Source organism: Pinus tabuliformis, chromosome 3_1 (assembly GCF_031772625.1).
Source record: "Pinus tabuliformis cultivar Carrire ecotype Pingquan chromosome 3_1, CPIR1, whole genome shotgun sequence".
Taxonomy (NCBI): Eukaryota; Viridiplantae; Streptophyta; class Pinopsida; order Pinales; family Pinaceae; genus Pinus; species Pinus tabuliformis.
In genome coordinates this window covers 702,123,611-702,195,699 of record NC_142301.1, presented here as the reverse complement: position 1 = coordinate 702,195,699, position 72,089 = coordinate 702,123,611, and positions in this window count along the sequence as shown.

Sequence of the window (72,089 nt, the reverse complement as noted above, 5' to 3'; positions counted from 1 at the left end):
TATCTTTTCTTCTATTTTGTGAGTTGGTTGCATAACATTTGGTATCAGAGCTTTGGATTTTAGGGTTTCACTTCTTCAAACAGGTCATCTTGGAATTTTTGTTATAACGTTTTTTCTACGAGGGTTCAAAAGTTGAAATTGCAACCACATGGAGCTGAAATATTGTTGAACTTCATGTATGAATTCCAGACCTTGTTTCGCTAAAGTTTCAGAGATATGATTCGAGGAAGTTAGGGTTTTTGCAGGCTCCAAAATTCAATCTCAAATAGGTGACCTAGGGAAAATCGTCATAACTTTCTCTCCAAGCATTAGATTTGAATTTCATAAAAATTGGCTGAAAGTGCACAGACTGTAGTTTTTGGTGTATCATTTTCAGGGTTAAAGGTCAAAAAAAGGACATGTGGAACTTTGTGCAAGTTTTCTATACTAAATAAGTCGATAATCAGGTCATCGTGGGAGATTGGACATAACCCTTTCTTGAAGAATCCAATCTCTATCTGACTTGTGGGGTTGAAAAGAATACACAGAGGGATACCACACGACAAAATTTCAGATCTTGGAGATATGAAATTACAGAGATATAATAGTTTCAATATCAAACTCCAAGAAAATAATAAAAAGGTATGTAATTTTTTTTAATTTTGCATAACGTTTGTTTGAAAAAACAGTTTGAAGTGATTCAAAGGGCATAGAGAAGCATAGATATCATTGTTTTATTCCAAAATTCCTTGAAACAAAAAAATGGACACACCTAGTAAGCAACTAGAAAGATCTTCTATGATGCATGAAGAAGAGGAAGAAATGCAACATGATATATTGAAATTACGAGACCAAGTGGAACAAATTTCACTCTCACAAAGATTAACCAAAAATGAATCGTAAGTGATGATGAATGTTAAGATGGATGGTTTAAAAGCAGAAATAGAAGGTTTGAAGGAAGTTTTGAAAAAGTTGCTACAAGAAATGCTTCCTAATGGCGACAAGGTATTACATGAAACTCATGATGAGAAAAAAAGGAATATTAACCATGTTTTTAGATACTCTAACTTTGGGTTGAAGACTTACCACATTCCAAAGATTGATATGAGGAATCTTGATGGCAAGGATCCAGTAACATGGATACTACATATGGAGCAATATTTTGATCTACATGATGTGAAACCCAAGCAAAAGGTTTGTATTTCATCTTTATATTTAGAAACCAGTCAGTTTGTATGGTATAGATGGTTTTGTTTTCATAAACCAATTGTCACTTGGTCAATTTTTATGGAGGAAATGATAGCACATTATGAAGATACAAAGAGAAACACCTCCTTTAGCGAATTGATAAATCTCAAACAAAAGGGTTCAATGGTGGAGCACATTGAAGACTTCTCAAAACTTGAATATTAGGGTAACTGATATTCCAAGGACCATAGGATTGATGTATTCATAGGGACTTTAAAGGATAACATCTAACATGAGGTTCACTTTTGGGAACCTAATTCATGGGAGAAGACATTCAAGGTGGCAAGAAAAGTTGAAAGAAAAATTATGAAAACAAGGAAGTCTAACACTCACAACTATAACGATGGAAGTGTTGATGCTACTAGCCTTCCACAACCTACAAGGTTGACACTACAAAAATTGGAGGAAAAAAGGGAAAAAGAGCTTTGTTACAGTTGCGATAGCAAATAAACTAAAGGTCATAATTGTGCTGAGAGGAAATTATTCTACATAGATTGTGAAGAAGAGGAAGAAAAGGAACAAGAAACATCAAAAGAGGAGGATATACACTAGGAACAACCCCAAAGAAAAAAGAAATGAATCTGACCATATCTTGTAATGCATTGGTAGGAATTACCACTCCTCAAACTCTTAATATAGAAGGATATATCAAGAAGAAAAAGGCAATAGGTCTGATTGATTCGGGTAGTACCCATAATTTTATTCATTGTAAAATAACTAAGGAATTGAATTGCTTCCTATATTCGGCACCAGAGTGTCAAGTGATGGCTGCAAATGGAGGAACTATAAATTGCTCTAGAAAGTGCCATAATATCAAGCTAACCATGGGGGAATATGTATTGAATAGTCCAATGCTTTCCATTCCAATTGGTGGTGTTGATGTTGTACTAGGAGTCCAATGGTTACAATCTTTGGGGATGATAAATTTTAATTTTCAAGAATTTTTCTTGAGTTTTTTTGGGAAGGAAAGGAAGATGAATTAAGGGGTATCAGAGAGAAACAAGGAAATATAATCAACTCAAATGGCATGAAAAATCTTATAAATAAATAACAACAATGCGTAATTACACAATTATGCTCACTTGAGGTTCAAACATTTAAATCATCTATTTCTCCATATCTACAAAAAGTCTTGGACAATCATTCCAAGATATTTGAGACTCCCAAAGGCCTCCCACCTATTCGTGATTAAGATCATGTTATTCATTTTTTTTCCAAGAAGTGTTCCTCCAAACATCAAACCTTACATATATCCATATGCCCAAAAGATTAAAATTGAACGTATGGTTGTAGAAATGCTAGAGGCTGGTATAATTCAACCAAGTCAAAGTTCTTTATCTGCTCAAGTAGTATTGGTGCATAAGAAGGATGGATCATGGTGTATGTGTCTAGATTATAGGGAGCTCAACAAGCTCACTATTAAAGATAAATTTCTCATCCATGTCATTGATGAATTTTTGGATGAATTACATGGAGAAATTTACTTCACCAAGTTAGATCTTCATTTAGGATATCATCAAATTAGAATGAAGACGAAAGACATTCCAAAAACAACATTTAGAACTCATGAGGGTCATTATGAATTTTTGGTCATGCCTTTTGGCTTTACTAATTCACCTTCCAGGTTTGATGAATTTCATTTTCAAACCCTTCGTTAGAAAAAAATTGTTAGTATTTTTTTATGATATACTAATCTACAACAAGTCTTGGAAGGATCATGTTCAACATGTTGACAGGGTGCTCAAACTATTGGAGGAGAAACAATTATATGCAAAAACCTCCAAATGTTACTTTGGAGTACATGAGGTGGATTATTTGGGTCATATTTTATCTCATGAGTGTGTTAAGGTAGACCCTACAAAAATTAAATCCATTAAAGAATGGACAATCCCCACAATCATAAAGCATATTCGAGGATTGCTTGGGTTGACAAGGTATTATCACAAGTTTGTTAAGAATTATGGGATAATAGCAACACCTCTAACAACATTACTAAAGAAAGATGCATTTTATTAGACTTCGGAAGCAACTAAGGCCTTTGAACATCTTAAAGAGGTAATGTTCCAAGCACTGGTCTTAGCTACGCCAGACTTCACAAAAACCTTTATTGTGGAATGTGATTCCTTAGGAAATGGAAAATTTACACTAACCTATTTATGAGTAGGAAATGTTGGCAATACTACATGCACTAAATAAATGGCGACCTTCCCTAATCGGAAGACACTCAATGTAAAAAAAATCATGATAGTCTTAAAGACTTTATGGAACAAAGACTATCTTCAGAAGAGTAGAAAAAATGGGTCACAAAGATATTGGGTTATGACTTTGAAATCATCTACAAAAAAGGGAAGAAAAATTGTGTTGCAGATGCACTCTCAAGAAAGGATGAGGATGTGGAAGCATTGCTTTGTGTCATTTATATTATCCAACCTGATTGGATAACCGAATCAAGGGATGAACAAAAGAATGATGAAGAGGTGTGGACACTCATTCAAAAGTTCCAACAATATCCCAGTACATCTGATACATTTAGCTGGAAAAATGATTCATTATGGTGCAAAGATTGCTTATATCTTTGTAATAATTCCCAACACAAGCAAAATATTCTTTTGGAATTGCACACCTCCTCTTTAGGAGGGCACTCGGGATTTTTAAAAACTTACCATAGGGTCAAAAAGGAAATTTTTTTGGATGGCCTTAAAACAGATATTCAGAAGTTTGTGGTAGAATGTTTGGTTTGCCAACAAAATAAAGTTGAGATAATTAAGATCCTAAGTTTGTTACAACATTTAGCCATTCCAAGTCAGTGTTGGGAGGATGCCTCAATGGATTTTATCACATTTTTACCCAAGTCCAATGGAAAGAGTGTCATCGTGGTGGTGGTTGATAAACTTAACAAGTATGCACACTTTTTCACATTATCTCACCCTTTTAAAGCCAGTGCAGTTGCTACTGCCTTTATGGAAACAATTCAAAAGCTACATGGAAACCCAAAGATTATTGTAAGTGATAGAGATCCCATTTTCACTGGAAATTTTTGGACGAAATTATTTTCTTGTCTTGGTACTCAATTAGCTCATAGTTCATCTTATCATCCTCAATATGATGGGAAAACTAAGATAGTGAAAAAATGTTTGGAAGGATATCTTCGTTGCTTTGTATCTGATAAACAAACAAAATGGATCAAGTGGTTACCTCTAGCTGAATGGTGGTATAACACTTCCTTCCATACTACAAAAAAAATGACCCCATTTATGGCACTTTATGGATATCATCTACCATCCATGACATCATATTTAAGAGAAAATTCTAAGGTTCAAGTAGTGGAAGATCACATCAAGCATCAACAAGTTCTCCAACTCTTAAAGGATAACCTCACTCTGGCGCAAAATTGAATGAAACAATAGGTATATCAACATCGCAGTGAAAGAAGTTTTGATGTAGGCGACTGGATATTTTTATGGCCATAACCATACAAACAAATTTCCCTCAAGCAAGCTAAGAAGGATAATAAATTATCACCCAAGTACTATGGTCCTTACAAGGTGTTGCAAAAGATTGATATTATGGCATACAAATTGGTGTTGCTTGCATCTTCCTGAGTACACCCAGTTTTCCATGTTTCATGCTTAAAGAAGGTTATCGGTGACAAGCTCCCAGTTCAAACAGTGTTTCCATAACTTGACAAAGAAGGAAAAAACATATTTGAGCCTAAACCAGTCATGGAAACAAGAACCTGACAATTACATAATCAATTAATCTCATAGTATATCATTAAGTGGAAGAACTTACCCACTGAAGATTCCACATGGGAAGATGAGAATTTTATACAGAGACATCTGGAACTACTCAAGCATTGAGGACAACACTTTTTTGAAGGAGAGGGGCATGTTATGTTCCTATAATACTAGTGTATTCCCCTTATTGTTATTGTTAGTGTAGCCCCCTATTGTTATTGTTGTGCCCATGTATCCCCCATGTTATTGTTGTGCCCTTACAGTATTATTGTTATTTAGACTCTAATTATATTGTGACCCCTTAGACTCCTATATATATATATAGACCAAGGAGGTCTTTGTTGGAAATAATACTGAGAGGGGGGGTGAATCAGTATTATCAGATCAATCAAACTTTTTCAATTTCATGCTCAGAAACATATACGCTACTTCAATTAAGTGAACCTGCGTGTACACGCTACTGTGTCTAATGAAACTCGCGTATATCCAGAGATCTTATAATTCAGTTAGCTTAATCTTCAGTAAATGCATCAGATCATTATTAAACATATTAACAGTAAACAGGTGCAGAATAACAGAACAGAACATCACACAAGAGCCACACACATGAACACCATGATATAAGGTGGAAACCCAATGTGGGTGAAAACCACCTGCTGCAATTCGTCTCTTTCTTCTTTAATAAGAAACTTCTTTTACAATGCACTGGTGCAGTCATTTACCAGCACGCAGGCTGCAACCTGCAGAGGGCTACAACCCTCATAGCTTTTGTACTAGCCGATCCATTTACTAGTACGTAGGTGCCAACCCTACAGAAGGCTACAACCTTCACTCGTTTTCCAGCTGCTCCTGGAAGGGAGCTACAACCCCCTTGGCTCTTGTACTGGCTGATATGTTTACCAGTACGTAGGTGCCGGCCTACGATCTTCCCGGGACCACGTTTCATACATTTTCATACTGGATCCATGAAACAATCACCATTGTAGAACAACCTGCATCATCAATCACTGAAACACCCAATTCTGAATCACTGTAACCCTGTCAACAACAACCAGACAACATAACAACAACCAGATCCAACTTCATCTTCAAATATCATACTTCACATTGTATACGCTACTTGGATGAACCCAAACTGCGTGTATACGCTCTTTTACCAAAGCCAACCCGCGTACAGATCTGCAAATTCTAACTTATAACTCTGCAGCTATATCAGACATCAAAACATACCCAGATCATAATAATAAACATGCGTCAGTAGATCTGATCTATCCACAGTCAAACCATATGAAGATAATCATTCCAAGCCTTGAGATCTCGTTCCATCATTCATCATCCTCCACATGAGTGAAACCTTGGTTCAGATCACCAACCCATAACCAGCACTTGGATCTCACACTTCCTCAGATCTTCATCACTCACACACTCTTGCACCTTGCTTACGTTCATTTGCCTAATGATCTTTTCCTTATATAGCCTTAGGCCCTTTACAATACCACGGTCCAAAACCATAGTAACACAATACCATCAACTTCAAAACTAGGGATCAATACGTCCGTCGAGACGCCATGGTCCAAAACCATAGGCACAACTTCCAAGGACTAACCGCCATGGACCAAAGGTACGTTTTCACATACACGCTCTTTTACTGAAGCCAACCTGCGTGTACACGCGACTTGGGCTTAATGAACCTGCGTGTATGAACTTTCTTGGCCTGCTGTACTAAGATCTGTCTTCTGATTAAGTGCCATCACCTGTACCAACCTCTGAGCAACTGTACCAACCTCTGAGTGAGTTGCCATCAAGGACAACACTTGAATCATAATGCCAACAATCTCCCCCTTTGGACTTGATGGCAACCACCACACAAAGTCACTCTCCCCCTTTGACATCAAGGGCAAAGGGCGGACCAAGATATTCTCTTCTTTGGTATACCTTCTGCTGTCCATACTCCCCCTGAGTACCTGCTGCAATCTCCAAATGTGCTCCCCCTTTGTGTATGCCAAAGTGTACCAATCTATCCATCCTGCTCTTGCTGAATTGTGTTGTTCATGCTCGCCTTGACTGTAGGTAAGATCTGCAAAAGATGTTCTTCAAGAAGAACAAAGACTTATACACCATAAAAGACCTTCCTATCACCAAAGACTCATACATACATCCATCTCTCAACTAAGTGAGGATATATAAACATTGACTCATCCACCCAACCAAGTGGGGATACATCAAAATTTTACATATGACAACCAATCGTATTGCATCAATCATCCCAGGCATAGTGGGGAAACCAAAATAGGCCGTTACATGACCTTGACACCATGAAAGAGATACCATAAAAGAGATACATGCTGAAGTTTCTGAATGGGCTCCAAGATGTATCAATCCATCCATGCTCCCCCTGAGTAGATGCAAGTTCTAAGACCAGCAATTCATTCAAGACCATGACTATCATTCATCATATATGATCTGTACCATCAGCCTGCAATGCCATTCCTTTAATCAAACAACAAGATGTAGCTTCATAGACTTTATCAACAACTTCTAACCATAATGCCAACAATGCATTATTTGAAGTATATGCTCCCCCTGAGCCTGTGCCATCTGTAGTTAGATCTGATCATGCATACATCAGTAATAAGCATCAAGATCTCATCATCAAGTTAGGATTAAACACTTCTAGCATCTTACAAGTATCAAAACATTTCCAAACATCCTCAGCAGACTGTAACTGTTAACCAATAGAGCATATACTGGACTGGATCATATCAGACCCCTTTTCTGAGTTTGTCCCCACTGCTTTTTCACAAACTGACATATACGCGACTTTTCAGTGTGAAACTCGCGTATATACGCGGCTTTACTTCATGAAACTTGCGTATGATAATTAGAACACTGAAGTTTTACATCTTCAGCTCCCCTTGAGTCTGTTATGTCTGTGCTGTGCTGAGTACCCTGTGCTGTGCCACATCTTTCTGGCTGAACTTCCTTCTTCTTCCATATCTTCAAGCATGTTGATGATTTCTTCTTATCATGAGCTTTGTTCCTGCAATCTCTTGCTTTATGTCCAAACTTGTTACATGCATAGCATCTTACATGTTTCATATTCTTCTTATAGCAATCAGCAGCTTTGTGGCCAAATATATTGCAAGAAAAGCAATATCCATTAAAGTACCTTGAATGTGATGATCTTTCTGCATGATGGTCTTGAAACCTTCTTCTTCTACATATGGCTGCAACATGTCCAAGATTATGACATACATAACATTCAACATTATTCATGGGAGGAGTAAAAGATTTTCTTTGAGGAGTCTCTTTCCTTGATTGTTGATGAGGTTGACCTTTCATCTCCTTGTAGAGCCTTTCAGATTTTGCATTAGAGATTCTTGTCTTACTTTGTGAAACAGATTCACCTTCAATAGACTCATGAAAACCAAGACCAGTTTTGATAGCAGGGGACCTTTGACTACTAAGAATATCATCCAAGATCTTAGTACTATCTTGAAATCGTAATAGTTTATCCTTTTCTTCTAATTTACTTTTCAAGATATTTACCTCAACTTGATGTTGTTCTTCTTTGTCTAGACATTGCTTCTTCAAGGTCTCTTCAGCTTTCCTTCCTTCATCCAACTGATGCCTTAGTTTGAGGATCTCGTTTTCTTGCTCTTTATTCAGTGCTAGCAGCATTTGTCGAGTTCTGGAGGCACATTCCAACAGATCTTCTAATTTGATGATTTCTTCTTTGAGGGCATTCTCCTTTTTGCTAGGTAGATCTTGCTGATCTATGGTTTGATCTGATACTTCATTTGTTTGTCCATCTTCATTCTGAGGTGATTCAGGATCTGAATTCTTACTTCCACTCAACGGCAGGTTGTCATTGTTCCTTTGAGCTGTCTTCTTCTTCTGACGTGCTTTCTTCCCCATTGTTCTACGAATCTCCTTCAAGCGATCAAGCTTCTCTGAAGGACCTGCTCTGATACCAATTGTTGGAAATAATACTGAGAGGGGGGGTGAATCAGTATTATCAGATCAATCAAACTTTTTCAATTTCATGCTCAGAAACATATACGCTACTTCAATTAAGTGAACCTGCGTGTACACGCTACTGTGTCTAATGAAACTCGCGTATATCCAGAGATCTTATAATTCAGTTAGCTTAATCTTCAGTAAATGCATCAGATCATTATTAAGCATATTAACAGTAAACAGGTGCAGAATAACAGAACAGAACATCACACAAGAGCCACACACATGAACACCATGATATAAGGTGGAAACCCAATGTGGGTGAAAACCACCTGCTGCAATTCGTCTCTTTCTTCTTTAATAAGAAACTTCTTTTACAATGCACTGGTGCAGTCATTTACCAGCACGCAGGCTGCAACCTGCAGAGGGCTACAACCCTCATAGCTTTTGTACTAGCCGATCCATTTACTAGTACGTAGGTGCCAACCCTACAGAAGGCTACAACCTTCACTCGTTTTCCAGCTGCTCCTGGAAGGGAGCTACAACCCCCTTGGCTCTTGTACTGGCTGATATGTTTACCAGTACGTAGGTGCCAGCCTACGATCTTCTCGGGACCACGTTTCATACATTTTCATACTGGATCCATGAAACAATCACCATTGTAGAACAACCTGCATCATCAATCACTGAAACACCCAATTCTGAATCACTGTAACCCTGTCAACAACAACCAGACAACATAACAACAACCAGATCCAACTTCATCTTCAAATATCATACTTCACATTGTATACGCTACTTGGATGAACCCAAACTGCGTGTATACGCTCTTTTACCAAAGCCAACCCGCGTACAGATCTGCAAATTCTAACTTATAACTCTGCAGCTATATCAGACATCAAAACATACCCAGATCATAATAATAAACATGCGTCAGTAGATCTGATCTATCCACAGTCAAACCATATGAAGATAATCATTCCAAGCCTTGAGATCTCGTTCCATCATTCAACATCCTCCACATGAGTGAAACCTTGGTTCAAATCACCAACCCATAACCAGCACTTGGATCTCACACTTCCTCAGATCTTCATCACTCACACACTCTTGCACCTTGCTTACGTTCATTTGCCTAATGATCTTTTCCTTATATAGCCTTAGGCCCTTTACAATACCACGGTCCAAAACCATAGTAACACAATACCATCAACTTCAAAACTAGGGATCAATACGTCCGTCGAGACGCCATGGTCCAAAACCATAGGCACAACTTCCAAGGACTAACCGCCATGGACCAAAGGTACGTTTTCACATACACGCTCTTTTACTGAAGCCAACCTGCGTGTACACGCGACTTGGGCTTAATGAACCTGCGTGTATGAACTTTCTTGGCCTGATGTACTAAGATCTGTCTTCTGATTAAGTGCCATCACCTGTACCAACCTCTGAGCAACTGTACCAACCTCTGAGTGAGTTGCCATCAAGGACAACACTTGAATCATAATGCCAACAGTCTTATCATTTGTATTATCCAAGAATTGTTCATTTATGTATTGTAAAGGAGGTTTCCCCCTCGAAGAGGCTAATTTTTAAGTCATTGATCTATATTTTGTTCTATTTTGTGAGTTGGTTGCATAACAATTAGCCATTTTATACCCTCATTGTCTGAAGAAGCATAGTCGTAAAGAATGTCCGATGGATATAGTCAAGATATGTGTTATTTGTACCAAATATCACTCAATCAATTGTTCTCCTTCGATTCCTGGATTGAAAGTTGTATTCAAGGAAGTTGAGGAAGAAATAGAGTCGACGTATTTCGTGGCACAATGACGACAACGAAGAGATCACCCATCATGAATGATGCAGGACCCTCTATCCTTTTTTATGGAAAATTTGCTCAATGACAGTTTCCTAGATTAAATTGGCAGGGTCAGCAACATTCTAATACTTCCTAGCAACCTCTGCCATACACTTCATCGCCCTGGAAAAACCTGTCACTTCTTGGTCCTTCTTGGCCAAATCAATAGTATCCCACATCCTCATGGCAGAATTTACCAAATAATTCATACCCTCTGCAAAGGTAAAATCAACCTACCTAGGGACCAATGTGGTCCCATAATTGGTAGTGCCCCACTAGACTGATCAATCAATTGATGGGAATGTTTCCTCGGTCACACAACCAACCACAATTACAACCTCCACTTCAACTATCCCGAAATGCTCCACCTCCACTACATCCTCAGCTACCTACATAGCCAAATCCGAACCTGAATAACAGGCCTGTGCAATTTTTAGATATTTAGGAAACTTTGTATAATTGTCCTCCCTCTTTGGAATGTAATGAATTACATCTAAGATCTGGGAGGACTATCTTTCCGAAATATCACCCAAATAAACAAGAGCAACCAAAAAACAAAAATCCTGCTAAGGAGCAGCCTTTGACAAAACATTCTCCTCCTACCATAATTATCACTAAAACAGAATCGTCCAATAAACTGATTAAACAACATGAATCTATTAAGATTATGGACATTTCTCCCTTGTTCCCTGAAAGATTAGCCATAGTGAAATCACCTATATATCTTGATTTTGATCTCATAGGGGAACTACAAAATTTATGTATCAAAATCCCTCTCCTACAAGCTATCAAAGAAATACCTACCTATGCCAAAACCATTAAAGAGTTGTGTGTTAATAAGGCTAGAAGGAAACCAAGAAAAATTCCTACGGCCCATGTTCTTGGGAAACTCTCTGATCTTATCCTAGGAAAACATATACCTATCAAATATGACGATCTTGGAAACCTTGTAGTCACTGTGCATATTCAGGGGCATAATTTCCCAAACACCTTAGTGGACTTAGGAGTTGTTATAAATATTATAACACTCAAAACTTGTGGCCTCCTTGGAATAACTAGATTTAAATTGACTCCAACCATGCTGGAACTAGCCGACAAATTCGTAGTGAAACCAGAAGGAACCTTAGATGATATCATTATTTCTGTAGACTCCTCGGAATACCTAGTGGATTTTCTAGTCCTCAATCCTAAAAATAATTTGGAGGGACACCCTCTGATATTAGGAAGACCATGGCTTGCCACTGCAAACACATACATTGGGTGTTGAATCGGAAGTATGACAGTTGTCAAAGGACCTACTATGAGGAATCTCATTCTATACCCACCCGCTTGACCCAGCATGTCGACTAACAATTCTAAATGATTCCCTCCTGAATATTAGAAAGGAAATTTACGTTCTCCCCTCACTATCGATAGAGTTCTTCTCTTTAAAAGACGTATTGAGGATGACATAATTAATGGATTTATTAACCAGCCATCCACCATAGGAAACTCAACATGTCAGATGCTAAAATTTGTGCTTGATAATGAAGCCCAAGGAGATTCGCTGGAAGATTTGAGTAGTGAACATATACCTACGATTGCATTTCACAATAGCAACCCTATTGAAATCAAACCTGGAAAGACCTTGAATATTAATGTCAGTCTTGATGACCTTCAGTGTGAAAAGATGATCCAAGTTCTTCATAAATATAAAGAAGCCTTTGCTTGGGAATACTCTGATATGAAGGGCATTGATCCACAGTTGTGCACACATCATATCTATATTGAGAAATATGTCTGAGCCATTCACCAACCTTAAATAAGATTAAATCCACACCTTAGGGACATAGTGAAACAAGATCTTCAAAAACTTCTTGATGTTAATTTTATATACCCTATTTCTAACAGTCAATGGGTTTCACCATTGGTGGTAATCCCTAAAAAGAATGGCAAATGGAGAATTTGCGTAGATTATATAGAACTAAATAAATCCACGCAAAAGGATCATTTTCTCGTTCCCTTTGTAGATCAATTCCTTGACACTCTTGCCAGAAAGAAATATTTTTCTTTCCTGGATGGAATTAGTGGGTATAATCAAATCCAGATTGCCCATAAAGACCAAGATAAAACTACGTTCACATGTTTATGGGTAACATTTGAATATAGAGTCTTACCATTTGGGCTGTGAAATGTACTAGCCATTTTTCAAAGGGAAATTTTGAGCATTTTTTCTGATTTAATTAATGAAGGGCTTGATCTATATATGGATGACTTCACCCCTTATGGTAATGATTTTTACCAAGATTTACATAATCTCTAAAAGGTTCTTTCACGATGTATAGCTACCAGGTTATGCCTTAGTAATGTAAAATGCCACATGATGATGACAGAAGATATAGTTCTGGGACATTTTATCTCTGTTGGAGGTATTCAGGTAGACCCAGTTAAGATCAAGGTAATTCTTAAACTCCCTACACCTTGTACGCCGAAAAAGGTATGTAGTTTCCTTGTTTATGTTGGTTAATATCATCGTTTCGTAACACATATTTCAAAAATCGCAACATTGTTGTATGCATTAACTGGACATGTGGAATTTGAGTGGACTGATAAATGTAATATTGCTTTTGTAGATCTGAAAAAGCTGGTTTCAACAACTCTTGTGTTGTGGGGACCAAATTGGAGTCTACCATTCCATATATCATCAGATGCATCAGATACAATGATAGGAGCAATTCTCAGACAAGAAGAGGATAAGAATCCCTACGCAATTTATTACATTAGCAAAAACCTCACACCTGCAGAGTTAAACTATATTGTGACAGAAAAAGAGTTTATGATTATCATTTATGCTATAAATAAATTTCATCATTATATAATAGGATATCAAGTTTTTTTGTACATTGATCATTCTATTATTCGTTATTTAGCTAAAAAACTCATTACCAATGGCAAAGTAACTCATTGGTTACTATTATCACAGGAGTTCAACATTACGATAAAAGATCGGCTAGGAAAAGAGAACCGTGTCGTAGATTTCTTGTCAAGAATATTGTATGTGGTTGATCCTCTACCAGTGGATGACTAATTCCTAGATGAACATTTGTTTGTTGTGACCGTTAAGACGTCATGGTAGGTTGATGTTGCAAATTACATGGAAACTCATCACACTTTTCATCCCAGGAAAAGAAGCTTATCATCCAATGCAAGGCACGATTTTCATGGATGGATGGTTACCTCTTCCACACAGGTCTTGATCTTCAAATCTACAGATGCATTAGAGAAGACGAAATTTATGATATCCTCGGGGCTTGTCACAACGAACACTTTAGAGGTCATTTTTCCGATCAAAGGATTGGACATAAGGTATTACAAATGGACTATTTCTGGCCCATGATATTTAATGATGCAAAGAAATATGTCCAGAGCTGCAACAATTGTTAAAGAATGGGTCATCCCATTCAGGGTGATGAAATTCCCCTTCAACCACAAATTGTATTGGAACCATTTAAAATATGGGCAATGGACTTTGTAGGTCCCTTTAATCCACCTTCAAATCAAAATACATATATCTTAGTTTGTACAGACTATGTAACCAAATGGGTGGAAGTGGTAGCACTCTCAAGGGCCATGGAAGAAGCAGTTATTAATTTCTATTCAAATTGTTCATTCGATATGGGTTACCTCGGGAGCTCATAACTGATGGGGGATCGCAATTCACTGCTCATAAAATTTTGACCACATTGCAAAAATACCATATCAAACACAAAGTTACCTCTCCTTACCACTCGCAAGCAAATGGGAAAGTGGAAAGCACAAACAAGGTCTTAGAGGCGATTTTAACTAAAACGATACTAGGTTGCCAAGCTTCCTGAAGCCTTATGGGCCTATTGGACAACTTGACGCAACACTACTGGCTATTCACCTTATCATCTCATCTTTGGTAAGGAACCTATCTTTCCGACCAAATTTGAAGTTAAGACTCTCATAATTGTTAAGGAAGTCGGACTGGATATTACGGAAGTACAAAAACAACGCTTACACAACTTAACAAAATGGATGAAATGTGCCTTCTTGCCTTACAATGCACAACCATAGTTCAGCAACAGAGGGATAAATGGCATGATCGACTGATTAAAATTAAAACCTTTCAGAATGCGGACTGGGAATTATTGTATGACTCCATATTCCAAGACTTTCCAAGTAAACTCCAAACAAGATGGTTGGGCCCTTATGAAGTTATTGAAGTTTATGAAAATGGAATGATGTGCCTCACTACGATTGATAATTCTGACATTTCTTTCCTTGCCAATGGGCATTGACTTCATCTACATCACCAACCACTTACACAAGAATTTTGTCTTCATGAAATTGATAATGACATGAATTTGGGGGTTGTAGATGATCAGGGAAATGTCCCCACAGTTACAACCAGGTAAACTTATTTTCGAAATCTCTTTCATTTTGTATATAATGCAAATAATTTTGCTTTTTATGATATGTGAATTTTTCACTTTGGGAAAACATCGTGAATACTCTAGTCACAACTGTTGTTTCCTTAGTTACAATTGTAGTTTCCTTAGTCACAGTTGTTGTTTCTTTAATCACAGTCATTGTTTCCTTAATCGCAGTCATTATTTCCTTAATCACAGTTGATGTTTCCTTAGTCACAGTTGTTGTTTCCTTAATCATAGTTGTTGTTTCCTTAGTCACCGCATTAGTCATCATACTTGTTGTTTCCTTAGATGCGACTATTATTTCCCTAGCTTTTTAATACTTCTATTTCTTTAGGGTGAGGAATATTTTAATCCCCCTTTCGATATGATGGTTGGATAACTAATTTGCCTAATGATTATCATAGGAGAATAATTTATAAGAAAGCATTACCAAAATTATGAACTTCCTAAATCTTTAATTCCCCTGATCTTGTAAGAAATCTATAAAAATATTCATGATGCATTCCTTCCATCACCACTTAAGGAACGTCCTTTCACTACAATTTTTAATGATTCTACGATCTTTTTGGAAAATAAGCTTTCGAGACAAAATTAGCAAGCTAAAAAGTAATTATTATTATACTCTTCACGCCATCCCTAGCTCTTCAGGAGTTGATATGCCACCCCATTCACTAAATAATCTATTATGATTAACAAAAATCATAACAAAGTAAAGTGAAAATCTAACAAAGAATAGGAGGTCTCATCACGATCCGGTCTACCATGATCATAGGATTTAGTGGGGTGACACTACCACTTCTCCTCACTAAGATAGGGCAATGGCCTTTGGTCTTGGGGTCAAAGGGAAAGACTTCTCATCATGAGCTGACTTGTTCACTTCATTAGCTCTGGTGAATGGAATTGTTATTAACTGGTTACCACACCAGAAAAATGGGCTTTTGTAAATGCTTCAAAAAAAAAATATGAATCTTTTTTAGTAAATGGGATACTGACATCTCAATGGGTTAAAAGGGAAACCTTGTCGAGGCTATGGATGCCTGCTAGCAGCAGAGGACATGATTGTGGTATTAAAGTAAATTTAAATATTACAATTTAATTTGGTTATTTTGTCTCCTCAAAATTAATAAAGGAAAGATCATTAGATTTATTATGGAATTTTATAAAACCCTCTTAGAAAGTGGTGATGTTGGTTTTCGACGAGAAATTCATTATAATTTTTCATATCAAGGATATATTTTTTTCAAAAATCCAATATTCTAACCAATTTCTTTAATGTTTTTCTCTAATGATACTCTTTACGTGAATATTGTTTCCATCCATCTATCATTCCTCGAAATCTTTGCATGCCTTTATTTCACCCTCACACTCCACGTATTATAATAATCGACATCATCATTACACCTCATGATTAATAAATGGCTTAATGATTATCTCGTGTGTCACAAATACCACTCATCCTCTATGTTTGTCTTTGACGGTTGCTCTGGCATGCTTAATTAATATCACCTTATCTTTTAGCCCTGTCAAATCTACCAACCTATCAAAAGACTAACTGACAATCGTGGTCGGCCTTCAAATCTATTGGGGGGTGAGACAGTACTAATACATGATTTGTTATTCGAATTTTCAAAAATATCATTGCATGTCATGGTCGTTGAGCCCCTACACTCTATGCAGAATTACTATTAGTGTATATTTCGAATTCTGTTGTTTCTAGCTACAAATTGATTCTTGTTAAACAATCAACAATGGGCGACCATTTAATATGTTATGAACCTACTTAATTATAGGATTCAGATTAGGTGTCTAGTATTTTGTTCCAAGCGGGATGGTTAGAATACTTTGAAGGATTACAGGGCTTTGATAACGAAGTGGCACTAGAATTCACAAAGAATTTGGACAATGGCGTAGAAATGGTAAGAAACACATAGATACAGGTGAGTGAAGGCATAATAACAGAAGTTACAAGTCTTCTGATAGAGGGAGAAAAATGGTATGAGATACACACTTCGCTCCAGAATGTATCCCTCCTATTTCTAAACCCTGGTGAAGAATTTGTCAGTAAAGGAAAGGGGTATAACCTGAATCTAGTACCAGAGCCATGCAAAGAAGTAGCAAGTATCGTCTAGAAATATATTACCTGTGATGGAAGGTACGACGTGGTGAGGGGACGTCATCTCAAATTAATGGCATCTTTAAGGTGAAAGGTAACTCTAAACCTTCATTATTTTCTCAATTCGTTGTTGCATGAAACTGTTTTTAGGCTAAGAAGATCCAAAGAACAAGTCTCGGTCATTAGTCATCACGGACTTATCAAATTATCAATTGTAAGAAGTCTTAACCAATCACAACAAACCTGGGAAGGGCTCCTAGGAAACCATGATGCTAGCCTAAGCATTCCCTTGGAAAATGAAACAGACATTGAAACATATGGAAATGCTTCAGTCAATAGTGAGTAGCTAGAAAAAGACAATGACGACAATCTGAATGAAATTTTGGTGACAGAAGATACCCCACAGTAAACTGCACAAACTTTAAATAATAAGAAACTCAATAAAGAGAAGAAAAGAATGGCGTCTTTTCTAGGTCCGTTGCCCAATAAAAGAAGAAGGTCAGCTAGGTTAATCAAGTTACAGCAATGTCAAAGCTCTTTGGATCCTCTTGAGTAGTCGCCAAAAGAAAATTTGACTCAAGAATTCTCCAATGCAAAGGGGACACAACAGGAAACCCTTGGAGAAAATTCGGCTCAAGACTTATTAGCCCTGAAACAGACAGAACAAGAAATGGAAGTAGCTCAAGCATTAGAATGGTTAGAGAACTTATTGGGAACTGTGAATTTAGGAGAAGTAATGACTACTCTAGTAGAAGAATCTGTAGCTCATCCTGGAAACCCTTTTGACTAGGATATTTCACCTAATTCGTCAGTCGCAACCCCCCCCCACCCTGCCCCCACATCAATTCTTCAGCTACTCTCATTCTGGAATCATTTGGTGACCCTAAGGTTGTTCCTGCATTATGAAGACTATGTTGCTACTATATTGGATCCCTCCTCTCCGGAAGAGATAGCTCCATAGTTTCCCCTTGAAGATTTGATTGGTGAAGATTGATATGGTGGTACTGATTTTGTAGTTGAACCTCAAGTTGATATTCCTGTCAATGACTTCCTGAAATCTATAGCTGTACCAAGTCAACAATTCATTCACTAATCCCCTGACAGTTGAATCTACTCAGTTGATTACTGCTGAAAATCCCGAGGTAATAGTTGTTGTTTACTCTCATTTTTCCCCAACAGCGTTGGCCAAAAATTTTGTTGAAAAGACTGCAAGTACAAAAGTTGTGAGGAAAAGAGAAAAAGGTAAACTCCATGAAGAAGTTGATATATTAAAAGAAAAAAATAAGAAATTTCAAAGGAAGGTATGATAACTGAAAAAATGGTTGTTGGGCAGTAAGAAGTCTCATAAAGGTCATGTGAAGAAAGCTAGAAGGAAGACAAAAACTTAAGAGACTGAAACTCAAACCGACCTCACATCTGTCTCCATTGAAGCAAGTTCCCAGACAGATCTTGCCCTTGTTTCTACTAAAGTAGGAACTCAGACTGATTCCAAGATACATGTGATTGATGTTCCTCCTATTCTCGTTGAAGTAGAAACTCAAACAGATATACCATCTGTCCTTATTGACAGAGGAGTATAAACCGAAGATGTGCCTCTTTCTACTCCCTTAATTGTAGAGGATACCATTAAGATCTTGCATAAAACTATGGAAAGACAATAGGATATTATACCAAGATACCATAGAGAAGTGGTGCTTGAGAAGGAACATCGGGAATTACTTTAAAGATTCGGGGCACTAACAATGACAAAAGATGAGGGTTATGCACAACTTAGAGAATCTTAGAATAAAATACAAAATTTAAAGGATCGTCTTAATAAGGCTGTAGAGCAAACAAAGGAAATCTGCTCCATTTATTCAAATTCATTGGCATGTAGGTCCCCAACCCAGAATTATGCCTTGTATTTACTTGAGAGATATTTGTTGCTCAAAATTAAAGCTATACAATCTTAGCAACCATGTGAGTTTAAAAATGTACTGGATTTTATCACTAATTTCCATAGACAAGATGAGCACAAAAAGTACCTTCTGTGTGAACTATATGCGCACAATTTCCTTTTGGAAGAAAATATGGAGGAGAATCCTATTCGATTTATTGGAGACATTCAATTCCAGTCCTTCATATCATTTGCTAGGAACCAGGTGAAATGGTAAAAATGTTATCACACCTTCCATAGGAGAGAGCATGGTCTTTATCTTTGGGTCAGAGGAGAACTTTAGAACCCTTTTCACACACTTATTCGTCATGGTATCTTCATAGAAAAACATGGTGTTGCTTCTACACTTGCACAAATTCATAATGATGTCTTACATTCAAGATTGGAATACTTGGGAGATATCAAAGACAGGGCTCTTTGTGGAGCCAAAGTGAGATGGTAGGCAAGATCTAATGAAATAAAAAACAAAGAACCCTTTAGCTTCCGTAATTTTCAGTATGGCATGACTAGACTACATGACTATGTTCACCTGGTATTAGAAAAATGTATCAATTGGATAGGGTGCAGGTATAGATGTTTCCGGGAAAACTAGTGTCTTTTCGAATTGCTAGCCCTCTAGGATTGGTATTTATCCTAGAAACAAACAATCAAAGCAATTTGTGATTTCCTCTATGCATGATAGATAAGAGAGAAGCAAAGGAACCAACCTGGATCTTCCACTTGACTCCTTGCTTGATTTCTCTCTCCCTTCATAGAGCTTGCAACTCCTCTCCTACTTGTCCCGCTTAGAGAATATCTATAGAAACAAAGTAACAAAACACCATCAAAGCATCTTGATCTATTATATCATAAACAATGCAGAATCAGAAATACATTGAGCATACAATGGCATTCACAAATACACAATTGTATGGAGGAAAACTCAAAGAACTTTATTAAATAGAAGGGAGAATTACGACCCATCTGTCTGATCCAGCATCATCCTCCCAGCATCAAAGCCCTCTTCACCTCATGAAAAGCAAGATCACCCAACAATACAATGCTCTTTCTCAAAGACAAACTATCAACACTTCCTTGCAAATTACAAAATTCCAGCCTCTAGATCTCTCAGATGACGGATCCATTTATATATGTATGCAAGGGTGTCTGTCATCTTCGGGTTTTTTATTAGTGTCATTCCAATTGTTGTTCTTGGTTCCACTTGGAGATTTCTTGGATCTCTTACTCATCCCTGGGCGAATTTAGAGAGGCAAGTGTCATAAGAGAAGTTTCTAGAAGATTCCATAAGCATCCACTTAGCAAACTGTCTCGGAAATTTGTCCATCCTCGCTCATTGCACCCCACAGAAGGCCTCTTTAGTATGCATCACACCTGGCTAGTGTAGAAGTCAATATGCATCGCACCGTGACAATGGAGCAGTCAGTATGGTCCAGTTTTGGCCAGTTCTGAGTTGTTTTTCAGGTGGAACTTTTGGGGAATGATGTAATCAGTTGACCATGATCCTTCAAGGTATGAAATAACACTTTTAGGGGTTAAAGAGCCCTTATTTTATCGACATATAAGATTGGGGTTGTAGTTCCAAAATATGTCTATAATAGTTTCCCCCTAAAGCATGAAGTCGTAAATCTTTTGATGTCGGGTAAAATACTTTATCATGAGGATCCGAGGTATTCGAACTGGAAGGTGACCTATATAAGATACAATACAATACATCATCATCATATTATTTTCATGTTCTAGTTGAGGCGGGCATTCCCATGCTCAGCTTTATAAATTCATTTTCATGTACATAGGAGAGATAATCATCTACAGTTGCAAATTGGAGAGTCATCATCCCTGGCTTGGATGACCATTTGTGCAGGTTCTGTGTACATTTGATGTCTTTATATTCCTGAATATATTGCAGCCCGGATGGATGAAACTAGATCCGGGGTCTTCAAACTCGTTCAATCTTCGCCTGATGTACAAGTCGATCCATGTGAAAAGATGTCTTGAATTCAAACATGGATAGACATCACCTGATTACCAGCCAATAATGTAAGTTGTTAACAGATGCGAGAGGAATCACCGATAATGATAATGACCCTCAAGGTACTACAGTACAATTCACGTGGTGTGAATATATGATCCGATGTCGAACACCACGCAAAATCTTTCGGTTGAAGGCCATTGATGTATACCTATTGCCAGAAGTGAGAAACATGCCATTGAGGCATACAAGCTTCAAAGTACTGAAAGGGTTGTTTCTAAGTCAATTTCTTGGATAATGAGCTAATGTCGACAAGAAGTGACCTATCGTAGGAGGGACTTAATGTATCCCACATCAATGACACGAAAAAAAGCAAATGATTTTCTGGAGGTGAAAAACGATCTGATGACACAAGGTTCAGGAATGGCGATCATGAAAAATGGAGGGTGAAGTTATTGCAGCAGATGAGGCATTAACTGGATGGTGAATTCTCTAAATGACTTCTCTTGAACATATCGGCAACACTGAGATGGATTGGTAGCATTAACCCAAAAAATGGATGGTATGCAAAGCCAATGGTGATATGACTGACGAACGGAATAACCCAACCCGACTCAATCACGGTGATGGAGTGAAAGTGTCATGTTCAAGAGCGACCTGCTTCCAATAAAATTCTTCAAGTTTTCTTCCCTTTTTCCCTAGACATTGCTGACCAGTACCTCTTTATTTTTCTCAAGCTTGAGGAGGATAACATATGCTTCTTCTATAATTTTCCCTTCGGGCAAACCTGTCACTATGTTTTAGCAAGTCTAGCGATAGTGAAACTCATTCTTGTCTAGGTGGACAAGTTCGTCGCTATTGTTTTAACGAGTTTAACGACAAAGACAACTCGGTCCTTTTCATGTTTAGAGAGTTTGAAAAGGGACGAAAAGGAAACTCTAGCAGTTCTTTTTCATAGCATAATCCCTTAAGTCCGAAAAAGGATAAAATAATACGAAAGGGATGATTTTTCGATAACTTTAGCGAGCCGAAAAGACAAGCGCTCGAACTTTTTCGTGAGATAATTCCTCAGGTCTAAAAAAGATTAAAATATACAGGAGGGATGGCATTTCGATTACTTTAACGATCTGGAAAAGCCAATAGCTCGACAATATTTTCATATTTAACGAGTCTGAAAAGAGTTTAAAGAACACTCATTTTTTAGGAACGAGTGGCGTTTAGGGTAGCAAACTGGTTTCGTGTAAGCTTGGAACTTCTCAAAACATGGTGATGTGAAGAGGCTAGCTAACAGGACCACTTGTCACAGCTATTCCTCAAAAGGGTAAACAATCAAGTGGAAGCATTTGATTGGCCAAAAGGATGGAGGTGATGGCAGAACACAACCAAGGCTCAAAAGGCTGATAGCATGGCAATCACAAAGGTTATTTACCGAAGGCGGGTTTATTTTTTAACGAGCTTGAACCTTGCGGTAACATATGCTTAGTGGTAGGTTTATTTTTTAACGAGCTTGAACCATGCGATAACATTGCTCAATGGTAGGTTTATTTTTTAACGAGCTTGAACCATGCGATAACATTGCTCATGTTTTTAGTTTTCTTTTTACGTAAACTAGGAACGACCAAACTAAAAAGCTAGAAAAATTAAAAAGCTAAGGAACTACTGAGGTTAGGTAGGATGGTTTCATCAGCAGTTGGACAAAACACTTCCTTTGCTTCGTCCGCAGAGCAGACAAAGGTGAATGGTGGATCAGACCAATCACCTAACCTAAGAAGCTAAAAAACTAAAAAGCTAAAAAGCTAAAAAGAAAATGAAATTGGTCGTTTTTAGCTTGCATAAAAAGGTTTGCATGCCCCCAGGCATCGAGAAAAGGAGAGCCTCCAGTAACCATATGGAAATCATTGTGGTTAAGTAGGATTGTTTCGTCCGCGGAGCAAACAAAACACTTCCTTGGCTTTGTCCAAAAAATAGACAAAGGTGAATGGTGTGGGATGATACTCCAATCACATAACCTACAAGGAAACTTATCTTTTCAGCTGGGTTCGTCTGCCAAAGCAGACAAGGGTGCATGCCCCCTAAGCTTTGTTACATTCACCAGACTACTCGCGGTAATTGGGTGGATGGAATGAAGGTTGAAGAGACATTCTCGACGCAAAAGGACCATTTAGGGATGATGTTTGACTTGAAGCTGTGTTTGAACTGAGAAATGAAAGCTGGTCAATAGTGACAATTTTTCCTTCATGCGGGAAACACATCACTCGAAAGAGTGTTGAAACAATAGCTTCCATGTTGTAAACATAGTCACGTCCAAGGAGTAGATTGTAATCTAACGGTCCTTGGACTACCATCACATTCAAGTGAATGGTTTTCCTTCTCAAAGTAATCAATAACTTAGGATGGATCCCTAACGGTCAACTAGTTCCTTTGTTAAAGCCTGAAAAATTCTGTGTAACAGGCATAAGCGATGGCGAACCAAGCGCTTTCCAAATAGTTGAGGAAAGGATGCTCACTGAAGCCCCTTCATCTATGATAGTGCCAGACACGATCATTTTGTAAACTTGTACTATGATCCGGAATGGTACATTAGAAGGAAGGCGAGATCTTGCTAGTTGATTCCAATCGAAGGAAGTGACTAGACTGCTTGGAGGGGGTACTGAATAAACGGTTGAACTGACCCCTTGAGTAGCCAGAACTAGGGGATTCTCCTCCTGCTGTGAAGGAACGGGCGGATTGCCCCCAAGTTCATTGGACTCTGAAGTAACAAAAAGAATTTGAACAGCATCGTTCTCATTCTCTTTGGGAATGGTATCATCTGAAGGTGGACCTTCTGAAGGTAAAACTGGGTCAACTGCCATTTCGACCTGTTTACTTTGGTCCGGTATGGACTCAGAAAATTCACTTTCAACGATAGGTGCTTCGACCGACGGTTGAGTTATGTCAGTCGGATTTTCAACTAGTAAAGGATTCGGGGAGAGCTTCTTGTATCGAGATGGAAGTTGCTGCGGTGAAGCAAGATTGTTATGCAAGATTCTCTTGGCTTCATCCAAAAAAGGACAACAGGGAGGGTATAGTCCCCTTCACATAATCTACATGGAATATTGACCTTTCTTTTCTGCCCATTGACTTCACTATTACTAGTTGATGGTGTGCTGTCAACATGATGACCAAAGGTTGATGACACCGGCTGTTGCGAACGGGGGGACCATTCTCTCAAGATCCAAGGAATGCACGAACATTCTCGATGAAAATGTTCTCCTTTGCAAAGTATGCATGGATGTCTGGGTTTGGAAAGATCAGTGTGCGGTTTTTCACCAAATACTGCATGGTTGCCCCCTTGCTTAACTGACTTCTTCTTCTTCTCCTTCCCTTTCTTCTTCTTCTCAGTCATCTGGTTACTAGCATCACTACTTTCACCAAGCGAAGAGGATGAAGGGAAGGGAGAAACAAACGAAGAAGAAGGCGAGGGTAAACTTCAGTATCAACTGGTTGTTGATTCGATTGCTGACGAATCACGGTATTTTGAACAACAATGGTTGAGAATAGCCATACTGGCAGGCCAATTGTGATTCCTGGAAGGGAAAATGTAGCCATATATGGAGCACCAATATTTCCCCAAGAAGAAAATGGACTAGGATTTCCCTCAAGAGGGATTCCTTGATTGGTGGTTCCTGGATTTGTCTCCATATATCTCAACCTTAGATCAACGAAGGAATAGGGATGTTATTCTGAATTTAATAAATTTTAGTGACGCTTTGACACAACTTTGTTTTTCAATTTTTAAGAGTCGAGAAAAAGCTAAAGATGACTCTAGTCCCCTTCGATTTTTAATGAGCCTGAAGTGACAAGTGCTCAGATGGACCTTTTCTTTTAAGGAGTCGAAAAGGAACGAAAGTGACTACTCTGGAAATCTAGACAGAGGGATTACCAAACCAATCGCAAAACTGCAATATACACCTTGGTGATAAATTAAAGAGAAATTACCAAGGACTTATGTACGACAGTCAATCTTCCCGAATGTTGTGTTCAGTGCATTGCGATTGATAGGGCGACAGACACGGCTTCCTATGGATAAAGGATGTAAGCCTATTGTGGTCTCCCAATATATACTCGACAGTACGGGGAGCACAAGTCCGTGCTAGCACTTGTCATATCAAAGAGGAGGAATCACCCAACCTTCGATGAAAATGATAGTTACTAGATTTTACGACGCCAAAACATGTCTCTAGCCTAGAACTCTAGATGTGTTGCGTTAGGTTCCAAAGCGTTGTTAAGTTCATTGAAATTTATTTTAGAGTTGATCTTGCTCAGAAGTTTTCCTTTCAATGGTTCACCGCGTGATGTAGATGTAAAACTCCTAAATATGCAACCTATAATGATAAACAATCGTTGTTTATTTTTAACAATGAAAATCCTAGCTACTAAGGAAAGAAATTTATGATTCTTTCAAACAAAGAGCAAAGAGCACACACTAAATGCACTTTTCCTAAATCATTTTTTGCACTCTGTCTAAATGAAAATGCAAATGCATGTATTTGTTTTTCGTTCACTTTAATGTAAAAAATGCCAAAAAAGGAAAACTAAGTAGACCACAGATCTGAAATAATTTTACTCAAAGCGAGATTTCGACAATTTCTTTTTCAAAATGAAAGGAAGACTAAACGAAATTTTTCAATTTCGAATAGAAAATGCTTTCGACACTTCAAATATCGACAAATCAAATCAAGTAAATGACAAAAAGTTCAATCGACTATCCAGGGAAGGAAGACTCAACGACACTTCTCTTTTTTGACACAAAACGACAGTTACGACACTTTTGTACCAAAACGATATATCGATTTAAGCAACTTTTCGACAAAGGACTGTAAATGATGGACAAATACATAAAAACATTTACTAATCCTAATCAATGGAGGCTGTTCTATGTAATGTAAGAAGGGTTCAGAAATGAGGTACTATTCATAGCAGCAAAAACAACTAAACAGAGCTGAAAACAAAGACATAAAACCCCAAATTTCAAGAAGGGAAATAGCCTCAGTCAGTCATCGCACCTATGCTTCACAGAAACAAGTATGAATCGCACTTGCTACACTCGGGAAGTGCGATGCATACTGGTTGACAGTGACAGACAGTGCAATGGGCCAGGGAGCACAACTGAGGTGGGTTTTGGCTCAAAATTGCAGCTGATTTCAGTGATTTAAGCTGAGCTATGATGGAAAGTAAAGAGAAAAGTGCAAAGGAATTATCTTGGGAGGTTACTGAGCTACCACAAGGGCATCTAGAATGCTTGTAAGTCAGATGTTTAGTTCATAAACTAAACCGGAGATTGACTGAAGCAACATTCATCTACTATGCACTTGCAGAGCAAGAGCAGTTCGAAGGCTATCTGGCTAACTTCAGGCTCTGTCTATAGTTTATAAAGCAAACAACAATAACAAAGAATCACCTATTCGATTCCCCAGTGGAGTCACCATTTTGTTTTCGGGAAAACTAGTGTCTTTTCGATCTCCTAGCCCTCTAGGATTGGCAGCTATCCTAGAAACAAATAATCAAAGCAATTTTTGATTTCCTCTATGTATGATAGATAAGAGAGAAGCAAAGGAATCAACCTGGATCTTCTGCTTGACTCCTTGCTTGATTTCTCTCTCCCTTGATAGAGCTTGCAACTCCTCTCCTACTTGTCCCGCTTAGAGAATATAACCCAGTTGTCTGATCCAGCATCATCCTCCCATCATCAAAGCCCTCTTCACCTCATGAAAAGCAAGATCACCCAACAATACAATGCTCTTTCTCAAAGACAGACTATCAGCACTTCCTTGCAAATTACAAAATTCCAGCCTCTAGATCTCTCAGATGAGGGATCCATTTATAGATGTGTGAAAGGGTGTGAGTCATCTTTGGGTTTTTGATTAGTGTCATTCCACTTGTTGTTCTTGGTTCCACTTGGAGATTTCTTGGATCTCTTACTCATCCCTGGGAAAATTCAGAGAGGCAAGTGTCATAGGAAAAGTTTCTAGAAATTCCATAAGCATCCACTTAGCAAACTGTCTCGGACATTTGTCCATCCTCGCTCAGCGCATCCCATAGAAGACCTCTTTAGTATGCATCGCACCTAGCTAGTGTAGAAGTCAGTATGCATCGCACCGTGACAGTGGAGCAGTCAGTACGGTCCAGTTTTGGCCAGTTCTGAGTGGTTTTTCAAGTGGAACTTTTGGAGAATGATGTAATCAGTTGACCATGATCCTTTAGGGTATGAAACAACACTTTTAGGGGTTAAAGAGCCCTTATTTTATTGACATATAATATTGGGGTTGCAGTGCCCAAATATGTCTATAACAATAGATGTCCCATGATCTGGTGCCCTCGGTCTTTTTATAAATATGAATATGATTTACTAGAGGCAGGTAAGTATGTGGCATTTCAAGAACTGAGAAGTAGGAATGGATTCAGACATGGAGGAGAAGAATCTTATGAAGCTTACTTCTTAATTTCCTTGCATATTAATCATTTGGTTGCATGAAATCATGCAAAAAGTTTACTTGGGAGGTGATGTTGGGCACCATAATTGCTAAAATTTCCTTAACTTATTTCTTATTTTTTTTTATTATTTTCCTAAGTCTTTCTTGCATTTAGGACATGACAATCCATGTAATATGGATTCTATAAGCATTTAATGTATTCTTATTATTTTATTATCTTTATGAATTGGTCTGATCACGAAAACGATATTCACTCATAGTTGGATCCTTATTTTGGACAAGAATCTATTGATGAGCTGCCACCTGACGTTGTTTCTTAGATTGATCATAGAAGAAAAGATAGCCTGATGTTGTTGATCCTTTTTTGGAGTAAATCAATTAAGGATGGGATTCTGACTTGGTCATCCATACATATTAAGACTTCTTGTAACTTAAAATGAGCATCCTAAGAATATTCAAATTCTCAGGATGGCTCTTTATCAAAAATAGATTTATTGTTCTTATCTTCTACCAACATAGTATAAAGACTAGGAATTGAGCCTCGGGAGAAGTTGTTCAATTGCAATACTTTTGACATAAATTGTGAATTTGAGAAGACATCAATTGTAATCGATCTTATGTAATTTAATGGAAGCACTTATTATCCAAAGTTAATATGTTGTGATGATTCCTTTTACAAGGCAGTTTGATTCTGGTGATTTGGGTTTGATCTTGGAAGTAACGTTGTCTTTACCTGTATTATTAAATTTGTGTTCGGTTCTTCCACTCTAGTCATTTATTTGCTTAATCACTTTCAATTTATTGTTCCTTGCTCGTTAAATTGCATGTTCTGTTTTAAATATAACTTACAGTGTTTGTTACATAATGGATTTGCATTAGCTAATTCATCGAGATTGTTGTTGCTTATTGTTGTTTCTTGTAGATTGTCATAGGATCATTATTTCACGTGACTCAACTACTTTTCGATAATATAATTTTTTAGTTTTGTTCTTTTGTTTTGTATTTGTTATTCCTTAGGTAACAACTTGATTCCTGATAGTTTTCCTTTGTTGTTTCCTACAAAAAGTATTTAGGATTTTGACATTTTGAATGGGTTGATTTAGTTAGAAATTGCGTATGAGTTGGTTCCTTCATCATTGCAGTTTTGATTTCCATTAGAATAGTAGTAATTAGTCATACCAACATTTCTATTGCATAAATTGTGTGGATAACCTTGAAACAGAAAGATGAGACTTAAGATTGACAATTTAATGTGCAATGGTTAGTTGGTCCTTTAGAAACAATTAATTGCCCCAACAACAAATACAAGATTATTTTAAAAATGTATAATTGCAATTATATATATATATATATATTAAAGATATATACAATATGTTAACAATTTTCTATGTTATTTTATTGGAGAGCCATTGATATGGCCATATTAAAACTTTTAAAATATTTTTTATTTTGTAATTTATGATTTATTGGAAAATTATTATTATTAACACGAGTGAAATTTTAAAATTTATTTTTAAATAATTAAAAAAAATTATATTTTTTTTAATTATATGAAAATTTTCTAATAACTCGCAATTCCTTATATTTTATATATAAACACAATAAAACAATATTAACCAACATTAAATCTAAAAAAAATCAATATAAGAAAGGAAAAACACAAAGTGAACATATAGTAATAAATATTATGGTTTCAAAATAATATATTATCATTACAAATGCAATGCTACAATTCTTAAGTTGTAAGTCTAATTTTAAAGTTAGATCCATCTTAAATATTGATATATTTAATTATATATATTGATTGGTTAAAAAAATATTTTAATCCGTATAGTATTAGTATTTAAAAAAAGCAAACTTTATTTTTTAAATTTATTATAATATTACTTTGTTAAGAGGCAATTTAGTATGGGAAAATATGTAAACATAAATGTTTGTAAATATAAACATTTAATTTTATATGTCAATTTAATTAAAAAATAATAAAAAATTAAAAGTAATATAGAACATAATAAAATTGAGATGTGAAGTGTATAAACACAATAAAAATAATAAAATTTAATTTGTTATATTGTAATTTTGTATAGGGGATGCTTAGGCATAAATGTGTGTAACTATAAACATTTAATATTTATATGTCAACTCAATTAAAAAATAATAAAAAGTTAAAAGTAATATAGAGCCCTCTAAAATTAAGATGTGAAGTGGATAAACGTGATACATATAATAAGATTCAATGTGTTATATTGTATTATATTGTAAAAGATTGTGTAAATAATTATAACTTACATTGGTCAATCCTAAATTAATAGTTGTCGATAAAATAAGATTCAATGTGTTATATTGTATTATATTGTAAAAGATTGTGTAAATAATTATAACTTACATTGGTCAATCCTAAATTGATAGTTATCTATAGGCAAATAATCATATAGTCTTGCTTTGGCAAGAACTAATAAATTGAGATGTGAAGTGGATAAGTGGATAAGAACTTGAAGAAATTTTGTTGGGTAGTAACCACTAGTAAGTCTACTCATTTACAGTTTTACTCCTACATAAGGGCTAAGGAAAGCATAAATAATGGAAGGAGGTAACTCCTAGTAAGTATATTTATTTACATCTTATTCCTATCCATTTTTTATGCAAAGACTTGCTTGAATTATGGTGAAAAGTAATTATGGTAAATGTGTTATTTACTTGAGTATAAGTTATTTTCAAGGATTTTATTTTTGGATGGTTTCTTGCAAAGCTTTTAAAAAACAAATCACTACAAAAATATCTAAAAATTGTGACTAAGTATTGCAACAATATCCATTTATTATGCCATAAAATATGTAAGAGAGTTATCCCTAGTGTTGCAAACATCTCGATTTTATGGTGACTTTATCCTTATTTCATGATTTTTTGGCCTAGCCAATGTGTTTTTATCTTTACCGATATTTTGGTGGTATCTTAATTTTGTCGATGTTTGCCAATTAACTTCCAAGCCCTTGTCGATGTTTGCAACATTAACTTCCACACAACATTATATACTGCAAAAGATGTAGTAAGCCCTTCAATTTATGGTCCAATCTAATGTTTGAAAATTAGTTTTTTTAATAATATTGAGAAATAAATATTTATTTTTCAAGGTTAAACATTATAATTTGCATTGGTCAATTCTAAAATAATAGAAAATCGGTTGTTAGAGTCTTTCCTTGGCAGGGACTAATAAAGATTCCATAACCATATTTAAATTTAATTAATAAGCACATAAAAGCTTAATACTTACAATATAGCAAAATTTTCAACCATGGATATTCACCCCTACTTTAGCATGGATATTATTAACTTGTAAATAGGTTTTGTTAGATTCCATAACCATATTTAAATTTAATTAATAAGCACATAAAAGCTTAATACTTACAATAAACTTACAATACAACAAAATCTTCAACCATGGATATTCACCCCCACTTTACCATGGATATTATTAACTTGTAAATAGGTTTTGTTACAATACCATGGGCTGATACCATGACTTGTCAATACCATATGCCCAAAAACCATAACTGAATTCACAATAAAATAATTAAATGTAAAACATACTAGACCTTACGTATATCATTGATTATATTGACATTTATCGATCATATAGATGGAGGGGAGGTGAGAGAGAAAGAGGGAGGGGGAGAGAGAGAGAGGGAGAAAGAGGGGGGGGGGGGGAGGGGGAGGGATGAAGAGAGGAGGAGAGAGGGAGGGAGATAGTGGCAGAGTTGGAGGGAAAAGAGAGAGAGGGGAAGACATAGAGATGGAGGGGGGAGGAGGGAGACGATGACATAGTTGGAGGCTAGAGAGAGATAGAGAGAGAGGGACATGGGAGAGAAAGGGAGATATAGGAAGGAAGAGAAAGAGGAATTGAGAGAGAGAAGAGAGGGAGGGAGAGAGAGAGTTGGATGGGGGTAGAGGGGAGGGAGAGCAAAGACATAGAGAGAGACAGGTGGAGAGAGAGAGAGGGAGTGGCAAGAGAGAAAGGGAGTTACAAGGGTGAGATGGAGAGAGAATGAGCAAGAGAGGAGAGGAGGGAAGATAGAGAAAAGGAGACAAGAGCTAGAAGGAGAGGAGAGTGTTGGAAAATTTAATGTGGCTTAACTTATATTTCAATTTTCCATAACCTTAATACTTGATTGTGAACTTAGTTAGTCTTCTTGTGTTCTTTATTTAGATCTTTTCATCAAACAAATATCAAGAACAAAAATGACAACAACAAAGGACACAAAAATTAGGCTCTCATCCAGGGAAAAACCCCTCCAAGGGGAAAACCCATAAAACACTTCTCTTCTTATATAATTTGCTTCCAATGAGACAACAAAGACCCAATCCTAGACCAAGTCCTTATCCAAGTACCAAGTCAGCCCTTTCAACAAGTCCTTCCTTGATCTAGCACTAACCAACTTCAATGTTGCAACTTCAACCTCCCAGCTTCAATACTGCTTCTTCGACTTGCAACTTTGACCTTGTAGCAGCTGCAAAAACCCTTATCCAACTTCATCTTGAGACCTTCCTTGAGCAAGAAACCTCCTCCTAAGGTTAATGTGGTCAAGACAGAGTATTCTTCCTTCTAGCAACAAGAGACTGCACTTTGTCCTACTGCAACTCGGATCTACAATTTCGAGCTCCTTTCTAGCTGTAGAAACCCTAGACTTTCACACGTGTGAGAGAGAGATAACCCAAAAACAAGTATTCTTCTTCTTCTAGACCTTCGCTCTTCTTGTATTCTTGCTTCCTAGTTATAGATCAAATATTTTTTCCTTGAGATCGAACTTCTTGATGATAATGTGCCAAATGAGGTCGAACCGCTTCTTTATATAACTTTTCCAAGGGGTCAAATTCCCTCCTTTAGGCCGACTTGAAGCTGCCAGTGATGACTTGTACTTTTGGAGTTTCCAAGAATTTCTAGAGTCAAAAACAATTCTTTTTCCAATTACATTTTGCTTGGAAGGGTCTTATAAACATGATGTTGACTCCTTTGAATCATGACAATAAATACTAAGACCTAACAAATCCTAGAAGCACGAAGAATATGCTTTTACCTAGAAGACCATCAATAAGAAGCATGAAACCCATGTTGTAATAATAATAACTTTTTATTTTCTTCTTTTGTTTGTTACATAGGATACATATTGAAATGAGTACAACAATAATTATGAAGACCGAAACAAGTTACATTTTCAACACTCCCTCTTAATTAGGGAGGTATTCATAATTGTACAACCATCACAACATCATTCTCAAATTGAAGAGTTCTCATAAGACGAGTTGGATCGATAAGCCAAACTATAAGCATTATCATTATAACCAACACTGTCACTATGGCCTAACTTGACAAGCTCAACTTCGTTCGAGAGCATTATGTTGGGAGGCTTTACATGTGATACTACACTACATCTACAAGGTACAAACCCCATTTGGATGCCTACAAGGTATGTCCTTTTAGGATATTCTTATCTTGGATCTCTAGTCCTGAGTCCTCAAAGAATATAGTCCTTCTTCGACCACTATTCTCTTGGATACATGTCCTATCCTCAAAGAGTATCGATACATTTCCTTTCTTGGATTCTATATCCTCAAGGAAACCACAGATGCTTATCCAATCCTCCACCATTCTCTCTTCATCACCTGAAGAAGAGAATGCACATGTGATGTCCAACATCACTCCCTCTCAACTAGAGATTATATCCGTACATCCTTTCGATTGGGGAATAGATCTTTGCTCCTAATCAAGGAAACTCCTTGACTCCCTCTCAAATCCAGAGGAGATTCTTGACTTCCTTTCAAACTCAGAAGTCAACACAAGCCTTATAGCTTGTCTTCATAAGAGTATCAACTACTAGTTCTCCATATCTTCCTGGCTCCCTCTTTTCTCTACAACTCATTGTATCGAGCTTGTTTCCTTTCGAGGTATCATGGAGCCATATTCACTCTTCAATCTTATGACAAAATCCATGTCATTTTTCTCGCTCATCAATTTCGTCTTCGACATCATATATGAAGGCATTGCATTGAGCCTTTCCAAACTTCAAGTTGATCATAGCTTCCTCATGAATGTGATCTCCTTTGACCTTTGGTTTATCTTCTTGCACTGTTATCTTTCAATCCCAAGAAGGAAATAATCTTCACTTCATAGTTGCCAGGTACCAGATATTGAGCTTTCTACAACATTCTCGCATATTTCCATTCATACAGTTGAACTTGCCTCAACTATCATCATGTATTACTACAACATTTTCCCAAGTAGAGAAATAATATGTTAACCAAATAACCAACAATAATTAAAATCAGACTTACTTCATCATTATTACCTTCTCATTTCATCAACATCCTCATGGTCCATCTCCATATGAATCTTCATTCATGCATCAGAGTGCTCAAAAATCGAACTTGATTACCAAGTTCCAAATTTTTCTTCTGGAGATTATACTAGAAGTTAATAATTATTTTACATATTCTAGAGAAAGTCTTAATCGTTTATGCATCCCTAAGTAAGTCAAATATTCCCTTTTAGACATCATACAATCATACTAAGCATGTTACAATATTCTACACACATGAATCTTAACCAAGAGTCACATCCAATGTGTATCTGTATGCTTCTTATTTCATCATCTAGATAAATGTCTCATAATGAGCCTGCATTCTAACCCATTACATTCCTTCATCCCTTTAACAATAGTGTTCCCACATTACATGGAATGTATACTAACCTTGTCATAATGCTTCTCCCAAGAACCTTCCAAAATGATGATCCTTCTAGGATCATGAAGATCCATCTATGCAAGATGATTGCCTCTAACATATTGTTAGATAATGCCTGGATGAACATTATCGAAAATGGTTTGTCTATCTATTCTTAAAGACTAGATGATTTCTACAAAACAACTTAACTAAGTAGACTTTACATATGCTACTACCACATGATTCTCTCTATGATGTTATGCAAAATCAAGATTCTTCTAAAGTAAACAACAATGCATGTTATCCTAAATGAAGGACCAATTTTACCTAGAACCTGACAAGAAAGATGCCTTATTTAATAGTAAATATATTTTACTTCTTCTTTCTTTGGCTTCTTCTCAGGTTCTCTTGATCATTTAGCTATGTAAGCCTCACTTATTTCCTTTCTTTTGTTGTTTTGTTGGCTTGGATAGTCCCTTTTATAGTGTCCATATTCATTTCACTTAAAGCATTGAACCTTGGACATATCTTTCTTCTTGGATTTCCCAAATTTTCTTTTCTTTAGCTTCTTGACTTGAGCTAGAAAAGCTTGAGACTGCTCATATGATCCAATGTCATATTTTGCCTTGATCCTTGATTCTTCCAAAATGCATTGTGCCCACAACTCATCAAAGGGAGTTGAGACTTTGTTAGAGTAGATGCTTATTGCAAAGCTTCTCCATTCGGGTGGCAATGCATTTAATACACAAATGGTCATTTCTAAATCAGAAATGGTCTCTCCAAGACCCTGCAAGTGATCTCTTAATTGAGATATATTCATTAGAAAGGATGTCATGTCCTCATCCTTTGATTTCTTCATCTTGTACAATTTATTTTGAAAATACATCTTTTGTCTTAATGTACTTACAAAGTACAATTTCACTAGCTTGTCATACATAGCCTTAGAATTTTCAAATTTGCAACAAATGAAACAAGAGGATCTTTAATGGATTCAACTATGATCCTTTCTACCCTTACTTCCCCTATCTTTTATATTACTAGATCTTGAGTTTTGTCTTTGCTAGGCTCAATGATTTCACCAGTAACATATTCCATTAACTCATGTTCAGTAAGTGCCGGGTCAATCCTTTTCTTCCATGCTAGGTAATTTAATGCTCCAATGATCGTATTCCTCTCCTTGCAAAAAGAACCCATATGACCTATAGATTCAGATATAGAGTAATAATATGATACTTACATGATAACAAATATTCTTCTCTTCCTTGATGATGTGTTCAACCTTTGTTGATGCCCTTAAGACCTTTGAAGATACTTCAATAATGTCCTTGAAAGATGTTTCCCAAGATTCTTCCAATAACAACTTCCATGAGTGATGAATGATACTAAGATCCTGTTAGCGTTTGAAATTTCACCTCAGGCTGAAAAGGCAAATCTCAAAGCTACATCAAACCATTCAGCCTCGTAGCTAGCCCTACGGGGCAGGAGAAGGCTCTCTCCGGTCAATATCGGTAAATTTTCAATGGGAAGAGATGACCAATCAAGGTAATACAGATATTAGGCTAGTAAACTGATTTGAAGGTTGATTTGGGGGTTTTTGGGGTTTTTTGGTGGCAAATTGAGGAGCTGCAATTTAGGGTGCGGGGATTGGACATAGTTTCTGCAGGGAAGTCTTTGGGGCAAGGTAGGAGATTGTGTAGATGTCTTTAGCTGAAAGGGATGATCTAGAAGAAAGATGAGAGGGCTAAAGAGAGCAAACAATGGATTTGAATTCTCTTTAGACAGCAGAAAACATAGAAATTAAACAAATTTAAAAGCAGAGCATGGCTAGCATGAATTCTAACTTTATCACTTCATTTGTTTAATATGCAGCAGTATAGAAAGGAAATGAATCACATAACAAAGCTTACAATAACATGAAGAGACACACCATCAACACAATGAGTCCACAAGAATCCCAATGATGACTGCAAAACCCTAGTTTTCCTTAGCCAAAAATTGCAGAGATACAAGTGAATAATACAATGATAGTTCCTCCCTCAAGAGTCCAACCATGAAAATGAGCAAGAGAAGGCATAATATAGATGATCTAACTCCTTTCCCCACCTCTAGGGGTCGAGCTCAGCTTCCTAGGAGCTGTTTCAACTAATTCTAAATTGAGCACTAGATAATAGGCAGTCAAAACAACTTGCCTCTAAAACTTAGGAAACCTATCCATGCATTAAATTTTTACCATTTACATTCAAGAATCTTCTAGAAGTGATCAAGGAGAGTAAAAGCATCATAGAGCCATGAAAATTACACAAAAATCCATCATTTACATGCCCAAAACATTAAACCAAGTGAAAACAGTGTTTTTCTGGCCGAACTGGTCAAAACAGGCAAAATTCCCTGACGGGTCGCGCACATGTGCCTCACGGGTCGCGCACATTGAGAGGCCTGTTTGGGGGCCTTCCCGGTGTCCAAATCAGGTGCAAGATAGTTCATTGGAAAGGTCTGCGAGTCTACTTTCCAACCCCACCGGAATTTTTGAATTTGGAGTTGATTTGACCCCTCAAAACTCAATTCTCCCAAGACCGCTTTCTGCAACTCAAAATAGGGGCAGAAAGTCAAAATTTGCATGTGTTTTGACCTTTTGGAGGCCCAAATCTCCATAAAAACTGAAGTCCATCCACAGGTAGGTGTAAATTTGCATGAAAATTCCAAAAATGCTGAGTTTTCCCCGTTCTGAGTTGCCCCCATGTAGGGTCGCGCACGGGGTGAGACCCGTTAAAAGGCCAAAACCTGTCAATGTCCCAAAAATGCCAAAAAATGCCTCAAAACTTTCAAAATTTCTTGTGCTAGCTGCTAGGAAGAGGCTAATGAGTATCATGGTGAGTGAGAGAAGCCTCGGCCAAGATACGGAGTGGGTTGGTCTTCTTCTTCCTCTTGCGAGCCTCGGACAACCTTCTTTGGAACATTTTCATCTTCGCCTTGCAAACATGCATCCTCGCCCAATAATGATTCTTCATGTTCCTTAGCAGCCTCTTGTCCTGGTTGGCCTTCTCCAACAGCCTCTCCAAGCGAGCATTCTCCTAAATGAGTAAAGACTCCCGGTCAGCAGGCAATGGGTCACCGGGCCTCCTACAGTTCAAATTTCGATCACTGCGGATCCTCCATAGCTCATCAAGTTCTTTTTCCTCTTCTAATTGTTTGTTGCGCTGCTCCAGATAAGTGATGGTCCATTGAGCCATTTGGAGCTTTTGCTGCAACACGAGGTTCTCCTCCTCTCTCTGTCTGATAATCTCATAAAAATCTGAAGAAGGAGAGCGGGCATCAAGGTCAATGAAATCATCATGTGTATCACCGGCTCTCTCATCCTCAACCATGGGCTGCTTGCCCTCCCGCACTGCCTCTGCTAATGAAGAATGTGAGGCCCCTTCCACCTGGTGTGGAGATAACACTCGCTGCCCTGAAGATGATGACGAGACCCCTTCCACCTGCCGTGGAGAAAGTACTCATCGAGCTGCTGCAAACAAGGCCCTGTGGCCTCTCTGGTAGGTGACCTGAGGTGAGGAAGCAACATGTTTCGGAACAATGATCTCGGGCTGGTGAGATGGACCTCCCTCCTCATAAATGACCTCTAGCTCCGGCTGTGGCTGTGGTGTCGCTGTGAAGAACTCATGGGAAATGAACTTTTCCCATGGAATGCCCCGCTGACTCACTTGATGGGAAACAATGAGTTGGATGAGACCATAGTGACATAAACTCCTAAACTGCTGGGCTGGGGTCTTCCTCTGTAACATAGGCACCATCCTCTGAATATTCTGGAAGAAGAAAACCAGGATGTTCATCATCCTCACTCGGGTAAAGTGCAGCAACAGGCGGATGTGATAAGAGTACACCTGTGAAAACCTGCCCTCACATGTAAAGTAATGCATGATGAGTTTCAAGATCGGAGCATACTCCCTCCGGAGAAATCTGAAAGGAAAGACCCCCGACAAGTGTCTCATGAAGGCTGGCATGACATATGGCTCAAAATGAACAAAATCCAACACTTTGCGCTTGGGCCACACCTCACCCACATTTGGTATCACGGTAGCCTCTGAAATCACTTCCGGAGACAACACAAAGTTCACTCCTGCCAGAGTGACCTGCCCATCATGAAGGTGCAAAACAAATAAGTGGGCCAACTCCCTGTGGTGCTGGATCTGAGCAAGCCTCTCACAAAACTGAAAACATGACATATACCGAAAGCAATTCACTGCCAAAGGACAGGCCTGCAATTCTGCCAATGAGGTGGGCTCCTCTCTCTTATGATGACCACCTTTGCCCCCCCTATGAGGCCTTCACTGTACCTCAACCTCTGTAGAAGAAGACTGGTCATCACCTTGCTCATAGGTCTTGGTGGTTGACATGGTGCTTTTGAGCAAAGTGGAGAAAATAGACAAAGTAAACAGCTGCCCTTGCCTGCAAAAATGCTGAGTTGTATGCTGTTTTCAAGGGGAAAAAATCATGAAGGAAATGTTAGGGGAGGGGATTTTTTAATAAGGAAAGGGAAACATATGAAAACAGGGAATTTTCAAGGGACAATTCACAAACTGTCAAACATATAATCTCATCTTAATCAGCGGGAAGTCATTTGCAAAGAAATGTTTTTATTAGGGAAACATGGATAATAATAACCAAGGGAAATGACATGTATGCTCAACAGGGGGATGGGACAGCATAGATAACTTGCTCATTTGATTTCTGCCTTTCAATGTACATCATAAGGCACACTCTGTTTTTTTCAAAGGGGTTCATGTACATTTGATGCTAGGGGAAAAGGGCTTCATTGACATTTTGTCAAAAGGGAAAAGGGGTTTCATTGACAAAGATATTAGGGGATAGAAGGGAAAACATGGTTTTTGCTTTTTAGGACCACAGCAACATTACTTTTAATCAAATATACATAGCAATATTTCCTTTGCTTTTGTTTATATACACAGCCACATTTTCTTTATTTCTTGTTTTGGCATTTTATCATCATATTGCTTTCTTTTTTGCATAATCATTTTGTTTTTCTTTCATAGCATTTTGTTCTTTTTGTTGTGTGTGTTTTTATATCACAATGGAGGGTATTAGGGTTTTGGGAATGTGTTTAGGGAGGGATAGGGTTTGATACTTGGAAGGAGGAAAATTTCATATTCTTTGCAAATAAGATAAGATAGAGACATATGATGACAATTGTGAAATCAATGGGGAAACATGGAGGGAACATAAATGGGAATTAAAACCTTGAAAAAAAACACCAAACCCTAGCATTATGCCTACATTGACAAGCAATCACCAAAATTGATTTTCTTTGCATTCTTAGTGATAAAAACATATAAATGAAAGCTCATCATTCACCATTCATCAATTCATCAAGTGTATAGACCCTACCTCGGTCGATTTTGCAACTTAGAGGGCGATTGGACAAAATTTGGGGCGGTTTTGGTGTCAACAGCTTGACGGGTCGCGCAGGGTACCCAACGGGTCGCGCACAGCCCGACGGGTCGCGCACAGCCCGACGGGTCGCGCCCGTTACAAATTAATGCTGCTGGGAGGCGCCTGACGGGTCGCGCACCACCCAACAGGTCGCGCACAACCTCTGACGGGTCGCGCACCTGAAACTGGTTCAATTTCTCTGCACTTTGCCTCCTTTCGCCTCTTCGCCCTATCACTTCTTCTTGCAAGCTCTTTGGATGCACAATGAGGGTATTGAGAGGGAATTTGACTCTTTATAAGCTCAATTTGAAAAAATTTACTTACCAAACCCACTTTCTAATGTTTTGCCTTGACACTTTCTTTTAACACTGTTTTGAGTTTTCTTTTGTTCTGAATTTGACTTTTTGGGTGCTTTAGCTCCGTTCTTTTTGCAGGTAGACCATCTGATGGACTCTGGCGAGGAGACCAGGGTTATTGCCGGCATTTTGAAGAATTTTTGAAATTTCCTTATTGTTTTACAAAATTGACATGACCTTGGGTTTAAAAACAGGGTTTTTAAATCCAAGGTATAAATAAGCTGTACATGATGAAAAATATCAATGAAACATATTTACATACCTCCTTCTGGCTTGCTGGGGACTCATGGACCTCTGACTCATGATCTTGCAATGACATTTGACTGAAACCCTAGACCTAAGACTTTGGACTTCAAGACAAAACAAAACAAGTGTGACACAAGCTCATTAACTGATATGACCTGATCCAGCAAAGCCAAGAAGGGAACAAGGACCAGCTCCTCCATCAGTTTTATGGCATGCCTAATGGGATGCAAAACTGACATTGATGAGACACCTACTTATGCATATGCAAAGAGTTTTTTGATCACTGATGGAGGGCATCATGACCGACACTAACATTGGCTCCAATGGGGATGGTAGCTCCTTGGAGGTGCCAAGAACCTTAGACCTCTGGGAGAGCAGACCAGTGCCTTATTTATTGGGCAATGGAGTCAACTTGTACACACGTGACCAAACTTGAAATGACTATATTGGACTTGACTATGAACTGAAATTTTCAAAGGACTTCGACACAAACAAACTAACTTTTGCAGAAAATAAACAATCTGAAAACTTCACACCAACTAATCACCATCCTTAGAATTATAGCCTTCACCGCGGGCCCCAAACTAAGGATGAGAGATCAGTTCACACTTGCTGTAATATGAAAGGAAACCGGTAATTACAATGAGGATGATTGGAGCAGAAATTGCTCAAGCATGATACCTTTTCAGAAGCCGGCCATTCACCGACCCACCGGGACATTCATCACCATTCATCTCTTTGAGAAGGAAAGCATTGGGACCACGATATGCAGCAATCTTATAAGGACCTTTCCACAAATTATCGAATTTACCGTGCTTACCTTTGTCCTCATTTCGGGCATCCCATCTCAAAACGACATCTTCCAGCTGAAAGTTTTCCGACTTTGCCTTCTTGTCATAGATTTTCTTGATGCGCTCTTGCAACCTCAAAGAATTTTGGAGAACCTCTTCCCTTGTTTGCTGCAAGTGAATCATTTGATTGATTCGCCTTTGCATTGGATCCGGATCTTCACCCGCCTCTTGAAGCAATCTCGCGACCGGTACACTAAGTGATGTTGGAAAAACTGCATCAATTCCATAAACGATTTCAAATGGCGACATGCCAATTGACTTCTTTTGACTTACCCGATCAGCCCACAATGCATTTACCAACTTCTTGTGCCAACTTTTCTTGTTAATTTCCAGCATCTTCTTGATAATGTTCACTAGTGACTTATTTGACGATTCGGCCAGCCCATTACCTTGCGGATGATAAGCCGTGGAGTGCCCCAAGCTGATGTTATACTTATAGCAAAAATCAACCATCTTCTTGGACTTAAATGCCGCTGCATTATCTGTGATCAATTTGAATGGACAGCCAAAACGTGACAAGATATTATTCTCAAGAAAAGAAATGATTACCGAATCCATGGCCTGCCGAGTGGGAATTGCCTCTATCCACTTTGTGAAGTAATCGGTGGCAGTTAAGATCCATCGATGCTGCCCGGATGATGCTGGGTGGATTTCGCCAATAAAGTCTAAGCCCCACTGCTGAAATGGTGCGTTGATTTCCACCGGTTTGAGAGGCAATGGCTGCAACCTTTGCTTCCCTTGGAATATTTGGCATTCATGGCAGCTTTTCACCGCTTTGTACACATCAGAAAATAGAGAAGGCCAATAGAAACCAGCCCGCAAGATCTTATTGGCTGTAGTTTTCCAAAACAAATGACCTCCACAGTCGCCTTTATGGAAATCCTCTACTGTTGCCTTTGCTTCCTCTTCAACCAAACAATTCAGCAAGATGCCACCGGGATCTTTCCAATAAAGTGCAGATTTCATAATGCAAAACTTAGCAGCCTTCAGCTTCAATGTTCTTGCTTTGTTTCTTGACATTCCAGGAGGTGCGGATACATTTTGAAGCACATAAACTATATCAGCATACCAAGGAGAAGTAATAAAAATATTTGATACCTGAATCGTTGAATTTTCTTCCTCACCATCGGATAAGGCAGCAATCAAGTTGATGTCAAGGGCATGAAGGTTTGTTTCAGCCATCAACTTTGCGAGACCTTGGCCTTTAATCAGCTTGGTAGGCTTGATTTCAACATCATATTCCAAAAGAGCAGCAATCCACTTACCCCTCCTACCTTCCGGCTCCGTTTGTACCAAGACATCTTTTACGGCCGCACTAGGAACATATGCCAATACATGAGAGTTGAGTATGTATACCCGGAAATCTTTCAAAGCCTTAATCAGTGCCAACGCTTGCTTCTCAATGATATTATAATTCAGCGCCCCGTCTCTTATGATTCGGCTGAAAAATGCAATTGGCCTCTCAACTCCTTCTCTCTTTTGCATCAATACGGCTGCCAATGTATGCTCAGAAGCGAAAGAAAACAAAATGAAATCCTGAGTATAATCGGGGCTGATCAAGGTTGGGGCTGAAGACAAGATTACCTTGATTAAATTGAAAGATTTGACCGCCTCCTCGGTCCATTTGATCTCGCTGTCCTTCCGTAGCATATTGGTTATCTCTCTAAGGTGCTCTGCAAGGTTAGGAATGAAGCGGCGCAGAAAATTTAATTTGCCATTAAAAGATTGTATTTCCTTCTTGTTTCGGGGCTGCTCTAGTTGCTGAATTGCCTCCACCCGTGCAGGATCAATTCGAATACCATCTTTGGAAATGATATGTCCCAGCAACTTGCCTTCACTCATGGCAAAAAGACTCTTTTTCGGATTCAAGGAAATGCCATATTTTCTGCATTTTTGGAACACTTTAGTCAAATGAAACAAATGCTCTTCATCTGATTTGGAAAACACGGTTAGATCATCAAGATAAACAACTAAGAATATATCCTTTTCATTGGCAAAGGCCATATCCATAGCTCGCTGAAATGTGGCACCCGCGTTCTTCAACCCAAATGGCATTTTGGCATAGTGAAATGTTCCCCAAGGTGTAGTGAAGGCTGTCTTATCACGATCATCTTCGTGCACTAAAATCTGATTGTAGCCGGAGTATCCATCTAGCAATGACATCCTGGATGCCCCCACAACCCGCTGCAATATGTGATCCATCTTGGGCAGCGGATAATTGTCCTTTAATGACACTTTGTTCAGATTTCTAAAGTCTATACACAAGCGAATCTCACCGGTTTTCTTCCTCACGGGCACCAAGTTTGAGATCCAATCGGAAAACCGGATTGGCACTATGATCCCGGACTTATACAACCTGTTGACCTCCTTCTCAATCAATGGCAGCAATTTAGGATTAATTCTTCTCAACTTTTGCCGGAAAGGCTTTTGATTTGGCTTTATGGGAATGGTATGCTGAATAATGCTTGTGTCATAAGTTTTCAAATCTGAATAATCCCATGCAAAAACATTAGAATACAGAGACAATAATCTGATATACTCTTTCTTTACCTTAGGCGGCAACGCTTTTGAAAGCTTCACCATCTTTGGATTTGCAGCTGTCCCAAGGTTCACATCTTCAACTCCTTCGTCCGTTGGCCTCAAAGTTGGCTTGCGGGCGACATCATCCTGATCAAACAATTCCTCTAAAGGAATCAATCCTTTTGGAATGTGATTGTCTTTGAGCTGCAATACATCCATCTGATTCACTCCTTCAGCTTCCGTATCTATTGAGATGTCTTCAAACTTACCCTTAACTTGCAGAAAATCTTCAATTTCTTCGTCATCTTGGAACACTTGCCAACACCTTTGGTTATCTGGAACTGTAGGACGATGCTTCACATATATCTCGAACTTATTGCTGGAATTCATGGGTATTTTCAGATTACTTGCCGCCTTAGCCAATGCATCCGCAACACCATTTTGAATCCGGGGCACACATGTCAAAGTATGTTCAGAAAATCTTTTCAGGATATCTAAAACAGCATTTCTATAAGCTCTCATGCGAGGATGTTTGGCCTGAAATTCACCTTTCACTTGTTTGATAACTAGTTCGGAGTCGCCATATACCGCTATTTTCTTTGCCTTTAACTTCAGAAGGATTTTCAAACCAGCAATAAGAGCTTCATATTCTGCCTCATTATTCGAGCAATCAAATGCTAATTTGTAAGAACATACCCGTACCTTGCTTGGAACTTGATCTTGGGCGGAGAATGGGCTTCGGATCCATACACCTATGCCAGCACCATCGCTGCCCACTGCACCATCAAAATCCATTGTCCAAAGACCTTCTTCATCATCTTCTAGGTGCTGAAAATCTGATTTTGTTTCATGTTCTGTTTGCTGCCCATTTATTTCTGCAATTGGCCTTATGACAGCAGACCTTTCTTCCCTTTCCTTTCTCAAAACTTCTCTGAAATTTTCTGAAATGTCTGGTATGTCTTCTACTTGAACTAACTGACTATCTACCTCATTGAAATTTTCCGCAAACAAAACAAAAGATTCTAAATCTGTTTGTACATAATTTACAGGATGATTCACGGGCTTTTCCTTACTAGTGATCATGTATTTCATCTTCTGTTCCCGATATAACTTCCTCATTTGACCGAAAATTGGAATTGAAGCATATGAAAAATCAAGCTGAATCGTACCTTTGAGTTTGGCTCCCCATGACCTCGACAACAACATGCCAAATCGTGGAGGAATGTCCGCCACCACCACATCCATCAAAACATTCTTTGCTGGAATTTGATCTAGACTCACCACTAAATCTTTGATCAAACCAATGCATCTTACCCGGCTAGAATCAAACGAATACAAATCATGGTACTTCCTTGTGATGTCAAGCCCCAGCTTCTCCATGATTGTTTTCGGCATCAAATTATGTGAAGCTCCCGAGTCAAACATAGCATTGTGCAGCACAAACTCATGCAATCGCAAACTAATGTAAAACGGAGGAATGTCACTCTCGGGGGACTCACCATTCAAAGCTGGCCCAAAGATTAACTCCGGATGATCATCTTGTACATTCACCATGTCTAGCATTGGGTCAAAATTCAGCAACTTGGAAATTTGGCTTCGGTAAGTGGCATTCTTCATGACTTCCGTTAAAGGAATAGATATCTTCACCTTTGCAATTTCATTCTCCAAACTGAAAACTGGAAACTTCTCACCTTCCTTTGCAGGATTATCTCTTTTCTCAGCTTTATCCTTTGGTGCATTTGATGGCTGGTCCACTTTAGCTGCTAATGATGATGGGATTGTTGAGGGACCAACTATGTCTTTACCTTTTGAAGAAACTGAATCATTTTTCGCTGCAATGTCTTTCTTCTTCTGCACAGGGTTTATAGGAATAGTCCGACCTCTCAATTGCCTTTGCTGTCCTTGCTGAGCTGATAATGCATTCAAGTACCCTCTTTGATATTCTTCAGATTCTTCTTCTAGTATCATATCATTTGACAAAATATAATGCTCATCTTGTGGAAAGACGGAATTACTTACCAACTCATCTTCTTCCGTGATATATGTAGGCATATCATCAGGGGTAAAGAAATGATTTTCCTCGCCAACATTATCACCCTCATCTTCAGATTCTTGACTAACAAAGTTCTGCTGAAAAGGCGGTTTCATTTGCTGCTGAACTGCTGTTTCTTGTGCCTTTGTTTCACGCTGCTTGATCCTATATTGTTGCTGCTGACCTCTGAAATTTGGGTTACGAATCTGAGGTTCCGGCTTGTCAATTGTGACCCTTTCAAGTAACCTCTTCACCTGTTCAACTGATTGAAGAACCTGATTTGATGTGGATGCTTCCTCCTTGATTGTAACTCGCTTTTCTGCCTTCATCCTTGCTCTTTTGTCATTCAAATTTGCCTCAACGCTGACAGCAATTTTCTGCATGTCCTCCAAGGTAGGGGGATCTCGGTCTCTCAGTGAATAAGCCATCTCCGGGTCAAAACCATCCGGGAATTTGAGAAGTGCTGATTTTCTAGATGGCCTCAAATCATCGGGAATAGCATTATAAACTGAATTGAATCTGATTATATAATCTTGAACTGACTCACCCGGATTACGCTTGAGGTTGTTGTATTCGGCATTGATTTGAAGCGGATCCTTTCTGATTTCCCACCGATCCAAGAATTGATTCTGAAGAGCTTCCAAGGTAGTGATGTTGTTAGCTGCCAACCCTCTGAACCATTTTCTTACTTCTCCGGCAAATGTTTGCACGAACAACCGCATGGTAACATCTTCTTCATCTAACTCATATAGATCAAAGAAAGTGGACATTTTATCGATATGTTGCTGTGCTGTAATACTTTGTGGAGTGCCATCAAACATGGGGATTTTACTTTGGTAATCAGCAGGCATATCATGAAGATTAGCAGGCAATGCAAGTGGGGCAAACCGGGCTGCCATTTTTCTAGGTAAGGTAGGTCTTGGAGTAGCAGGCGGAGTAGGTGTAGCAGTATGAGGAGTAAGAGGAGGAGAAGCAGTATGTGAAGCTGAAGGCGAAACAACTGTAGATGGAGGATGAGTAACTATGGGAGAGATAACAATAAAAGGAGGATTTGTCTGTTCATGCGCCGTGATAGAAGATCCAATATGACCAGAGATATTTTCAAGGAAATCAGCAAGAGTAGTAGCTTGTACACGTGACTGAAGATTTCTCAAAATGAAGTTTTCAACTAATTTGTTATGCCTCTCAAATTCAATAGCAGCTGCAAAATCAGGATTAGGAACTAGAGTTGCAAGTGCACTTTCAGATTTTGTTTTAAACAGAGACAACTCAAAACTTTCGTCAAAGTCTAAATCTTCAAGATACTCAAAAATAGTCGGGCATGAATGAGATCTGAAAAGGGGTTTAGGAGCTGTAGCCAGCTTGTTTTCTCAGAATGACTAGGAAAGAAAAAGCGTTTCAGCCTGTGAAAACTCTCAACCTATCATCCACGGCTCAGAGTTAACAAATACATGGGGATAAGATGTCAAAGCAGCGCTATATTCACAAGCTCACAGAGATTGACTGAAGCAGCATTTATCTACTTGCGCTGATGTAAAACAAGAGCGTTTTCGAAGGCTACCTGGCGTAACTTCAGGCTCCGTCTAAGACCTATGAAATAACACGTCAATGAAAAAAATATCAGTTTGTTCTCCCCAGTATGGTCGCCAGTATGTTAGCGTTTGAAATTTCACCTCAGGCTGAAAAGGCAAATCTCAAAGCTACATCAAACCATTCAACCTCGTAGCTAGCCCTACGGGGCAGGAGAAGGCTCTCTCCGGTCAATCTCGGTAAATTTTCAATGGGAAGAGATGACCAATCAAGGTAATATAGATATTAGGCTAGTAAACTAATTTGAAGGTTGATTTGGGGGTTTTTGGGGTTTTTTGGTGGCAAATTGAGGAGCTGCAATTTAGGGTGCGGGGATTGGACACAGTTTCTGCAGGGAAGTCTTTGGGGCAAGGTAGGAGATTGTGTAGATGTATTTAGCTGAAAGGCATGATCTAGAAGAAAGATGAGAGGGCTAAAGAGAGCAAACAATGGATTTGAATTCTCTTTAGACAGCAGAAAACATAGAAATTAAACAAATTTAAAAGCAGAGCATGGCTAGCATGAATTCTAACTTTATCACTTCATTTGTTTAATATGCAGCAGTATAGAAAGGAAATGAATCACATAACAAAGCTTACAATAACATGAAGAGACACACCATCAACACAATGAGTCCACAAGAATCCCAATGATGACTGCAAAACCCTGGTCTTCCTTAGCCAAAAATTGCAGAGATACAAGTGAATAATACAATGATAGTTCCTCCCTCAAGAGTCCAACCATGAAAATGAGCAAGAGAAGGCATAATAAAGATGATCTAACTCCTTTCCCCACCTCTAGGGGTCGAGCTCAGCTTCCTAGGAGTTGTTTCAACTAATTCTAAACTGAGCACTAGATAATAGGCAGTCAAAACAACTTGCCTCTAAAACTTAGGAAACCTATCCATGCATTAAATTTTTACCATTTACATTCAAGAATATTCTAGAAGTGATCAAGGAGAGTAAAAGCATCATAGAGCCATGAAAATTACACAAAAATCCATCATTTACATGCCCAAAACATTAAACCAAGTGAAAACAGTGTTTTTCTGGCCGAACTGGTCAAAACAGGCAAAATTCCCTGACGGGTCGCGCACATGTGCCTGACGGGTCGCGCACATTGAGAGGCCTGTTTGGGGGCCTTCCCAGTGTCCAAATCAGGTGCAAGATAGCTCATTGGAAAGGTCTACGAGTCTACTTTCTAACCCCACCGGAATTTTTGAATTTGGAGTTGATTTGACCCCTCAAAAATCAATTATCCCAAGACAGCTCTCTGCAACTCAAAATAGGGGCAGAAAGTCAAAATTTGCATGTGTTTTGACCTTTTGGAGGCCCAAATCTCCATAAAAACTGAAGTCCATCCACAGGTAGGTGTAACTTTGCATGACAATTCCAAAAATGCTGAGTTTTCCCCGTTCTGAGTTGCCCCCATGTAGGGTCGCGCGCGGGGTGAGATCCGTTAAAAGGCCAAAACTTGTCAATGTCCCAAAAATGCCAAAAAATGCCTCAAAACTTTCAAAATTTCTTGTGCTAGCTGCTAGGAAGAGGCTAATGAGTATCATGGTGAGTGAGAGAAGCCTCGGCCAAGATACGGAGTGGGTTGGTCTTCTTATTCCTCTTGCGGGCCTCGGACAACCTTCTTTGGAACATTTTCATCTTCGCCTTGCAAACATGCATCCTCGCCCAATAATGATTCTTCATGTTCCTTAGCAGCCTCTTGTCCTGGTTGGCCTTCTCCAACAGCCTCTCCAAGAGAGCATTCTCCTGAATGAGCAAAGACTCTCGGTCAGCAGGCAATGGGTCACCGGGGCTCCTACGGTTCAAAGTTCGAACACTGCGAATCCTCCATAGCTCATCAAGTTCATTTTCCTCTTCTAATTGTTTGTTGCACTGCTCTAGATAAGTGATGGTCCATTGAGCCATTTGGAGCTTTTGCTGCAACACAAGGTTCTCCTCCTCTCTCTGTCTGATAATCTCATAAAAATCTGAAGAAGGAGAGCGGACATCAAGGTCAATGAAATCATCATGTGTATCACCGTCTCTCTCATCCTCAACCATGGGCTGCTTGCCCTCCCGCACTGCCTCTGCTGATGAAGAATGCGAGGCCCCTTCCACCTGGTGTGGAGATAACACTCGCTGCCCTGAAGATGATGACGAGACCCCTTCCACCTGCTGTGGAGAAAGTACTCGTCGAGCTGCTGCAAACAAGGCCCTGTGGCCTCTCTGGTAGGTGACCTGAGGTGAGGAAGCAACATGTTTCGGAACAATGATCTCGGGCTGGTGAGATGGACCTCCCTCCTCATAAATGACCTCTGGCTCCGGCTGTGGCTGTGGTGTCGCTGTGAAGAACTCATGGGAAATGAACTTTTCCCATGGAATGCCCTGCTGACTCAACTGATGGGAACAATGAGCTGGATGAGACCATAGTGACATAAACTCCTAAACTGTTGGGCTGGGGTCTTCCTCTGTAACATAGGCACCATCCTTTGAATATTCTGGAAGAAGAAAACCGAGATGTTCATCATCCTCACTCGGGTAAAGTGCAGCAACAGGCGGATGTGATAAGAGTACACCTGTGAAAACCTGCCCTCACATGTAAAGTAATGCATGATGAGTTTCAAGATCGGAGCATACTCCCTCCGGAGAAATCTGAAAGGAAAGACCCCCGACAAGTGTCTCATGAAGGCTAGCATGACATATGGCTCAAAATGAACAAAATCCAACACTTTGCGCTTGGGCCACACCTCACCCACATTTGGTATCCCGGTAGCCTCTGAAATCTCTTCCGGAGACAACACAAAGTTCACTCCTGCCAGAGTGACCTGCCCATCATGAAGGTGCAAAACAAATAAGCGGGCCAACTCCCTGTGGTGCTAGATCTGAGCAAGCCTCTCACAAAACTGAAAACATGACATATACCGAAAGCAATTCACTGCCAAAGGACAGGCCTGCAATTCTGCCAATGAGGTGGGCTCCTCTCTCTTATGATGACCACCTTTGCCCCCCCTATGAGGCCTTCGCTGTACCTCAACCTCTGTAGAAGAAGACTGGTCATCACCTTGCTCATAGGTCTTGGTGGTTGACATGGTGCTTTTGAGCAAAGTGGAGAAAATAGACAAAGTAAACTGCTGCCCTTGCCTGCAAAAATGCTGAGTTGTATGTTGTTTTCAAGGGGAAAAAATCATGAAGGAAATGTTAGGGGAGGGGATTTTTTAATAAGGAAAGGGAAACATATGAAAACAGGGAATTTTCAAGGGACAATTCACAAATTGTCAAACATATAATCTCATCTTAATTAGCGGGAAATCATTTGCAAAGAAATGTTTTTATTAGGGAAACATGGATAATAATAACCAAGGGAAATGACATGTATGCTCAACAGGGGGATGGGACAACATAGATAACTTGCTCATTTGATTTCTGCCTTTCAACGTACATCATAAGGCACACTCTGTTTTTTTCAAAGGGGTTCATGTACATTTGATGTTAGGGGAAAAGGGCTTCATTGACATTTTGTCAAAAGGGAAAAGGGGTTTCATTGACAAAGATATTAGGGGATAGAAGGGAAAACATGGTTTTTGCTTTTTAGGACCACAGCAACATTACTTTTGATCAAATATACATAGCAATATTTCCTTTGCTTTTGTTTATATACACAGCCACATTTTCTTTATTTCTTGTTTTGGCATTTTATCATCATATTGCTTTCTTTTTTGCATAATCATTTTGTTTTTCTTTCATAGCATTTTGTTCTTTTTGTTGTGTGTGTTTTTATATCACAATGGATGGTATTAGGGTTTTGGGAATGTGTTTAGGGAGGGATAGGGTTTGATACTTGGAAGGAGGAAAATTTCATATTCTTTGCAAATAAGATAAGATAGAGACATATGATGACAATTGTGAAATCAATGGGGAAACATGGAGGGAACATAAATGGGAATTAAAACCTTGAAAAAAAACACCAAACCCTAGCATTATGCCTACATTGACAAGCAATCACCAAAATCGATTTTCTTTGCATTCTTAGTGATAAAAACATATAAATGAAAGCTCATCATTCACCATTCATCAATTCATCAAGTGTATAGACCCTACCTCGGTCGATTTTGCAACTTAGAGGGCGATTGGACAAAATTTGGGGCGGTTTTGGTGTCAACAGCTTGACGGGTCGCGCAGGGTACCCAACGGGTCGCGCACAGCCCGACGGGTCGCGCCCGTTACAAATTAATGCTGCTGGGAGGCGCCTGACGGGTCGCGCACCACCCAACAGGTCGCACACAACCTCTGACGGGTCGCGCACCTGAAACTGGTTCAATTTCTCTGCACTTTGCCTCCTTTCGCCTCTTCGCCCTATCACTTCTTCTTGCAAGCTCTTTGGATGCACAATGAGGGTATTGAGAGGGAATTTGACTCTTTATAAGCTCAATTTGAAAAAATTTACTTACCAAACCCACTTTCTAATGTTTTACCTTGACACTTTCTTTTAACACTGTTTTGAGTTTTCTTTTGTTCTGAATTTGACTTTTTGGGTGCTTTAGCTCCGTTCTTTTTGCAGGTAGACCATCTGATGGACTCTGGCGAGGAGACTAGGGTTATTGCCGGCATTTTGAAGAATTTTTGAAATTTCCTTATTGTTTTACAAAATTGACATGACCTTGGGTTTAAAAACAGGGTTTTTAAATCCAAGGTATAAATAAGCTGTACATGATGAAAAATATCAATGAAACATATTTACATACCTCCTTCTGGCTTGCTGGGGACTCATGGACCTCTGACTCATGATCTTGCAATGACATTTGACTGAAACCCTAGACCTAAGACTTTGGACTTCAAGACAAAACAAAACAAGTGTGACACAAGCTCATTAACTGATATGACCTGATCCAGCAAAGCCAAGAAGGGAACAAGGACCAGCTCCTCCATCAGTTTTATGGCATGCCTAATGGGATGCAAAACTGACATTGATGAGACACCTACTTATGCATATGCAAAGAGTTTTTTGATCACTGATGGAGGGCATCATGACCGACACTAACAGATCCTTTCGATGCTTCCTTCAAAGATGTATTTTAAATATATCTCCTTTAAGAGACAACCTTTCTTGTAGTCTTCCTTTCAAGCCTTGATCTTCTTCAATATCGAAACCCTCCTAGATCAATAGATCTTCCACAAATGATTCCCCTTGACAAGTAAACCATTCCTTGTGTCCACATGATGATCCTCCCAACTGCCTTCTTGCTCACCTTAGCTCTGATACCATGTTGGAAAATTCAATGTGGCGACTTATATTTCAATTTTCCTTAATCTTAATACTTGCTTGTGAACTTAATTAGTCTTCTTGTGTTCCTTATTTAGATATTTTCATCAAACAAATATCAAGAACATAAATAGTAACAATAGATGTGTTTTGGAGAATTTGGTATCTACGGATAAATACTAATTCCCTAAATAAGTATCCATATCTAGAACAACAGTTTAAAGTATTTTAGTCTTTCCCTATAAGCAATAGATAAGATGAGAAGTCCTACTTGTAGTTCCACTTTCCTCTCGTCTCCCTTGTATCAATCCTGTTGCTCCTTCCCGTACTAAATACGCTTGAGAAGTACCTATAAACACAACAGAAAATAGAGAATTGATCAAAGCAAAAGACCTATTGAATATAAGTGAATGGAATCAGATACATTTTACACATATAAGCATTATAAAACAATACAAACAAATGGGAGAAAGGTTCAAACACTTTATTGAATAGAAGAAGAAATTACAACCATTTGTGTATGATTTAAAGTCATTCCTTCAGCTTGGATCCCATCCACATCACATCAAAAGCATGAAAAATTTGTAGCATTTTAATACTTGCTTCAAAGCCAAGTCTTACAGTAGCATTATCTCCTTACAATTCAACATAATCTAGCCCCTGATCACTCAGATGAGTGATCAATTTATAGGAAGATGAAGGAGGTTTTGTCATAAATGGTGGCATTGAATGGCCTTCCATACTTAGAATTAGCTCCATGGAGGAAGGGATGAGAGGATAGGATGCATCTTAATCCATTCCTCATCCATTTTCGAGCTCATAGGAGTTGATAAGTGAGGGAACCTTCTAGATGACTCCAAAAGATAAGAATATTCCCCAAACCCTATGTGAACTTCGCTCAAACTCGCCCAGTGCAAGTGAAAGGAAGCCTAAGTGCTCTGCAGAGCACCTTGGCATGGACTTAACTGCTCTGCAGCGCACACTTACATGGGCCTACCTGCGTTGTTCCCTCTAGAGGCCATTTCTGGATGTCTTCAAGTCATGAAACTGTCTAGGAAGGAGGCATTCAAAGGGGTGACTTGTTTAAGGCATGTAACAACTGAAATTAGGGTTTGATGAGCCCTAAAACACTTATTTGGATGATGGGATTGATGTGCCCAAATGGATCTGTAACAACTGCCCCCTAAAGCATGAAGTCGGAAAAATGTCATTGTCAAATGAAATGCTTTACGATGTGATGAGAAGGTATCAAAGTGGAAGGTAACTTATATCAATTACAATATATATATCATGATATTTTGATTTTTACATGAATCGCTGACGGAATGCATACCCATACTCAACTTATAGACTTTCATTACATGTACATAAACAGTCGCCTACAAATATAGACCCATGATCGAAATGACCATCAATGTAAAGTCATTGTACATATGATTTAGTACTCCTGAAATCGCTGCCCGAATGGATGAAACTAGATCTGGGGTCTTCTATCTCGTTTAGTCATTTGCTCAAGTACGAGTCTAACCATGTGAATATGTGATCTGAAGTCAAACATGGGAAGACACCATCTGATTACCACCCAATGATGTAAGTTATTAACAAATGCGAGAGAAATCACCGATAATGATAATGATCCTCAAGGTACTGCAATACATTCTACATGGCGTGAATGGATGATTTGATGTCGAACACCATACAAAGTCTTTCGGTCAAAGGCAATTGATGTTAACCTATCGCCGGAAGCGAGAAACCTGCCATTGATGTATGCAAGCCTCAAGGTACTGGAAGGGTATTTCTAGGTCAACTTCTTGGATAATGTGTTGATGTCGACAAGAAGTGACTCGTCGCAGGAGGGCCTTGACGTATCCCACATCAATGACACGAAACAAGTGTAGTGATTTTAAAGATGGAATTTGGCTGACAACACAAGGCTTAGGAATGGCAGGCATGAAAATGAACGTTTATGGTATCGCAAAAGATGAATTTTGACTTAATGACTTCTCTTGAACATGTCGGCGACACTGAAATGAATTGGTAGCATTGACCCAAAACAAAGTGATGGATGGTATGATAGACCAATGGTGTGATAACCATCAAGCTGATAACCCAACCCAAATAGTCACAGTGATGGAGTGAAAGTGTCATGTTCAAGAGCAACCTGCTACCATAAAGTGGTTTTCCCCTTTTTCCCATTTTCCCCAATCATTGCTGACCAGTACCTCTTTATTTTTATCAAGCTTGAGGAGGATAACATATGCTTGTTGTATAATTCCACCCTTCGATTGAATCCATCGTTATTTGATGTTTTAACGAGTCTAGAAAAGGTGAAACTCGATCTTGTCTAGACGGACAAGTTTGTCACTATTTGATGTGTTAATGAGTTTAACGACAAAGATAACTTGGTCCTTTTCATGTTTAGAGAGTTTGAAAAGGGACAAAAAGAAAACTCCACAAGTTCTTTTTCGTAAATTAATCTATCAAGCCTGAAAAAACGTAAAATAATACAAGAGAGATGTCATTTCCAATCCGTTAACGAGCTGGAAAAGACAAGCGCTCGGCAATATTTTCATGTTTAGAGATTCTGAAAAGAGCTTAAAGAGGACTCCAAGGGGGTTCCTTTTTCATTTTTAACAAAGCTCGAAAAAGAGACGTCGAATTATGTAAGTCAATTGTAAAACCTGCTCAAAACACCACCAAATGGATTAAAAATATCTATTTCATAGGTAAAAATAGGTAAATACTAATGTTTACTTGATTAATGAACATGAAATAAACATAAAACAAGTTTTTACCATGACATTTTTACCATTTGGAACTTACCATTCAGTTTTGTGCTCTGAGCTAGTTTTTACCTTGAACTTCATTAACTGATTGTGAGAGATTTTGTGGACCATTTCTTGAGTCGTCCAGACCAGGTAGGAGCTTAACCTCTCTTCTTTCTTTTTAGGTCATTCTTTTGTCATTTCATGCAAGTTTTAGGGTTTTTTGGGCCCCATGGGGTTTCATTTTTTCACCCTGGGATCAGCACAGCCTTTCACATCGAAAATTGCATTGAAGAGCACCCAAATAGAAGGTTGCATGCTCTGCAACACACTATCTCTGTGCCTAGGCTACGTTGGGTGAGTTTCCCAAGTTTGATTTAGCTGTTTGCTCCAAAAATTTTCCTGTTTTTTGCATGGAAAGGATCCTAACTAAGCTTATGATTATGTTTCAGGCTTTCATCGGATTAGAATGTTGATTACATGGCGACAAAGAGAGCACGAAGAAAAAGACATGGTTTCCATAAACAATCTGGGTACAGTTGAGGCCCTCAAAAAACTATGGGTTACTCAAATACTTTAAGTTGTCCGGAATGAGGTGACAAATAGAACTATTGTTCCTTGTTCATGCATGGGATCTGACAGATCAGACTTTTCACATTAGGGACAAGATGGTCCCTATTACTATTGATGATATTTACTTTCTTACTGGACTGTCGAGGCGAGGTGCCCCCATCTCACTTTCTAGATTTGCCCATGGAGGTGAATCAGTGAGAGATTATGTTAGACAATTTTGTCGGCTAGGTACATAGCCTAGCAAGGATGGCAAAATAAACATCAGGGATGTAGGTGATTTGCCTCTGAGAACGATCCTCTTCACAATCGCAAAATTGGCTGGCAATGTGACACTACATCTGGTGAACATATCATATATGCAATATGCACTGGAGTGTCTACAGCCAAAAGTTTTCAAATGATGCGAGGTTGTGCTTTCTTTACTGAAAGAATAATTGACCAAGGTAAAAAGTGGTAAGACGAAGAATTTCTGCTATGGTTCGATCCTAATCGCTTTTACCTTAGAAAGAGTCCCATTGATGCAACCACAGCATGTATCACTGGGTGTAGCTGGTCCTAGAGATCCACGTATGCAGAGGTGGGTCGAATTGATGGCTTGACATGCGGGTCAATCAACAATCATTTTTTCCACTGCATTCTTCAGTTGGCTCAAGCGACAACATCTTTTCATCGAGGAGCATCCATACTCAGGGATGGATTTCCGTGGAGATCCAAATTTGATTCTACCAGTTGGAGCACAATGGGTTGCTATGGGTAAATTGTTTGACCAAAAGTGTTTTTTTATTTTTTTCAAGTTTTTACATGTTTTTTGTGTTTTTAATGTTTCCAAGACTAAACTAAAATCATTCTTATGCATGTAGATGTGGGTACTTTTCGACTTGTGGGGAACCAATAGGTTGCACGTGGGCCAACGTGGAGAAACATTGGGAGAGCAGTTCTCCAGGACTTAGATTTGGCTGAGACCTTAGAAGAGTTGCAAGATCACATAGAGGGATTAACGCTTGCTACTCTGGATATCTGGATCGAGAAGTTACCTATGAGGCTGCAGTGCCACACTATTGGTGTTCCTAGCCGTTGGGCGAGGCTTTTGCACATGATAGCACAGGCTGTGACCTGTTATCATGAGCACCACTAGATCTACTTAGGATGTTTTGCATGCATTTTGAGTTTTTTGGGTCAAATGACCAAACGTGTCTTGGACACAAATTTTGTAAAAACTTTTAAAACACCTATCTATTTTACTTTCAGAGTTTTCTATGGTTATATGCAATCCTATTCAACTGATGATGTGAATTGAAAATATTACTTTTACATGTGTCACAAATGTCTATTTAACACATAATTTGCTAAAGAATCAGTTAATGTGTTAAGATTTCTGGAAATATGTTGATATTGAATGTGTTCAAAATGCCTTTCCAAAATACGAACTCTAAGGAACATACAAAAAATTGTTGGATTTCAGACAGTATAAATGTTTGTTAGTTGTAGTACAACGAGTTGTGAATCCAGCCTAACGATGATTCGACGAATGCCAAGTGAAATGGCATCAGAGAGAAGTTCAATCAATGCGTTATACTCAGTGATGTTGTTCGTCGATCGACCGATACAAATCCCTTGAAAAATCACTAACTCACCACTTGGAGCGAAAATAGCCCATGCTGTAGAAGACAAGTTTTGCGTACTACGACTAGCACCATCGGCGTAACCAACAAAAGGTTCTGAAGACTCCGACATCTACAACAAATGCAAAGCGGATTACTAACCAGATAAAAACTCTAAAAGACACACACACACATGCAATGAAAGCATATATACAGTGAGTTTTACTACACTCAATCAAGCATAGTAACGTTTGAGGTATAGCCCGTTTCGGGGCTGCGATAATGGAATCCCATCATAATCTACTAACTTGTAGGCACATTTTTCAAGAACACACTTGACAATATAAGGACCCATCCACATTGGTTCGAATTTCCCTGCTCCAAGTTTATCAGCTTCCTGATCGTAAAGTAAGACCAGGTCTCCTTTTGAGAAGATAAGAGGCTTGACATTCTTATCATATTGCGCCTTAATTCGTTTCTTATGCGCTTCGTTAGCCAATGCGGCATCATGACGGGTTTCATCCAGATGGATTAATTCCAAGAAATGTGCTTCTTCGTCAGAAGTGTCGGGTAACAAGTCAATCGTGAGTTTGAGAGATGAAATTTCGCATTGTATCGGTAAGATTGCTTCCAAACTATACACCAACTAAAAGGGTGTGAATCTAGTTGCATTTCTTACCGAGGTTCGATATGCCCACAAGGTAGTATAGGATTAAGTGCTAGTTTCACTTATGAACCCCTATCATTTTCTGCAACATCTGCTTCAGGACTTTGTTGATGGCCTCAACTTGTCCATTTGCTTGCGGGTAATAAGGAGTAGAACTATCATGTGACAGTCCTAACTTAGCAGTCAACTCAGCCATCATGTGATTGCGAAAATGCGACCCATGATCTATAACTATGGCTTGTGGTACACCAAACTAGGCAACCACATGGTTAAAAAAGAAAAGAGCAGTTGTTTCGCCATTTTTGTTCAATGTTGGCATCGCCTTGGCCCATTTGGTAAAATAGTCAACAACAACTATAATATACCCATGCCCCCTGGCCGAGGCGGGGTTACATGTCATGAAGTCAATGCCACATTTGGTGAATGGTCCAATAGCAACGATTGGATGCAATGGTGTAGGTGGTAATCTGGATTTTCGGTCATACATCTAGCATGCATGACAGCTTCTGACAGCAATAATACAATCTTTGAATATAGTTGCCCAGAAGTAACCAGCACGGAGAATTCTCAGTGCGGTTGCATATCCAAATAAGTGTCCACCATAGGCACCTGAATGGCAATCATGCAATGCTTTCTCGGCTTCCTCATGCGTGAGGCACCTCCGTAAAATCGTATCGATACCACCACGGTAAAGAGTGTCACCAACGATCAAATAATCTTTGGTTTGGTATCGAATACGTCGTTGTTGCAAGCGAGAGGTATCAAGTCGGAAAGTTTGGGTCTAGAGATAGATCAGTACATCTCCATTCCATGCGTCAGATGACGATATCAAAAACAGAGACTCATCCAAAATCGATGGTTCATATGTTGAATCAATGGAGGTCGAGGGAAGGTCACAAAGTAACTCAGCCAAAACTAGAGATTTCTTGATTTGGACTTAATGAATTCCATATCAAACTCCTGCAAAATGACTATCCATTTGGAGTATTTTCCCCCTAGCAATTGACGTGACAAAATATATGTCATAGGGTTGCAATTTGAAATGACAGTGGTTTTCCGGAGCAGGATATAATGGCGAAATCTTTGAGCAACTTGCACAGTTGCCAAAGCTAGTTTCTCAACATAAGAGTACTTACTTTCTGTATCATTGAGATTGCATCTCAAATAATAAATCAGATGTTCAATCCCATTTTCCTCTTGGACTAAAACCATGCGAATGGTTGTATCTGTAGTGGCGGGATACAGGTAATAGTCATTTTGATAATTCAGAGAGTACATTAATGAAGCTCTAATCAAGGTATGTTTAAGAGCATCAAAGGAAGCTTGCGTAACCTGATCCCAATGGAAGAGTATCTCCTTTTTCAAAAGACGCGTAAAATCTTTAGCCATCTCAGCATAATTAGGAATGAACCTCCTCAGAAAGTTTGCCTTCCCTTGGAGTCTCTGTAACTGTAAAATATTTGAAGGTGGAGACAAATCAAGAATTGCCTAAACCTTTAATGGGTCGAGTCAAATCCCCTCTCTAGACACTACAAATCCAAGCAATCAAACAGAACCAACACAAAACACACATTTGTGTGGATTGAGTCGTATCTTGTAGTGTCGGCATCGTAAAAATATTGCTCTCAAATGTTGCGGGTGATCAGTCTGCTTTCATGAATGAGCAGATAAATCGTCGAGGTAAGGTTGAACAATTTTCTTGATGTCATGGAAGGCATAGCTCATTTCCCTCTGAAATGTGGTCCCTGCATTATTCAAACCGAATGGGAGTTTCCTATATGCAAATGTGCCCCATGGACAAATAAAAGTTGTTTTAGATTGGTCTTGTGGGCGGATATTAATTTGATTGTAGCCAGAAAAACCATCCATAAATGAGAATATTTCGCATCCTACACATTCGTCAATAATCTGGTCAATAAAAGGAGTAGGATAATTGTATTTTGGATATCCCTAAATTACATCCCTATAATCGACACACACTCGAATTGTCCCTTGTTTCTTCATGACAGGAACAATGTTGGAAACCCAGTCAGTAAGAGGTACAGGGTAAATGAAACCAGCACGCAAAAGTTTTTCAACTTCTGCTTTAATTGCAGCGGCTTTCTTTGGATGAACAGGTCGAAGTCGTTGTCGTACTGGCTTGACATCAGGGTACATTTTGATTTCATGTTCAACAATACTAGAGTCAATGCTTGGCATCTCCTCGTAAGACCATGCAAATATATCTCTAAATTCACGAAAGAGAGTACAGTAATTATCGAGTTCTGATGGAGAACAAGATTTGCCGACATGAATGTTCTCTACAACATTAGGTTTGGTCGAAATATTAATAGAAATCGTTTCTTCAATATTCAACAAGTTTCGCTCAGATTTCACTATGTCTATGAAAACTGAATTCGACAGAAAATCAACAACTCAAGGGTGGTTTAGTTCATTTGAATAATCTTCCATGGCATCTGGAAGATGGGAACAATGATGATAATCTTCCCAAGGTTCTTATCCTGTCATCATTGATTGGATGAATCCTTCATTCGTAGAATATATACGTGAGAAAGGATCAGAAGAAGTACCATATTCTAACGAACGGTCTACCCATACAATTGGTGAAAGTGGATTTGGGTTTGCCGCACAAGCCAGAAAAATTGATTGCTATGCAAGCTCAATGGGGCTTAGTGGCATAACCTCAGTATTACTATCAACTTCAAGATTGTTGGTAATCCTCCTTAAATCAGATGAGGTGGAGGAAATCATGTTGCAAGTCTCTACTCTTGCCACTTCCGCCAAATCAGATGGTGACGGTAGCGTAAAAGTACCCATTAGGGAAGGATCTTTAAAGAGACCTACTCCAACACTTTGAAGTGACAGCGGGGGTTCGTGTACCAACGGAATGCTTCTTGTAGCCTGTGAACTATTGGCAAAGAAGGCAAGCTGATCGATAATTGTGATTCCACCCTTATGAGGGAATGCAATAGTACGAAAGTACATGGAAACCACAGCAGCCATAGCATATACCCATGGCCTTCCCAGTAAAATGTTGTAATCGAGGGGTCCGTCAACTACCTCAACTTCAACAGTAATTGTTTTTCCCCCTAGTTCGATTTGCAGGTTACTCAAAATCCCACAAGGAGTATATGTTCGTCCGTCAAAATATTTTAACGTGGTTGGTGATTATGACAACGGCAATGAACCAAGTGTTTTCCAGTAGCTCATTGACATAATGCAAGTAGATACCCCCTCATCAATAATAGTTCGGTGAACATTCTTATTGAGAGCTTTTAATTGTATTAGGAAAGCTAATTGCACCGGTAACTGTGGTGTATATCCCGCATGGTTAAAAACCACAAGATTGGAATCCATAGGGTGTATTCCGCCAATTGTTGACGGTAAAGCCTGCTCCTAGGAGGGATAGTTTTGTAACACCTCGAGTGTTGACATAATAGAAGATGATTGAGCAAGATCTTCCACTATGTTATAGTTCTGAGCTGCTCGAGCTCGAGGGTTAAATGTTGATTTATGCTCAACTCCCTTTGGTAGTTTTATTGTCAATTCTGGTGCAATAAGTGGTGGAATATTTTCTGATGAAGTCAAAGTCGAAGGATTAGGTTGATCAGTGGCCTAATTATTCGACGATGATGGTGGATTTCCATAATCTTTATTTCTCGCTAACACCAAAACTTCGTTTTGTGGCTTTGTGACGGATAACATGAGTACTTGGGATGTCGAAGCATGGTTTGTCGCAACCAAATGTGTCTCCAGGTTTGGAAATGGATCAGTCAACACTGCAGATGTGTTAGAAGTCTTTAGAAGTTTAGAGACTTCTGAGTGGTGTGGACAATCTCTTGTAAAATGCTCGTCATTACAGATTAGACATGGATAACGAGGTTTCCTTGCCGAAGTAGAGGAATCAGATGATTTCTCTTGAGGGGAATTATCTTGTTTCTTTTTGTTTTTCCCCTTCTTCTTACCTCCTGGTTGCTTTTGATTTTTGCCTTTGTCAGATGACACAGCATTAAATTCGGAAGCAAGAGTGTTTTCTGATGCATTGTTAGTTTGATTGGTAATGGAAAGAGTTTGACCAAATGGTCTTCCTGTCGTTTGCGTGCTCGAAGAACTGATCACACCATTGCTGGCATGAGAGTCCTTACTCGATTGTGGAGGAGGAGGAACAGTGAAAGCTGGTTGGGGTGCATTGGGAATTTTGTCGTAGAGCGTGCCGGATTGTGTGTAAATCAAATCCAAATATTGGGCACGAGAAATTACTTGCTCTTCTGTGACAACTCCACCTTTTGCCACATCCTCGGTGATTGATGGCAACAAGGATTTTATGAACCACTCAGCCAAAAGTTGATCAGGATCATATGTCTTAACCATTCAACGACGACGCCGCTACTCATGAATATGATCTAATATATGGGTAGTAGTAGTCTGTTTAGAGTTCGTTAGGAGTTCCGTTCGAGTCTCATACCTGATAGATAACTGGAAGTGGGTCAGAAATGTGGTGGCTAAAGTCGTAAAGTTTTCGAAAGAAGCTCGTGGTAACTCAATGTACCACTTAGCAACCAGACCAGTAAGCATTCTTTGGAAAAGACGGAGTCTAACCGAATCATCATTTAAGGAGTTTGATGAACACCACAAATGAAAGGTCATGACATGATTTGATGGGTCTTCTCCGAGATTTCCATTGAATTTCGAAATGTCAGAAGGTAACTTATGCGGAATCACCGGCCACCAAGGTGCATATAAGATTGGATCATCACTGAGTCGATTTAAATCTGGTAATTATAAATTTGCTACAAATGGAAACTGTCGATTCAGGTCAGATTGAGCATACCCAGGATATGATGGAATTGCCTAAGAAATAAGTCTTCGCATACCAACATAGGGCACCTGCATTTGGTAACTTTGATAAGGTTGTTGTTGAACAAATCCATCATAAGGTGGTTGTTGATAACTAGGTTGAATTTGTGGTTGTCCATAACCTGCAAAGCCTTGTTGACCAAGACCCTAGTAAGCTTGATATTGTCCAAACCCAGGTTGAGCTTGTTGGGTAGGTCCAAATTGGGGTTGGAATTGTTGGAATTGAGGTTGTTGAAATTGGGGTTGCCATGGTTGTTGAATCAACTGTTGTTGTTGTTGGTACAACTATTGTTGATTTAACGGTTGTTGTTGCCCAGCAATGAAAGGTTGGCCAAGTTGTGAATAAACTATACCAGTGTAAGCCTGAGTCAGTCCAGATAAGGGTATACTAACCTGAGGTTGTTGAACCGCAGACACAAGTGGTTGTTGTACAACAGCCCGAGAAACTTGAACTTCTTGACCCGAAACTTTTGGTTGCGAGGTAGAAGGACCAGTTTGTACCGGTTGAGATACAACAGTTTAAACTTGTGACTACGGTACAGTAGTAACAACGGGTGTAGTAGAAATAGCTGACACAGTTTGCATTGGTTGTGTTTTGTTTGGTCAATTTAGTGTGTCCTAAATTGCTACATTAATTATCAATCCAAGAGTCGTAAACTGATGAAGTGTGGCACACTATATGTGCGAGATAGCCTCTTTCTTATATTTTTGTCGTTTTCGATTTTTATTTTGTTTTGGGGATTTTTATCTTTGTTATTCCCCTAATGTGAATGAAAATCCTATTCCTAAGTTTCTAGAAGGCAAGTATGGATATAGATTTTAGGCAATTATGTCCTCTATAATGTTTTCCAACACTTAACACTTCAGAAGATCTTAGAATATACTAGTGATGATAGTAATGCTTGAACAAGAATGTGCTGCTATCTAAAACAAGTAATGAACTACTGATCATGAAACCATCATCTCTGCTGTTATCTAAATACAGAAAAATAATTTAAGCTATTGCACTCAAAGAAATAAAGAGTTGCAACGAAAGTAAAACTAAAATCAAATCACACATTCATAATCTGATCCCTCGCCAATTAGTCTAGCTATGGCTTTCAGAGGTAACCGTCAATGATATGAGCAATTTAATATCTAATTGCAGAAAAGTAGAACTAAAATCAAATCACACATTCATAATTCGATCCCTCGCCAGTTAGTCTAGCTATGGCTTTCAGAGGTAACCGTCAATGATATGAGCAATTTAATATCTAATCGCAGAAAAGTAAAACTAAAATCAAATCACACATTCATAATTCGATCCCTCGCCAGTTAGTCTAGCTATGGCTTTCGGAGGTAACCGTTAATGATATGAGCAATTTAATATCTAATTGCAGAAAAGTAAAACTAAAATCAAATCACAGATTCATAATTCGATCCCTGGCCAGTTAGTCTAGCTATGGCTTTCGGAGGTAACCGTCAATGATATGAGCAATTTAATATCTAATTGCAGAAAAGTAAAACTAAAATCAAATCACACATTCATAATTCGATCCCTCGCCAGTTAGTCTAGCTATGGCTTTCGGAGGTAATCGTCAATGATATGAGCAATTTAATATCTAATTGCACTAATAAAGCAAGGAAACAAAACTGAAATCAACAAAACAGAACTGGAATTAAAAACTAGGAAAAGCAAAGTCGGCAGAGAATTAATCCCATGTCATTAGTCATTGTGAAAATTATATGCAGATGCCCGGGCTGCCTACTCTATCCTGAAACATACATTCACTGATCAGTGTTATACAAATCTATAAAATCATGAACAAAAGTGGAATGTTAATACCATGACAATTGAAATATACACAGGTGGAATATATGCAAATGGAAATAAGAAAACAATGCAGGAAACTTTACAGCAACAAGAGAAACAAAACCTCAGCGTACAGGGGCCCTCTGCACAGCCTCGGTCAACAGGCTATCAATCCAAGATTATGTTCACGCAATCATGTAGAAACAGAGTCTTCTCATATATTTCATAACACGGTTACAACAATAAAACTAGTGTCACGGCACAGTGGGCTTGAACAGCAAAAATTACATTCACAAAGACTAAGACTATGCGTTATAGAAACGCGTTATTTATAACAAAGTTTACATAACTGTTTACATAACTATTTTCTTGTAGAACTGCGTGAACAGGGGACACGTAAAAGACAGCGTCCATGGATTTAGCGTACTGGTTGTCGAAAATATTAAATCTATCAACTGTGGTTGTTAGATTCTCGTCATGGTTCAGTCTATAGGTGGCAAAAAACCCCATAGAGTTAGGAACGGCCACGCATCCTTCAGAATCCTTCACGTGCTGGAAAAAAGAGTCTGGCTGCCGTAGGACTCTTATGTAGGACCACCGTTGACCACAGCTTCCCTTGATGAATTTGGCTAAACCAATAGGACCTGATCCATGTCCAGGTCATTTCTAACTTGCCCATGTGGCTTGTTTTGCCTGATGACACCTGCAACATAGAATTTAACAAAAACAACTGCGGAAAGTGACTGGATTCCGTAGCTAATGAGCAAAATCTAGTTCAAACAGCAAACACAAAAACATAGTCAGAAAACCACTTAAATGCTCTTTTAAAATCAATATGCAATGATATCTGATAGCTTATGGAGTGCTGGTGAGGGAAAAAGTCTGGGAAAAATGTGTAGGAGAGGTGTAATTTCAAAGCTCTACATACCCCCACTGTGAAGGTGTTGCATGTCCCCATGCAACCAAAACTTTGATCACCCTCCTTCAGTTCATGTGTTTTGAGACCTCTGCCAATACATCCAGCCTTCTTTTCTTCTTTCTTGGGACCACTACCATCCTCGGCTTCCTCATTAGACACCTGAATTTAAGGTTGATGAGAGCCCTGCTCAACCTTCTGTTCTTTTTCTTTAATTTTCTATTTTTCTTCTACCATAGCCCAAGATGCAACATGGTGTTGTCATGAATAATCTTATCTAATCTGCCCTGTTCCTTCAATGTTTCATTTTCTCTTTTGATGTGTCTATTTAAGACCTCCAGCTCAAAAACTTCATGTTTTAGTGATTGAATTTGAGCTTCTTGAGCTGTATTAGGCTGGGCAGATGAAGTGCCTGGATCTGTGGCCGTTTTCTCCAAGGACTCTATATAATCATACATTTCTTGCTGGTTCGGGTCTATCTCAGGTGTGGTCTTTCTTGGGCTGACCCCAAAATCCTGTTGAGAAGGACTGATTTCAAAATCTGGCCGAGAAGGACTCATGTCAAAATCTGGTTGAGGAATAGGAGTATGGTGGGGACCACGGCTAGGAGGAATTGTTGAAGGTTGTTCCGGTGTTTCCCCTCCTAAATCAATAAAATGGGGCCCTTTAGTTTGTATTTTTCTCAACTTCCCTTTTAGTCTAGAACTTCTCCTCAAATTTTGTGGGCTAGTGTCTTCTTTCTCCCCACTCTGTTTTTCTTTTCCTTTTTTCTTTGCTGCAGCTGACTGTTCCTGAAGGTAAACTAGTCTTTCAGACAGTACTTGATGGTCTTCTTCTGAGGAAGGTTCTGGGGTTTGATGGACAACCTCAATATTTCTTTTCCCTTTTGATTTTCTTGGCTTCTTACCCTCAGTCTTTTCTTTCCTACTTTCAGACAGTTTTTCTTCCCTACTAGTTTCTTCAACTATGTTAGTAGGAGTACCTTGAATTTTATCACTTGTTCTCTTTCTTCTGCTTCTCCTTGATGTGCTGCTTTCAGGGGTTTCTTGTGGATCTTTAAAGAAATTTCTAACCAAAAACTGCTCCCATGTGTCCTTCTTTTCTTTTAATTGTTTTTCTATCAAGATTTTCACAAGGTCGTGGTGATACAAGTGGGGTTCTACGTCCCCCAGATTCTTTTGGACTGTGGTGGACATTTTCTTCAGGCTATTTAGCAAGAAATAAGGCAAATTAAGAGTTTGGTTCTCTAGAAAATTCATCAGCAACCGGGTGTGATACATGTACATTGACCCGAATCTTCCCTCACAGGTAATGAATTTCTGGATTATTAATAGTAAACTAGCCCATTTTTCTTGTAAATCAGAGACAAGGATTCCTTTATTAAAGATGGTTACATCCATACCTGGATTTCGTAGGATAACCCTCCATGCTCTCTCGTCAAAGCTCTTATTTTTGAACCACCGTTCTCCCTCCTGTGGAAGTTCGGTTGCAACTGCTATGGATGCCTCCGTGACTGTGAATTTAAGGTCTCCAATCTCCGCTTCTATGCCGTCAAAGGACCTCGCAAAAGTCTTCGTAACTTCCTTGTTGTAGCCTTTGAATTTTTGAATAAATTGTAACCACCGGGCTTTTCTTAGCATGATTTTCACTTGCGGATACCCTTCCATAAATTTGGGCCCTTCCGGTTCTGCTCTCAACAGAGGACCCATTCTTTCCTCCTATCTTAAACACGTCTACATGGGATTGGATGAAAAAAGGTGAGACGGCTGGGTTCGTGGAAAATGGATAGGATTTATGGAGAAAAACCAGTGATTGTTAAATGGAAAACAAAGAACAGGTAGCGGGAGTGATTTTATGGAACGGAGTGGAGGCTTATGTGAATAGGGTATGAATGCAAATGCAACTTCAATAGAATAGTAGGGGAGTAAAGTGAGCCCGGCAGAGTTTTAAACTGAATGTCTACGAAGTAGACGTAAACATGCTCAAGAAATGGTTGCGGAATTTGTGCGGCGGAGAAAAGTCGTGATCAAATCAACCACGTCCCATAATTACAGGTGGAGTGTCAAAGTACAGCCGAACACGAGTTAAATCCGGAGGCTTGATCATGAGGTCGTTTGAAAATAAATGCAAGGTTTGTGGAGGAATCATATAAAGGTTGTGGAATGGTTATGGAGCTATCAACGCCAATCATTGCATATAATGGAGCCGTGGTTTCAAAACTATATAAAATGTGTTCTAAATGCTATTTGAAATAAATCTTACCCATACCTTGGAATTTTTGCCACTTTTCGTCCATTAACCTTTGATCAACTGCTCCTTGTTGATGCTCTTAGGTGCCTCATATCTTCAAAATAGGTCCTTGGTCATACCTGCATTTGATTTCATGATTATTTAACTAACATCTGACTGTCAGTTTTGAAAAAAACAGAGTGATGGCTGCGGAAACTGCTTCTGGCTGCGGAAACTGGGTTCAGCTACGGAAACTGACACAACAATCATATGACTGAATGGAGATGGATAAATGATAACTGAATGAATGAAAAATGGTCATGAAAAGAAAAATTTTATTGGCGAAATGAAATGAAATGGATGAAATGGAGTGGAATGAAATGAAGTGGAGTGGAATGAAGTGGAATGAAATGAGGTGGAGTGTCACAAAACTGTGAAATGAGAAAGAGAATTTTTTTGGAAAATATAGGGTGTCAGGAGTCCCTGATTTTCGCCCGGTATTTTCTGTATAAGACTGCCAATCAGTGATTGGTTTTCAGGCTTATACATTTTTTTTAATTTTCTTTTGTAGAAACAGAAAAGAACAAAGGCTGGGTTGGTGGAGAATAAGGATTCTTCTTCACCAACCTTATTGCAGAACTATCTTGAAAGATTTTGACAAATTCCTCTTTTGAGAGTGGCTTATGATAGATCTTTAATCTGTGGCCATTCACAATAATAAGAGTTTGATGTTCATCAATGGTTTTGATTCTTACCGCTCCATTGCTAAATATTTTTTCAATCTCATATGGCCCAAGCCAATGAGTCTGAAATTTTCCTTTAAAATCTTTAAACTTGGAATCAAATAGCAATGCCCAATCTCCTTGAAACTTTTTCTCCTTGATGTATTTGTCATGCCACTTAACTCTTTGATATTGAACTAGATCAGTTCTTAGGATTGCCTCTTGTCTGATCTCATCCAGCTCATTCAACTGCTCCATTCTATGCTTTTGAGCTTCTGATAGATCCATTCCCAACTGAACTGCCATCTTGAAAGTTTTGACTTGCAACTCAATGGGGAGTAGGACTTCTTTCCCATAAACAAGTTCATAGGGATAATGTCTTGTTGTATTTCTCCATGTAGTTCTGTAGGCCCACAAGGCTTCAAGAAGCCATTCTACCCAATCTCTTCTGTGTAGATGAGTAGTTTTGGTGATGATGCCTTCAATAACTTTGTTTGTAGACTCCACTTGGCCATTTGCTTGTGGATAGTAAGGAGTAGATTTTCTGTGCTTGATTTTGTATTCTTCCATCAGCTTCTCCACCAGGTTGGATGTGAATTGACTTCCCTGATCTGTCACAATTTCTCTTGGAACACCAAAGCGAGTAAAAATATCCTCATAAAGAAAACTAACAACTGAATTTTCAGTAGCAAAAAATAATGCTTTGGCTTCTACCCATTTAGTGACATAATCAGTACATACCAATATATACTTTCTTTGTTTAGATGGTGGATTAATAGGTCCAATGAAATCTAAAGCCCATTTTTCAAAGGGTTCGATGAGTACCTGTGGTTGCAATGGCATTTCGTTTGAAAGGGTAGGTTTCCCTACTCTTTGGCAGTTGTCACACCTTTTGACATATTGTTTTGCATCTTTGAAGAGGGATGGCCAAAAATATCCTAAAGAGAGGATTTTATAGGCTGTCCTTTTGTCAGCAAAGTGTCCACCGCATGGTTCATCATGACATGCTTTGAGGATATCAAGCATTTCATCTTCCCTAACACATCTTCTGATCACAAGATCTGGCCCTGTTTTAAACAATTCGTTAGAAATCCATGAATATTTTGAACTCTCCTGAATAATCTTTCTTCTTTCACTAGGAAATAAATGTGGAGGTAGTTTCCCTGTAACCAAATAGTTAGCTATATCTACATACCAAGGAGTCTTAGTAGTTACTACAAATAAATATTCATCAGGAAACTTATCCTCTACAGGAGAATCCTCTTTAGTATTCTGAATCCTAGACAAGAAATCAGCTACTGTATTTTGTTTCCCTGGTCTATCCAACATAGTAATATTGAATTCCTATCAAAGTAAGAGCAATATTGTAACTCTCCCATTAGTAACAGGTTTGTTCATTAGATATCTAATCGCAGAATGATCAATATGAATAAAATTTTCATAGCCTGTTATATAGTGTCTAAACTTATTGATTGCATGAACAATAGCTAAGAACTCTTTTTCAGTTACAGCATAGTTCAACTCAGTGGGAGTCAAATTTTTACTGGTATAGTAAATGGCATAAGGAACTAAATCTTTTTGACCCAACACAGCTCCTAGAGTTGTATCTGAAGCATCTGTAGATATATGGAAAGGGAGTTTCCAATTTGGTCCTCTCAAGATAAGCGCTTCAAATATTCTTGTTTTCAAAGTTTCAAATGCTGATTGACAATCAAGATCCTATTTGAATTCACAGTCTTTTGTAAGTAGTTTGAAGAGTGGAGATGCTATTTTAGTGACGTTTACTATAAATCTTCTATAGTATTCAGTAAATCCTAGAAAACTTCTAACATATTTTTGACACTTTGGAATAGGCAATTTGGAGATGACTTCAACTTTTGATCTATCAACTTTAATCCCATCCCCTGAAATATGATGTCCTAAAACAATACCTTCAGTAAACATCATAAAGCATTTTTCATGGCTTAATGAAAGGTTTGTCTCTTTAGATCTTATAAGGACTTTTTCCAAATTTTCTAATGCCTCTTCAAACGAATTACCATAAACTGTAAAATCATCCATATAAACCTCTACACAATCATGGATTAGATCAGAAAATATTACTAGCACTGCTCTTTGGAATGTTGCGGGTGCATTACATAATCCAAAAGGAAGCACTCGATAAGAAAAAGTTCCCCATGGACAGGTAAATGTGGTCTTGTCCTGATCCTCAGGTGCTACCTGAATTTGATTATAACCACTAAAACCATCTAGAAATGAGAAGTACTTTTTGCCTGCTAATGTATCTAATACTTGATCGATAATGGGCAAAGGAAAGTGATCCTTCAAGGTTGCTTTGTTCAATTCCCTATAATCAATGCATACCCTCCATTTACCATTCTTTTTGGGTACTATAACCAAAGGAGAAACCCATCGGCTATCTAAAATTGGATAAATGAAGTTTACATTGAGTAGTTTTTGGAGTTCTTCTTTCACTATCTCCCTAAGATTTGGATTCATCCTTCTCTGAGGTTGTCTGATTGGTCTACTGTTTTCCTCAATATAGATATGATGGATGCAAGTCTTAGGGTCAATACCTTTCATATTAGTATACTCCCATGCAAATGCAGTAGAATGTTTTTGCAAGATTTTGGTTAGCTCTCCCTGTTGTGATTTTTCCAAGTTTTTGTTGATATTCAATGTTTTACCTGGAAAAATCTCAATGGTAGAACTACCAAACTCTTCCATAGAGTAAAGAGACATTTGTCTGGAGGATAAATACTCAATGTCAGAATCTAACTGAAATTGTGTGTGGTCATATTCTGAAGATGTTTCAAAATTTTCTAATGTGTTCAGAATTTAATTATCTTCACTTATTCCAGAAATGGTAAAGACAAGTTGTATAGTGTCCTCATCATCGACCCATTCATTGTGTCCTACTTCTGTAATTGCTTTTGCTGGAGGATACAGATTGAATTTCTTTGTCGAACTACCATCAGAAATGTACATATCCTCAGATCTACAACTAATGAAAGCATCAGCTGTGGCTAGCCAAGGTCTTCCTAAGATGAGTGGGTTCCCTCCTAAATTACTCTTGGGAGTCAAAATCATGAAATCTACTGGATATTCCCAAGAATATAAGGAGATTGAAATATCTTCTAACACACCATCTGGTTTGATTATTGATCTATCTGCAAGTTGCAGTAAGGTAGGTGTAAAAAGAAGATTAGGAAGTTTTAGTTGTTCCATAGTTTGTCTACTCATAATGTTGATAGCAGCCCCTAAGT